Genomic DNA, 72,089 nt, shown 5'->3' with positions numbered 1-72,089 from the left:
CTACGACCCCCAAGGATTTGCGATTTCGTACCCACTTGTTTCACCACTGATGCCAAGACGGAGGGCCTGTCCTGTACACGTCTCCGTCCTCGACTTCATTTCACTCCCCATAAAAAATTCTATAAAAACCTCAGACCCTTTTTCGTCTGTCTCACACAGTGTGAACATGACGTCCCTTCGGTCGCATCTTCCCGTCAAATTGATTCGTGCCTTGTATGGCATCAGTCGAGAAAAAAATCCACAAACACGAGCTCGTGTCTTAGAAGCTAGTCTCAAAGAAGTCTTACGATGGTTCACGGTGACGGCACGTCAATTACTCCAAGGAATCATTCAGATTCCTCATCAAACCAAACGCTTTTTCGATCGCTTTGGTCCAACTGGCCGATCCCCGCATCGACACTCAAACCAAAAAACAAATCATTTTGAAACCTGGAGGGAGCGGTACTCTAGGAGGGGTCATCATTCGCTCTCTCTTAAGATGGGATCCTAATGCCCCCAAAGTTATCCCCAAGAAAAAAGTCCAACGAAGCTCCAAGAAGAAGAAAAAGACCAGGTCCCCAAGAACTTCTCCAGTGGCAGGACCCTCCTCTGACCAGACACCACCACCCCGGAAAAAGAAAAGAAGCCCCCAGAAAAAGAAACAGAAAAAAAGTCCCCAGAAAAAGAAAAGTCCACAGAAGAAAACTAGTCGCAAGAGAGGCAGTTCGGCCAGGACGCAACCTTACACTCGCAAACCACGACCTGCCACAGCGGTGACTGCGTCTCCGACAGCCTCACGTTTATCCACTTCTCCGTTAATGCCACCCAGAACTGAAGAGTACTTGGAGACGTTGATCACACCAAGAACTTCTCCGTTGATGACCCCCAAAAGAACTTCCCCAGTGGCAGGACCTTCCAATTTAGCGGCAGTGGCTGCTGCTCACAAAGTACCTTCTCCCAAAATCAAAGTCCATGAAAGATTGGGCATGTTACAAAGTTTACTGGATTTGTCCAAGCAAGAACTGGCTCGATTTAGTCCGTTACGTACCCCTGCACGACGTGTCATGCCTGTCCTCAAACTGATACGACGTAAAGACAATCAGTGGCGACGCGTTCCAGTATAAAAAAGGCCTGTGACCAAGTAGGGTATCAGTGTTTTTTTGGTGCTCCTGAAGACTCAAAGATGTCACCCTCCAGACAACCCCAAGGAAAGAAAAGGAAAGGACTGCCACCACGTTTATCCAAACATGGGGACATGTTATCTGTCCTGTCCAAAGCTTCTCCACCCCTACGAAAAAAACTCATTCAAACGGCCTCCAAAGAGGTCATCGATACCGTGTGCGAATGTTGTTTGAACGTTTTGAAAGGCACGATTCCTTTGTCCAAACACCAGAAACAATGCTTAGGCAAACATCGTCACGTTCTTCGGAAAATGGTTCAAAAGAAAATTCCCATTCGTCAAAAAAAGAAGATGTTAGTGCAACGTGGAGGCATTTTACCTCTCTTGTTAGGCCCCATACTGAAAGGAGTCTTGGGAACCATGTTGGGAGGACTGGTGGGAGCAAGATAAAAAGGCCCTCGGAAGTCCCAAGATCTCAGAATCGACCGCTGACAACCCCATGGAAGGACGAAAACTAGCTTTAGTGCCTTACAAACGATGGATGGAATACCATCGGTGGCAAGAACAACGCACCCCGCATTTACCTCCCAATCCCAATTTGAGCGAGATGTCCCAGTTACAACACGAATTGCAGTCCTTGATGGATCGCCAAGATTTGTCCGAAACAGAAAAATCGCAAAAGTACAGTCAACTCTTGCAACGACTGCAACTCTTTCACCAGAAAGCTTTAGACGATACAGCTTTACCCACTCTGAAAGATTTTAAGACCTTGATGAAAAGTCCAGCACCATCATCATTACCACCACCACTACTACCATCCCCTGGGGTCACCAGAGATACTACCCCACGAAGGCCTGAGGAAGAAGAGATGCGAGAAGTGTTTCAAACACCGTCAGCAGCTCCCATTTCGAGTAAGATTGCAGCATCCTTGTTGACCCCGTCCCCCACACCCCAACGAGAAGAAATGAAAGCTTGGGTTAAAAAGATGATGTCCACTCCTCCTTCGACAGAAGTGAAAAAGAAAGAAGGGAAACCAGAAGTGAAAAAAGAAAAGAAAACCAAAGCCATTCCATTGCCACCTCCACCACCACTACCTTCGACTTCTACTCCCGTAGCCCATCGGACACGTAAATCCGTTTCTAAAGCACCCTTTCGTCCCACCCAAAGTAGCATCACCGAAGAGTGGGTGACTTATTAACACACAAAAAATGGAAAAAGTCTTAGCCAGCATTTACTGCGATCCCTCCCATCCTGCAGGTTACGCAGGAGTTCAAAAATTGTATCGTGCTGCTAAAACGCGACTGAAAAGTCTCCGTTTACCTCAAGTGCAACGATGGTTACAAGAACAAGCTACCTACACTTTACACAAACCCATTCGACGCAAGTTTGCCAGAAGTCGCACCCGAGTGGAAGGCATCGATCATCAATGGCAAGCCGATTTAGCCGATGTCTCTCATTTGGCCAGCTACAATCGTGGCTACAAATATTTGTTTTGTGTCATCGACGTCTTTTCCAAATTTGCCTGGGTCGTGCCCTTGACTTCCAAATCGAGCAGCGAGTTAGTGCGAGCCCTGCAACGGGTGTTAAAACAAAGCGGTCGTCACCCTCTTCGATGGCAAACGGACAAAGGCACCGAATTTCTGAACCAAGCTTTCCAAAAAGAATTAAAGAAACGTGACATTCATTATTTTACCACCGAGAATCCCGAAACCAAAGCCAGCATCGCGGAACGTTTTCAACGCACTTTGAAAGAACGCATGTGGAAATATTTTACGCATCACCACACTCTGAAGTACATCGACATCTTACCGCACCTGGTGCAAGCGTACAACCAATCTTACCATCGAAGCATCGGACGTGCCCCGCAAGACGTGACTCCCGACAACGAAGTGTTGGAGTTTGAGCGCTGTTCGGTACGTCCCCGACGAGGGCTGTCCCCAAGAAAACTGGAATGTTGGCCGTAGGAGATTGGGTGCGCATTGGCAAAACCAAACGCACTTTCGACAAAGGTTACTTACCTAACTGGACGACCGAATTGTTTCGCGTCACTGGACGAGTGCATGGCCGTCATCCTGCTGTCTATAAATTGGAAGACATGAACGAAGAAGTGCTCAAAGGAACGTTTTATTTGCCCGAGTTACAACGTGTCACCAAAAAAGAAGACGACGTGTACGACATCGAAAGCATTCTCGAACGCAGAACGCGTAAAGTGGGCAAACGACGTGTCAAAGAAGTCAAAGTACGTTGTAAAGGATATCCACCCAGTTTTGATTCTTGGATCGACGCTTCGCAAGTCATCGACTATAAAAAGAAGTGACCATCATGCCCTTTCACACAGCAGACGCAGCTACGTCGACCACTCCTTCTTCACCTAGTTCTTCTGTGCAAGATTTGCAAAAACAACCCTTGTGGGTGTGGTGTGGAGAACGTGTGCCTAAAACGCAAATCGTCTTTTTCTGCCAAATCTTCGTGGTGTATTGTGTCATCGGGGCAGCCATCGCCAATTTGAGTTTGCAACAAGGAGACAAACAATTGTGGACCATTTTATTGAGCAGTTGCATCGGTTACCTGCTTCCCAGTCCCTCCCTGAAATTCTCCTCGAACGGGAACCTTGTGTCCAGTGCCAGTGTCAGTCACCACTCCAACAACAACCACAATCAGAACCCCATTTTAGACGGAGACACGCCTCTGACGTCCAGTAACCCCTCGGACAGCCACAGAACTCTGGAATTATGAGTCACCAAAATCAATTTTACTTAACCTTACCCAGTGACAGTTCTATGGAGGTGTTTCCCAAGAACACGTTGTGCTGTTACACGGCCAAATTACCTCAGGCCATCCCCTTAGATCACGAAGCCCATTGGGAAGTGGCTTTAGTGGAAATCATTCACCCTACACAAATCCAAAACATCACCGAAAAGCAAAACTTTTTTGAGGTTGAAATCCTGAACCAACAGTTACAAGACAACATAAATAGCATCGGGTTTTCAGGCGACATAAGACCAGCCAGCAATTCAGCCTTCAGTATCTACACCTTGAAAATTCCGGCAGGGTTTTATTTTAGTGGCCAACATTTGGTGGACACTATTGCGGACAGGTTCGAGTTAGCCTTTGGCAAAGCCCTGAACAAACAAAGTAAACGTGTCACCCTGGAGTACCATAAAGTGGCTCGTCGCTTACTGATGAAATTTCCGGATGCCCAAACGTTGTCCTTCAAGTTCAATGGTAGTTTGTTTGAAATTTTGGGTGGACATCCAACAATGGTCGCAAACAATTGGAGCCCCAAGATCAACAGTAATATGGATTTTTACAGAGCTTTTGGAAAACCGGTAGAACTGAACCAAGGACTGAATTTGATGTTTGTGTACTCCGATGTGGTGGAGTACAACGTGGTGGGACACACCTCTGTTCCGTTACTGCGTGTCATTCCTTTCAAAGTGGATAGTACCACAACCAGTGACCAGGAAGGTGGAAACACCTATCACGTCCACCAGGAATTTGTCCATCCTCATTATTTGCCGGTCAGCAAGTCGTATTTGGACACGGTCAACATTGCTATAAAAGGAGATTTGGGACAAAATATTCCATTCACCAAAGGAAAAGTCACGGTGAAACTCCATTTTCGAAAACGGTTCTCTCACGATTCGTAAGTCATGTATCCAGTGTACCGAGGGGTTGCTCGACAGCGAGGACACGGTTTAGGAGACATGTTAAAATCAGCCTTTCGTTCGGTGGCCCCGGTGTTGAAACCGATGGTGACACGCGGATTGCACGCCTTGAAAGATGCGGCACTGACGCAAGGCAAAGAATTTCTCCAAAATGTCATCATCGACAAACAAAACCCTAAAGAAGCCTTCATGAGGGCAGGCAAAAATGTCTTGCTGCAAACGGGCAAAGACATTTTGGGCCGACGAGACACACCTATAAATGCCCTGCACGCTACCGAGTCAGGCATTCAGCAAGGACAAGGCAGAAAGAGACGACGAAGAAAACACCCTTTCACCAGACTTCAAGCTAGAAAGGCCAAGAAAAGAAGAACCGTTCGAGACTTAGACGTTTTCGATTATTGAGAAAGAATAAAAAAAAAAAAATGATGCACCGAGAGTCTTGCGCTTGTTCCAAGTCGGAACTGGATCTGTTTGTCATGCCCCCCACCATGATGACCATGCAAGAATCCCAGTGGGTGGAATTTCACCCCGTCTCCTCTTTGACGGATTCCGCTCCCATCGAGTTTGAAATCAAAGGACAACCCGAAGATTACATCGATCTGAATAGCAGTTACTTGTACTTGAAAATCAAAGTTCTAGATAAGACTGGAACTGATATAGGCAATGAGCCAGTAGCTCCCGTCAACAATTTCATGCATTCCTTGTTCAGTGGAGTGGACTTGTACTTGAATAACAAACGGGTCAGTAGCAGCATGGATACTAACCTTATCGTGCCTACCTGGAAAATCTCTTGACGTACGGAATAGATGCCAAGAACACTCATCTCAATGCCTGTGTGGTATGGGAAGCTGACGAACCTACCAAGTTTGAAATATTGGAAACTGATGAAAAGAAAGACAACAATGATGGATTTGTAGAACGAAGAAAGAGAATCACGGGAGTCGACACAAGTTTAGAACTGATGGATCGTTTGCATTTGGACATGTGGTTGCAAGAAAAGTATTTGCTGAACGGGGTGGATGTCCGCCTGAGACTGAATCGTAGCAGTACCGCTTTCCATTTAATGGCTGATAGTGACGGTTACAAAACCAAAATCCATGAAGCCAGACTCTACGTACGCCGTGTGGAAGTGTTACCTAAAGTGGGAAACGACATCAGTCAGACGTTGAGCAGAACGACCGCCAAGTATCCCATACGACGCGTGGAAGTGAAAACCTTCACCATTCCCAAGGGACAGCGATCCATGATCGAAGATCATCTGTTCCAAGGACAGCTACCCAAACGTTTGATCGTTGGTATCGTCGAGAATACAGCCTTCAACGGAGCTGCCGAAAAAAATCCTTTCTACTTTCAACACTTTGGCGTGTCCAAGATCGAAGTCAGTCGCGATGGCAAGACCTTGTGTACCCGACCTTTCGAACCTGACTTTAAAAAGAAGAATTACTTGAGATCGTACTTGTCCCTGTACGAAGCGACCGGACAGTTAGGAACCAATACAAGTCACGGTATTACGTACGAGGATTATGCAGGAGGCTATGCTTTGTGGGCTTTTGATTTCACTCCAGACCAAGGCAGCGACGAGGGACATTTCCACCCTATAAAATCCGGCCAGATTCGTGTGGAAATTCAGTTTAAAGACCGAGACCCTGATGAAACGGTGAACGTCATTCTGTATGCAGAATTTGACAATACGATAGAAATCAACAGTTTGAGAGAAGTCATTCTAGATTACTAGAAACCATGGAAGACTGTTATCCCTCTTTACCTAGTGGAGAAACTTTGGAGATGAAATGTGAGGAGACCCTGGAAAAAGAGGAAGTGATCATGATGAAATCGAGATGGCCAGAACAAGAAGCGCATTTAGTCTCCTGTTTTGCCAAACACTTGGTCGAAAAAATGACGGAATTGATCAAGAAAAATTGCTATGGATGTCAAAACGATCATCCCAGTCAAATTCAACACGATAAATGTCTGATGTTGAGTCAAGAAGAAAAATTGGACGAGTATCTGGACGATGCTTGGAGTCTCATCTCGGACAAAGACGTGTTGCATCAGTGGTATAAAGACTTGCGTGAACATTCTTGTCCACCATTAACCACTCAAGAGATCCATCGTATCGAAGCTCTTCTGAATCAGAGTGAGGAGACGAAACGAAGAAACGGTTACTCGTCAGACATTTTCAAGCAAAAAGTCAGGATCGAATTGACGACTTATTATTACCTGTGAAGAAGAAAAAAAGCACACACACAAAACAATGGATACCTGGGAACTTTATTACCTTTTGAACCACAGTTCGTATACGTCTTCTTGGAATCCTGTCGTCTGTGCTAAAGATGAACTCCCTCATCGCAAACCTAAAGACCATCAAGCTTACGTGATCAACACGGACGACAGTCATCTCCCAGGAACCCACTGGGTAGCCGTCTACTTTCCTCAATAAGGATGTGTGGAATATTTCGATTCGTACGGATTGCCCCCTTTGGAAGACGATATCATTGACTTTATGAGAAGAAATGCTCAGACTACCCGATTCAATAACGTGAAATTACAAGGCACAGATTCCTTGGTGTGTGGACAGTACTGTGTGTATTTTCTGCATCATCGCAGCCTGGGCTATTCCTTAGAACATTTAGTGACTCATTTTGATCCTCGTTCTTCTTCTAGAAACGATGTGAAAGTAGATCGATGGTTTTGTGACCATTATGCTTATCTTTTGTCTCAAGCTAGGAAACGTAGTGTCCATCAATGGCCTAATGATTTCCAACAGTGGAAATCACAATTTCATTCACAACGTTGTCAGCCCTGTTTAAAATAGACTGTCAATTGAAAAAATTGTTTGATGTTATCATGTTGGATTATTGTTAAAAATGTTAGAGTTGTTGTTTAGTGTTAAGTGATTTTTGAATAAAAAATGTTGTGTTTTGAAAAAAATGTCTTTGTCTTTTGTTTAGCAATAAGAATGTTGGATTGATGCTCTTTCATTTCTTACTATCCCTCTCATGACACTCACTGAACGTTGCGACTCGAAAACCGTGTGGGGATGTTTTCCTTCACGTCTGCGCTTTGACTTTAAGAACCGGGGTTGTTTCCAATCTAACCATCCATTGTCGACTCATCCTCCTACGAAGATGTGCTCCAAACTAGCTAAGCTCAACGAAGCCTACGTGAATTTGCATAGGGTCAGACACAGTCTGATACCGAAGCCAGAAGAAATAGAGAATGTGAGAATGTTAAAAATCACTGAAGACTTGATAGAAGAACTCTTCAGAGAAGAAATGAACAGGGAAAAAGAAGAATGGACAGAGAAGTACAGACTTCAGAGACAGCAGCAACAGCAGCAACAACAGCAACAACAACAACAACAACAGCAGCAGCAACCTGAACCTGACAGAGGGCTTTGTCGATTGCCGTATCGACACCAAAGAGTTCTTCTTCTCTTTCCGAAGAAGCAGACCTATCGTCAGAAAGTCAATCCTCAGAGGACATCGCATTCTTAGAAACTAAAAAGAATGCCATAGCAAACAAAAAAAAACAGCCCTTTTCAGGGCTACCCAATACTCTAGAAAAGAAATAACGATCCATTTGCCAATGTGTATAGGTAGAGTAGTGTGAATATAAACACTAACTCATTTTTAAAAAAATGTGAGGGTATGTGTTTGTGTGTTTGTGTTTGTAAGTGATCAAGTACGTTGGTATGGATAGTAGATTAAAATGATGTCTTTTTTGGTGTTTGAGGTGTATATTAGGGGTTAGATTGGATTGCTTTGCGTATGTGAATAGTCTATTGAAGCGGTTAATAAAAAAATTTTTAGAATAGGAATGGGTAGCATAAAAAGTGAGTGAGTGTTTCTTTTAGGTCGGTGCGTTGTTTTTTGGTCATGATCTAGGTAAGATCAATTTTATGTTTTTAGGGGATGTTTTCCTTCACGTCCGCGCTTTCACTATAAATTGAAACTCGTTCGGCAGTCTAGCTACCCTTGTTGATTGATCAACACCAAGAAATGAACACGAGACTGGAGAACTGTTGGAACTTCATGTGCATCTGGAATATGCCAGGCGCCTGTTGAACGAACTGGCCGCGGAGGCCATTGTGGAAGAGGGAAGGATAAGAGAGGAGGAGGAAAGAAGAAACAAAGAAGAGGAGGAGAGAAAATACAAAGAAGAGGAGGAGGAGAGAAGAAACAAAGAAGAGGAGGAGGAAAAGGAAAGAAGAAGAAGAAGAAATTTCAGAATCCCAGAAACCGAAAATTGGGATTCTGAAGCCACATATCCTGCCTCTGCTCTCTCTCCCAAAAAGGTAAAAAGTAACTGGGGGATAAGATGTGTATGTGGCGCCAGGCCTGGAAGGTGCCACCATTAACCAGGTGTCCATGAAGTTCCAAAAAAACAGCACTTTTCAGGGCTACACAATACTCTAGAAAAGAAATAACGATCCATTTGCCAATGTGTGTAGGTAGAGTAGTGTGAATATAAACACTAACTCTTTATTGATAGTGTGAGTGTATGTGTTTGTGTTTGTAAAGGCTCGCGTAAGTTTGTGTGAATAGTAGATTATGGGTTACTTTATTGTTTCTTAGCGTATGTGGAGAGTATAGTTATGGTTTTATTATATGAAATGAGAAAGTAGGGGATGTTTTCCTTCACGTCCGCGCGTTGTTGGGTCATGATCTAGGTAAGATCAATTTTATGTTTTAGGGGGATGTTTTCCTTCACGTACGCGCTTTCACTATAAGAACCCACAGTATTCGTCGTTCAAACCATTCTACAAAGAAGATGGCTTCTAACCAAATTGACAAAATGCAAACATTGCAAGACGTTTTGGACAATTTAGGAATGATGGAGCAGATGTTAATAAGACTCGTTGAAGACCACTATTCCTATAGTCCCCATCGTGTAAAGATGGAAATTAATAACTTAAGAAAGGTAAAGGATATGATAAGTGGTGTCATGAAAGAGATAAAGGAGGAGAAGGAGGATGAAGAGGAAAGGATAAGAATACGCAAATGGAACGAAAAAATTGAAAAAGAAGAAGAAAATAAGAAGAGGAAGAAAGAAGAGGAGGAAGAGAAGAAGAAGAAAGAAGAGGAGGAAGAGAAGAAAGAAGAGGAGAAAAAAAAGAAGAGAAAGAGTGTAGGAGAGAAAATAAGAAGTTGGTTGAGAAAAAGAAGAAATTAGAAGCAGAAGAAGAAGAAGAAAAACCAAAGGCCCTTTTCAGGGCCAGCCATATTTCTCGAAAAGAGAATGACTTTTCAATTGCCTACCCCTTTTTTATTTTTTATTTTTTTAAAAAAATATAAAAAAAATCCCATGTTGAATTTCCCTTGACGCTATAAAGTCCCACCCTGTTTAAATTCCTTTGACGCTATACAGTCCCCTATTCCCATGTTCAAATCCCCTTGACGCTCAACAGTCCCACGATTTTTCTCCATGTTAATTTCCCTTGTCGATATATGTTCCCACGATAGTAGTTAAGTGGGCCACTTTACCGTCAATGGGAATTAGCATTACAAGACCCCTTGGGCAACTCTAGCGTCAAGGGAAATTTAACATGGAGAAAAATCGTGGGCAACTCTAGGGACAATGGGAATTTAACATAGAGTTTGGGCTTGTCTAGGGACAAGGGAAATTGAACATGGGGGGAATAGAGTTTGGGCTTGTCTAGGGACAAGGGGAATTTAACATGGGAATAAATCGTGGGACTGTCTAGCGTCAAGGGGAATTGAATATGGAGAAAAATCGTGGGACTGTCTAGCGTCAAGGGAAATTGAACATGGTGGGATTGTCTAGGGACAATGATGGTAGAGGGTCAAACACAACAGAGACAGAGACATACATACACTAGTACAAGCGTGAGATTTATATATAAAGCATTACCAAGACCTGAAATCTTGCTGGGGTGTTCAAAAATTTGCATAATTGTAATGATGCTATAAATAGCTATAATCAAGGAAATGCTCAACGACAAAATGGATGTGACTAAAAGTAACGCTAAAATGACGAAATTGTCCAGAATTTAAAGGAAAATAAACATATCCCCGAAAATTAAGTTACAATGGTTTAGACTAAAATGGATAAAATTAGTAACTACTTACAATATCAACTTCTGTGACGATCGTGAATAAATACCTATGTATCTATAATCAGCTGAAATTCCTATGAAATCCCACTATCTATTTATAGCTCCAACTTGTGGGTTTTTCCTTTGGAAAATCCCACTATCTTTTTATAGCCTCAGCTTGAGTGACGTTCCTGTTTATGAATTCTAGTATATATGTATAGCTACAAAATGTGGAAATCCCCAAGTCGATATTTATAGTCTCAAAATTTCCAGCGTCAGTGACGTCACTGTACTGAACACTAGGGGATAAATGTCAACAGTGTTGCAAGTGGCTGACCTGAATACACGCTACTGCAGGTAGGTAGGTAGAGTGTATCTGATAGGGATAAAGTGGGTTTTTATAGGGACAAATAGAGACCAATACACACACACACACACACACGCACACACACACACACAACGTACGCGCGCAGACATACGCACACACACACACACACACACACACACACACAGAGGGAAGAGGAAAAAACAAACCCCAAATATACTATCAATACAGAAGGGAGATAACACAAACCCCAAATAAACTATCAACACAAACGTACGCGAACGCATACAAACCCCAAATATGCAATCCACACTCGGGAGGAAGAAGAAAAAACAACCAAATATACGATCTACACAACGTACGCGAACACACACACACACACACACACACACACACACAGAGGGAAGAGGAAAAAACAAACCCCAAATATACTATCAACACAGAAGGGAGATAATACAAGCCCCAAATAAACTATCCACACAAACGTACGCGAACGCATACAAACCACAAATATACTATCAACACAGAAGGGAGATAATACAAACCCCAAATAAACTATCCACACAAACGTACGCGAACGCATACATACCACAAATATACTATCAACACAGAAGGGAGATAATACAAACCCCAAATAAACTATCCACACAAACGTACGCGAACGCATACAAACCCCAAATATGCTATCCACACTCGGGAGGAAGAAGAAAAAAACAACCAAATATACGATCTACACAACGAACGCGAACAAACACACACACACACACATACATACACACACACAGAGGGAAGAGTCAAAAACAAACCCCAAATATACTATCAACACAGAAGGGAGATAATACAAACCCCAAATAAACTATCAACACAAACGTACGCGAACGCATACAAACCCCAAATATACTATTCACACAACGTCGCTAACGCATACAAACCCCCAAATATGCTATCCACACTCGGGAGGAAGAAGAAAAAACAACCAAATATACGATCTACACAACGTACGGGAACACACACACACACACACACACACACACACACACACACACACACACTCACACACAGAGGGAAGAGGAAAAAACAAACCCCAAATATACTATCAGCACAGAAGGGAGATAATACAAACCCCAAATAAACTATCCACACAAACGTACGCGAACGCATACAAACCCCAAATATGCTATCCACACTCGGGAGGAAGAAGAAAAAAACAACCAAATATACGATCTACACAACGTACGCGAACAAACACACACACACACATACACACACACAGAGGGAAGAGGCAAAAACAAACCCCAAATATACTATCAACACAGAAGGGAGATAATACAAACCCCAAATAAACTATCCACACAAACGTACGCGAACGCATACAAACCCCAAATATACTATTCACACAACGTCGCTAACGCATACAAACCCCAAATATGCTATCCACACTCGGGAGGAAGAAGAAAAAAAACAACCAAATATACGATCTACACAACGTACGCGAACAAACACACACACACACATACACACACACAGAGGGAAGAGGCAAACCAAACCCCAAATATACTATCAACACAGAAGGGAGATAATACAAACCCCAAATAAACTATCCACACAAACGTACGCGAACGCATACAAACCCCAAATATATGGGTTTTGTAGTGTTGGGAGTGGGGGTGGGGTGTAGGTGTTTGGCAGAGTTGGTCGTTGCAGGTGAGGGCTTAGGTACTTTCAAAAGACTTGTTGCCACTTTCGCATGTGAATTATGCTTTCGTATGACTTTTAGCAAATATTTGACCAGCAGGTCGATCTGTGCTGACTCTTCCATCTTCTTGATCGTTTGAGAGCGGAATGAATACTCTGACGCTAAGACACTCTCCTTATATACAGAGACCTGCTGCGTATGAAACCTAGTCAAATGTAATTTTGCAATAAGATGAAACGATTTCATTGAGGAAGTAAAAAGCAATGATGTACCGTATCGCCTCACACAAAACCTGAAGTATTAGTTCAAATCCGTGTCAGCGATTTCGAAGACGACATAACTGAGCTTTAATCAATGCTCTCCAATTATGCCACAAAACCACGAGTCCTGATTCACGCCAAAAGAAATTTCGTTCGATCCATAAAAAATAGTATCATATCTGAGAAACGCAAAAAGGAACTTCCAGAAAACTGAGAAGGACGGCTTACACCTACAACGTAAATGTATGAGTTCAAGTAGTGCGTAAAACTTAGTCAAATTAAATTTTTATAGTCAAGACGAAACGATCTCTTTTCGAACAAGAAAGCAGACACCAAGCGACAATGGCGATCAGTGTCACACAACACTTTTCAAAATGTATATTATCAGAGGTTTGTTCTAGCGATCTGCACGGTTAAATTAAATGTTGATGTATTTTGCAATAAGACAGACACAATTTCCATGGGATCGCCCATGGTACGAATGTTCGTGCATTAGTTTAAGTTTTAAAAATATTTTTTTATATAAATCGCCTATAGGATAGACCCAGTAAAGCATGGCCATTCTCGTCACTGTCTGAATAGCTACTCAAGTCAATTCGAAGCGAACGCGGTAAGAAAATAAGTACAGCCAATAAAATGGCTTACAACGGGTGATGCATTGTTTTGTTCTAGGACTGTGTGGCATAATAATCCCTATGTTCTTGCGTTGTTACCATTACAGTGCAGACAGACTGAAATGTGAACTTACAAGCCCTCTTTGTGTGTGTTGTACCATTTCCTCTTACCACATCAAAATACTGAGCGTCACAGTATTAGTTCGCGTTTTCAAACTGACCATTTTTTTTATATCTCACTTAAACATTTCGACATAAACACTCACACTCACATCGGTAGAGTCAGAACAGACGTGTTACAGTATTGAGGGGCATGTTATCTTTTCCTTTTCAAACTAATACATTTGGGGCTTGTATGAAGTAAAGAACCGAAAGTACAGTGAAACTCAAGGATGATGACCCAATCTGTCTGTCTATTGATGCGTGTATTTACTTAAGAAGAAATATGACCTCTAAAACACAAAGAGATACGGTAAGCATGATTAGATCAAACACAACGATGTTTTCCTTCACGCCCGTGTAATTTAGAGTTTCAATCGTCTTTGAAGACAAACTTGGTCTCCTTTTGTAGGGCTTGAAATAATAAAAGAAACTGAAAAATCTTAAGCACTTTGCTATAGATAATTTCATCAACAGACTAAACAACATAAATACCGTTACAACAATAGAAAGCCTTAAATCTTCTCTCAAAAAGAAATGCATGAAAAAAATTAAAGATTAACGATAACTAACCAATGAAACCGAATTTAACAAAGGCAATGACATGTGAAGAAATGCCTCTCACTTTGGAAAGGTAGGCGAATGTACTCTGTCATGCACCATCAACTTGAAAAAAATTATAAACAGAGAGAAACCTGAATTCAAAATTCAGTTGTTTCTTTTTCTTCAAAATTGTTTCGTTTCTTTTTTCTTTTTTTTTGGAACAAATCTAAACACTAATATAGAGTGGAAAAGGGAAAATGCACATACAAGCTTTGATATTTCTGAAAAAATGAGGGGATATTCCTAACGTTCATAACCACCTATATATGCTTGGACTTGTCTGTGACTTATCCACAAAACAAGATGTACATATTTCTGGTCAAGCTGCAAGTGTGTGAGTGTTTTTGAAAATGGTAAAAATGGGATATACAATTTTCTCGTGACACTTATAAAGTGAAGAGTCTGTGCAAGTGTCAAAAGCCAAAGTCATATAAGTTTTGTATTTTGTACGGCTTGTAAAGATTTCCACTTTAGAAAATGTGAAGTATCACAAGTTATTATCACGTCAGAGTATTCATTCCGCTCTCAAACGATCAATAAATGAGATGGAAGAGTCAGCACAGATCGACCTGCTGGTCAAATATTTGCTAAAAGTCATACGAAAGCATAATTCACATGCGAAAGTGGCAACAAAACTTACTCTTTTGATCGTTGATTTGATGAGAGTCATACGAAAGTGTGTAAGTGCTAATGAAGTTTGCTATATCTGCAAAGGTAAATGGGTATTTGTCTCCAGAATACCTGCTTCGTCTAAGAAAGAGAGACAAAAGTCAAGATACCTAATATCGTTGTCAGGAGAAAGGACACTGGAATTCAGAGTGCCCTACGAGAAAAGAGAAGAAACAATAACAAGACGAAACAGAGAAGAGGGATTCAGAAGAAGAAGAAATTGAAGATGATGAAGAACTTGTGCCAGTAAAGACATGGAAATGGAAAAATTGACAATGTGAGCCGATGCGTTGGCCCTGATGTGAAATTTCATACTACCTTCTAAAAGAGAATAGACCAGAAAGAAAACGTAAGTGCCTCTTGGTCTTGACATTGTATAATAAGGATGGCGTGTTTTGTTTTTACTCACACTTTATGAAATTGTGCTCTTTCACCTCTCTCTCTATCCGTCTGGATCATGTTTTAGTTAGAATTGAAATGGAAGGATGTTTTCCTTCATGCACGCTCTTTAGGCATGCAAGTCGGTAAACAATAGTCAGTCTATTCATCCATCATTTTGTGTCTTGATGTTTCCTAAATCACACACTGATGCCATAAAATAACGGGTTAAATGGGTTTTGTAGTGTTGGGAGTGGGGGTGGGGTGTAGGTGTTTGGCAGAGTTGGTCATTGCAGGTGAGGGCTTAGGTGCTTTCAAAAACTTTTTCTTCTTCACTCTGTGTTGATAGTATATTTGGGGTTTGTATGCGTTCGCGTACGTTTGTGTGGATAGTTTATTTGGGGTTTGTATTATCTCCCTTCTGTGTTGATAGTATATTTGGGGTTTGTTTTTGCCTCTTCCCTCTGTGTGTGTGTATGTGTGTGTGTGTGTTTGTTCGCGTACGTTGTGTAGATCGTATATTTGGTTGTTTTTTTCTTCTTCCTCCCGAGTGTGGATAGCATATTTGGGGTTTGTATGCGTTAGCGACGTTGTGTGAATAGTATATTTGGGGTTTGTATGCGTTCGCGTACGTTTGTGTGGATAGTTTATTTGGGGTTTGTATTATCTCCCTTCTGTGTTGATAGTATATTTGGGGTTTGTTTTTTACTCTTCCCTCTGTGTGTGTGTGTATGTGTGTGTGTGTGTGTGTTTGTTCGCGTACGTTGTGTAGATCGTATATTTGGTTGTTTTTTTCTTCTTCCTCCCGAGTGTGGATAGCATATTTGGGGTTTGTATGCGTTCGCGTACGTTTGTGTGGATAGTTTATTTGGGGTTTGTATTATCTCCCTTCTGTGTTGATAGTATATTTGGGGTTTGTTTTTTCCTCTTCCCTCTGTGTGTGTGTGTGTGTGTGTGTGTGTGTGTGTGTGTGTTCCCGTACGTTGTGTAGATCGTATATTTGGTTGTTTTTTCTTCTTCCTCCCGAGTGTGGATAGCATATTTGGGGTTTGTATGCGTTAGCGACGTTGTGTGAATAGTATATTTGGGGTTTGTATGCGTTCGCGTACGTTTGTGTTGATAGTTTATTTGGGGTTTGTGTTATCTCCCTTCTGTATTAATAGTATATTTGGGGTTTGTTTTTTCCTCTTCCCTGTGTGTGTGTGTGTGTGTGTGTGTGCGTATGTCTGCGCGCGTACGTTGTGTGTGTGTGTGTGTGTGTGTATTGGTCTCTGTTTGTCCCTATAAAAACTCACTTTATCCCTATCAGATACACTCTACCTACCTACCTGCAGTAGCGTGTATTCAGGTCAGCCACTTGCAACACTGTTGACATTTATCCCCTAGTGTTCAGTACAGTGACGTCACTGACGCTGGAAATTTTGAGACTATAAATATCGACTTGGGGATTTCCACATTTTGTAGCTATACATATATACTAGAATTCATAAACAGGAACGTCACTCAAGCTGAGGCTATAAAAAGATAGTGGGATTTTCCAAAGGAAAAACCCACAAGTTGGAGCTATAAATAGATAGTGGGATTTCATAGGAATTTCAGCTGATTATAGATACATAGGTATTTATTCACGATCGTCACAGAAGTTGATATTGTAAGTAGTTACTAATTTTATCCATTTTAGTCTAAACCATTGTAACTTAATTTTCGGGGATATGTTTATTTTCCTTTAAATTCTGGACAATTTCGTCATTTTAGCGTTACTTTTAGTCACATCCATTTTGTCGTTGAGCATTTCCTTGATTATAGCTATTTATAGCATCATTACAATTATGCAAATTTTTGAACACCCCAGCAAGATTTCAGGTCTTGGTAATGCTTTATATATAAATCTCACGCTTGTACTAGTGTATGTATGTCTCTGTCTCTGTTGTGTTTGACCCTCTACCATCATTGTCCCTAGACAATCCCACCATGTTCAATTTCCCTTGACGCTAGACAGTCCCACGATTTTTCTCCATATTCAATTCCCCTTAACGCTAGACAGTCCCACGATTTATTCCCATGTTAAATTCCCCTTGTCCCTAGACAAGCCCAAACTCTATTCCCCCCATGTTCAATTTCCCTTGTCCCTAGACAAGCCCAAACTCTATGTTAAATTCCCATTGTCCCTAGAGTTGCCTACGATTTTTCTCCATGTTAAATTTCCCTTGACGCTAGAGTTGCCCAAGGGGTCTTGTAATGCTAATTCCCATTGACGGTAAAGTGGCCCACTTAACTACTCACGATTTTTCTCCATGTTAAATTTCCATTGTCGCTATATGTTCCCAGGGGGGTCTGTAATGCTAATTCCCATTGTCGCTATAGTATCCCCCTTCACTACTATGATTTTTCCTCAAAAAGATAACATGTTGTAGAAAGAGAGGGTCAGCTATGATTAATGCGTTTCCAACTACACCACTAGCATAGGCAGGGGCGGATTAAGGCTCACTGGTGCCCTAAGCACTGACAAATCTTGGTGCCCACCTCCTTTCGACGTACACCTGGGAAGATAACCCTAGGGTGCACCATGATCAAGAAACAGAACATTATGATCAATTTGCACTAGTTTTATCAAATTTTTTTTTACAAATCTTCATTCGTTTTTTTTTCTTTTCACCCTTTTCTCACCTTTGTGGTGTCCCCTTTTGCCCTGGTGCACTAAGCACGTGCTTAGTCTGCTTAATGGTTAATACGCCCCTGAGCATAGGGCTTGGAAGCAGATCGTCTCTGAACCTGAACAATGCGTTCGACAATTTTGTTTGAAAAATTAACTCTGTGGAATGAGATTAGCCAAACATTGTGCGACGAAAACGCAATCTGCATGTGAAATACATACAAGTCATGGGACAATGTATATTCGTTACTGTTTGATAGTGTTGAAATTCGGAAGTGCTAGCCTGATTTCTGAAAGGTTTCAAAATGTTTTTCTTATATAATAATTCAAAGAATAGCTTCGTTTTCTTTACTGTCATCAATGAGAAAGGTTTCTTGTTGTGGTAATATATTAAAATATATATTTTTCATGCGTGATCTTTACTGTAAACAATGAAAAATATTTTGGTGCATATTTGTACAAAATATAATTTGTAAAGTGTGATAGCTTATATACATTTTTCTGATTTTGGCAAGAAATTTACGAAAAATGGTTAAAACTGGCGTATTGGAACAACCAGTTGATTTTTACTTGAAACTATTTTATGTAAATTTGCAAGCAGAAACTTAACCTGGAAGATTCTCAATGTAAGCGAAAACGAGAATAAAAATGACGTGTTTCCAATTGTTTTTATTATTATATCAATATTTAACAGGTCTAAATCAGCATAACATTTGGTGCAAATCAGCCCTTAGTTTGGTCCGAATAACCTGACATTCGTTGAAGCATTCTGTACTCGAGTTTGGCAGTCCTTTAACGATGCCGCGACCTTGTTTTATGCGTGAAAGCCATTTGCATGCTCGAAGCTTGCTCCTAAGTGTTACTATATTTTACTTCGGGCTTAGAATAATTTTTGTAAACAATTTTTTAATGATAGTTTTGTTCATCTATTAAATGATTGGATCAGTCATTAAAAATAATAGAAATTGCTATTTTATTTTCTAAGTATTAGACTCCTTTGTTTGAATGAGACTGAATTATTTTACATTCAGTGCAGAATAGTTGCAACCGGTATCCGCCATTGTCGTACACATTTTGCAATTCATGCTTTGACCGATTTTTAATTTTCGTATATTTGAACTATGTTTGGATGGTATTGAGACTGCCATACATTCAGTAATTAACTGAAAATTTGAACATCAGTTGCTTTGGTTTAGTCACTGAAAAAAAAAAAAATGGTGAAACGCGTTAGTACAGACGTTGAAATGAAGGACGTGTCGAGTCCATCAAAAAGTGGGAAGAGCGAGAAGTCTGAGAAAACTGAGAAAATGAATGGCGTAGAAGTAGTTGAGATCAAGGATGTGGATTTACTGACATTAGAAGGTATACATGTGAACACAGGCACAGTTATTTGAACTGAGTTTAATCTTTGCATAGTTATGTCCGATTTAAATATTGGTATGTATTCGTAACATTGACAGTCTACAATGTAAGAAGTTGACCCTGATTTTATGGTGTGGGCTAGGTGCTACGTCTTACTGCTGGAATAAACCGTTGCCTGTTTTGGGGTTAATCGGCCCAGGAGCTGGAGGCCAGATTTTTAAGAATATCTAGTACACTTGTAAGACAATACTGATAATGTTGCAATGGATAACCATTGATTTGTTAAATTTGTAGCTATTTTAAAAATCTTTTCCACCTTTAAAGTTTCACAAGGTAGATTGCCAAAAGTGAAGTAATTTGGTTGCTATGACTTTCTGTTTGAATTTCACATGTCTTCAGCGTTTTCATCTGTGATGTTTTTCAAAACCACTTAAGATTATTGTTCCCAAATTCTAATTCAGTGCTAAATCCTCCCTCAGACATTTGTTACATGTGTATTTTTGAAAAAAGTATTATTACTTATCACCAGTCCTTTTAAGTTATTTAAGTACAAAATTATTTTGAAGCACAATCCCAAGATTTTACAGACTGAAATGCCCCCTTCCCCTCATAAATAGTACTTTATTATATTGAGTTAGGCTTTAGCACTCTTACACTGCAAACATTATTTGCTGACTCTTTTGTTTCAGAAAAGTTTAATTTCAGTATTGTCCTTAAGAAAAGAGCCAGTTTCATTATTATCCATAAAAGAGCTTATTTTCAATATTATCCGCATTTCATAAGAATGAAAAGCACATTTATTATAGTATAAGTCACATGGGTCATGTAGGCATTCAGCACTGATTATTTCAGTAATGGGTGTCATTTTTTAGAATTTGATTATACACACCGTTAAGTGGCAAGTATTCACTTCATTTGGATTCATATACATCCATATTCCTTTGGAAGGTCATTATTTAGATGCCCCAAGAGGTGCATACAGCAAAATCAGTGTTAAAATGCATATACATTTTTGGACACCAGGGATTTACGGGTTCATGACACATGCAAAAAAATAATGTTTTCCCCAATTCTCAATTATTTTAAATTTTCCTGTTAAGTGCTAGTCATGATATCTGCATTTGCCTAAACGGTCCAGTAATACTAGTTGCAATATTAGTAGAACTATAGACGATTCATACAGTTGGCCCGGTGGCACACATTTTAGCATATTTTAATCTATATATATATATATAACAGTAGTTTTACAAAAGCTTTTGAAAGAAACCAGGGCCTAACTGGAATTTTTCTTTGCGTATGTGCCATCAACAGCGATTTGAATTACCATTTGGCGTTGCATCTTGAAAATGTCTATACCACCAAGGAAAAAGAAATGTATCACACAAAAAGTGAAGTTTAGTTTGGAATATACCAAAACTTGGCCGTGCACTGAGCCATCAAATACCGATATGCATCCTGCTTTTTGCACAAGTACATTGGTAGCAAAAAGCACATAGAGGCTGGGAAACTACATGAAGACAGCTTTTTCGAGTGTTGGAGTTTTTGAGATTGAAAGATTGACATATATTGTAATTTGTTCGAGTTCACGGTTTTCTGTGCATGTGCCGATGCTTCAAATTGTTCACCGTTCGATGTTTCACCTTTTGGATTAATACCATTTCATAACTAAGCTACACTACAGTTAAAATGTTTTCACCTCCATGGAAAAATATTTGTATTACACAAAAAGTGAAGTATAGATTGGAGTACACCAAAATTTGACCTAGCATTGAGCCATCAAGAATCGATGTACATTATGCTTTTTGCACAGTATTGTAACTCAGATTTTACAATTGGGAATGTGCACAAGTACTGGTATTGTTGCTTACAGTTTACCAATTTATTTGTAGTAATATTATTATATAGTAAATGTATGACAGAAAAATTGTAAGCAACGATACAAGCCCCTGTGGGCATGTAGCAGAACGATGTGAAAAAGCACACTGCTATAGCACCCCCAGCAGATTTCAGTTTTGGAGTACTTTTAGCCACCTACTCCAGTCCTGCGTGCAACCAGTGCTGAAGCATTGTTTGTGAGCTTTCTTGCTGAATATATCCTGTCTTTCTCAGTTGGATATCAGCAACAGTGACAGTGAAAGATTATTTCCTCTTGTGATGAAAAAATAAGACAAACTTTAGTGCATCCTTAGGTGCTGAAAAATTGCAACAGTTTTAGTTACCAACATTAACCAACAGGCAAAGAAGCCTGAACTGTTTTGAGAACAAATTTACCATAGCCTGATTTAGGAAGTTCTTTGCCACAACATCATATCATGACAAATAGTGTGAAGTTTGTGTATATCAGTAAATTTGGCTGCAAATAAAGTTGTACATGTAATCAGTGTAAATAATGTTTTTTTTTTATTTTGGGATTTTCGTATAATGCAATACTGACCATTGAAGTGGATCGAGTTAGTGTCATGATATCATTTTTCACTAATTGTGTTCAAAGTTTACTAATTTTTATCCTACTTTTCACTAATTGCGAGTTTGGAGGGTTGGCAGCTCTGGACCAACAACACCAGACCCTGACACTATTTATGGCCAGAACAGGCTTTCATCCAGACTGCCCCTTTGTATCTTCTAAATTCTTTAAGAAGATGCAGCCTTAGCTAATTCAGGCCTTCCCCATGTCTGTCTTTAGCTACTTGCAGTGGCTGGAAGGGTCCAAGAAGAAAGTCTGCGGAGTCCTTTCTCGTTACTATTGGATGGCTTCTGGCTTTTATCCTTGGCCCACCATCCTGTTTAATAGTCAGAACAGGTACACATCCATCTGCAAAAGGGCACAGGAGAATGGATGGAAAACAACTAGTCTTTGGCCTTCTACACATAAACTTTCCTGGTGTCCATAAAAGGGTGGAAAGTTTCAGATCATCATCATTCTTTTTGCCTTATACAAGTTTCATCAGGAGGAACCATTCAAGATGGAGACAACCACTTTGGTCAGGAATGCTGTTATGTCAGGTGACTAAACAGTCACCATGAACCTTCAGGTTTTGTATCTTTACATCCCAATTTTTCAACACAGGAAATACTTCAGGTTTGACTAATTTTGAGCAATGCTGTTTGGTTTTGGTCCTTCAGTGGATTCTTAGTTTTTGGATTGCCCTGAAACTTGGCATATGATTTGTTCATTAGCTGTACATGACGACCATCCACTTTTCTCATTTTTGTTTCATTTGAGTTTTTGACCTTTTAATGCTGTGTAGACAATCTTATTACAAGTTTGTCTTGCAGAATTTGATTGTTTGCTTTGAAAATTGGTACATGTTATGGGCATCTTCGAAAGATGTACATGTAGATAAATCATTTTCCTTCTATGATTTTGCAAAATTATTTGCTTTTTTTATACTTGCAGCTGGATGCATTGTATTTTATAATTTGTTAATGCGAGTGTTCTTTTTATTTCTTGCTATGAAAATTAGTACATATTAAAGATGTGCATGTTGACAAATCATTGACTTCCCATGCTTTTTGTAAGTGTTATTGCCTTTTTTCTTACAGTTACATGCATTGTACGACTTTGAATGCAGCTATTCTTGTAGCTTTTCGTAGATTGCTGTGATGGCATGCTTGCTGACAACTCTTTTTTCTGCATTATTCTGAAGAGTTGTAGGCTATTCTTTAATTTTTATTCAAATCCATTGTGGAGTTGGTGTGTGAGGGGTGGGGTATATTTACATGAGCAAATTGCCCAGCATCTCTGTAGTTAACATTTTACTGAACTATGAAAGTTTCTTTTGCAGATATAAAGGAATATATAAAGTATATTGAAAAATCTGTTGTGACGAAGGAACCTCGATATATGTCTCGTGTAATTAGAGGCCTGCGACCTGTGCGAGCCAAACTGAATACAAATGTTCTCCGCAGACTCCTAAAGGGTTACATGACAGCTCAGGCTCAACAGAGGGATGAGCTGACAGAATTTTTGGCAGAGGTAAAAGATTAAAAGTTTGCACTACATCATGTCGTGTGTTATAAAAGTTTGGGTTTTATTAGGCTTCTGATACTGACTATCCAAGAGTCCTGTTCTTGCTTATTTCATTTCATTACATGATTGTTTACTCTCAAAACATTCCGTCAGACACACACAAAGATACATGCATTTCTATTCAATGACGAAGATGTCGTAAAATATCTAGTGATTAAGGTTTGAACAAACTTAAAAATTGGATAAGCAAACCAGACTTAAGAAAGCAATACAATAAAACATTTCTTGAATGACCACCCCATTTTCCAGTAAAGAGTTTTCTCACAAGACAGGTGGTCTCTCATAACAGGTTTTTTGCAAGATGATCAGTTTTAAAATCAGTTGGGAAAATTAAGAACTCGCAGCAGATTTCAGCTCTTGACGGAAGACCTGCAAGCTACCAACGCTGAAGCATTGTTTTTGAGTTTTCTTGTTGAACACAATCTACCTTTATCAGCTGTAGACCATGCTAAACATTTGTTCCGACAAATATTCCCAGACTTGAAGATTGCTTCACGAATTCATGTCAAAGTTCACTAATTTTATCCCTATTTTCATTAATTGCAAGCCTGGAGGGTTGGCAGCTATGGTAATGATATTATTGGCACAGAATGGAAAGGTCTGTGTTAAGATAGTTGTTTTTTACCATAAAAATAAATCTGTGTATAATAATAAGGAAATCTTCTCATGATGTGGAAACATTTTGTATAATCACCAGTGGCTTCAGCAGGCATGACAATATGTTGTTTCCATTTATAAAGTATTTCCTTGTATCTGTCCTATGCTTCTTGCTAACTTCAGTCAGATAATATGCTTTTGAAAAATGGTGTGACATACACTATTACATAATATTGTTTCACTTTATTGTCTCTTTTTCAGCCATTGGAAGAAAACGGCCCAGGGCAAGTATTTCGTCCCCGCTCTGGGAAGCAGATGAACAGTCCCCTGCTGCCAGAGATAGAGATTTACCTTCATTTGCTGGTGCTGATACATCTGATTGACAACAAAGACTATGAAAAGGTCAGTCCATGACACAGTGTCTGTAGGGGACATTGAAAAGCCTTGAAAAATGAATTGTTCCTTCAAGGCCTTGAAAACACCTTGAAAATTCTAAATATTGTATGTGTACCTTGAAAAGCCTTGATTTTCTTGAAACCAAAAGGAATTAATAAATAATTTTCGTTTTACATCATTAAATGAAAAGAAAAAGGGAAAAATAACCCCAAAAATCTCTCACTAAGTTTGTGCCAGAACGGAAAATTTTTCGCAACTGGTCACTGCACAGTACATTTTGAACTTCTGATTGTACGAAGCCCAGATGTAGCAGTGGTTTAAATTTGAATCATTCACTTTGACTTGGCTGGCTGCCAATTCCAACTTCAGTGGCTAGATGAAGAAAAATATAAAGTTTGGATTATGATATCTTTCTCGGAGAGCTTTGTAAAATGCAAATTATGCCAGAAGGATATTGATTTGCTTGCAATGGGAGAGAGTGATCCACATCACATGCAGCTTAAAAAAAACAAGCTCTTGTAATGGTGCTTACTACAGGCAAAACAAGAAGCCTTCAGCATGAAATCATTTTTGATGAAAGAGGTATGTCTGTGAACACAGAGATTCATGGTTTAAAATAGAAACTGTATATAGTCTTAATTATGATATTAGTTCAGTCCGGTTCTATTTTGGGATTGAGTGGAAATAGGACACATGATAATTGCAATGAACACGATAAACCTAAAAATATAGAATACAGCTATGCTGAGAGAAATATTAATATATCTAATATGAAATAATTTAAAATATCCATACGCTGTTTTTAAATAATAATATATAATAAAAAAAATCTTTTTTTTGTTCATGGGGATGAGTGAGGAAGAAAGGAAGGTACTGAAAAAGACATTGAGACAATGACAGCTGCTGCTGATGATTATGTATTGAAAGCAAAGATCCATAGGAAAATTTCTTTTATCACATCAATATAATTTGAGGAAAAGTGAAAAGGACAAAATCACTGAACTTGGAGCTCTTGAAAAACAGCTTGATGACAAACTACAAGAACTGAAAAATTTACTCTAAAATATTTTGGACTTTGTAAACAGTGTAGTGTAGACAGAGTCAAATGAACATTGTTCAGTGACTACATTATTCTAATGCCCAGATGTAGGATGTTTAATATTAATGGGAAAGATATCAATGATCATAGTACTGACTTCATGTTTTATTTTGTTTTTTAATAATAAAAAAATTTGTGTGAAATGTTCCTTATTTGGATTAATAGTAAGTATTGTGTTTACATACAGTTTCATTTACGTATCCTTTAAAATTAATTTAAAAATGCACCTTGAAAAACACGATTTGGAACCTTGAAAAACACTGAAAAAAAACATTGAAAATTTTGAATGAAATATGCTACTAACCCTGATGACAGTATAAGAAAAGGTCAATCTGTTTTAACTTGGAAAATTATCCAACATCATTAAACAACTAATGGAGTGGTGTTATGGAGCAAAAGGTTTTACATCCTGTCTCAAAAATGGTTGCCCCAAACATTTGTGCATACATTCATCCAGCCTTAAGTTTTTCTGTTTGGCCAGTTTCTCATGCAGTGTTGTAGAGCATACTTGTTCCAACAACACATTTGTAATTTTTTTAAGCTTTAGCTTAAATTATTTGAGGTTGAAACGATCACGGGGGGGGGTGGGGGGTGGCACTGCTTCCAGGATCAGAAACATTTTCTTCTTATTCTAGTAAAATAAGATAAATCACTCCAAGTGCATTTTAGCCATCGTTGTTGATATAGTGTTATGGACCATTGGTTTGGCAGTAAGAATCTAAAAGGGTATAAATATGTCCACATTAGTGTACAGAATTTGTGGTTCAATTTCCTTTCTGCTGATCAGGATATCCTTGTGTAAAAGCTGGACTTATAGAATTACCTTTATCTCATTGGGATGCAGTGTTTGTATAGTACAAATAAACAGCATAAAACATACTGGCAGAAGCAGTTTTACAAATTTCTTTTTCAGTAACAAGGTTTATCTTGTACCCAAATACAGAACGTGATACTAAATAGACAAAATGCCATATATACCTTTGATATTAGACACTCTTCCGGCTTAGACAGTAAAGAAATTGATCTTAAAAATACCTGTAAGTCTTTGGTTTCTGCAACACCTCCATGGCTTCCTGTGCAGCTGAAAGTACTTTTTATGCAGCATGAAGAAAAAAATAAAAGACAAATCCTTCCATTTTTCAGAACTTTTATAAGGAACTTCTCTAAGAATTTAAGAACTATGCAGACATTTACACTGACAGTTCATATGGTGGGGAAAAGGCTGCTGCTGCCTGTATTAGTGGAAATTACAGTTCGCTTGCCAGATTGTGCATCAATATATTTAGCCAAAATCAGGGCAATAGACCTTGCCCTGTAATCAAAACCAATCATATTTTAAACTTTATTGTCATTTTTCACATTGACAATAACTACAGATATGAGTCTTGCGTATAAGCAGACCAACTTTTGCATAACACACTTATATTGAATATCCAAGACCCTTTTGAAGATGTTTGATTCTTAAATTTGGTATGTGCTGTTCTTGTTTTACGAAAGGTTCAAATGTCTATTTGTGAAGAAAATGATAAGACAGATCTTCCTTTCTCTTTTGGATACGTTCCCCTAATCACATCATGTTTGGAATATTAGTCTGCTACCTCGCGAATCCAGCCCTACTAAAAGACAAAAATCGTCTTATGCTGTCCTTTTTTTTTAGATAGGCAAAGGGCAGTAACTCTTGTCCATTACCTTGCCTTGATACCACTAGGTGTCGCCAGTTTTTAGCTTCCCATCAGCAAAAGTTGCAGTCCCTACCAGATGCTTATTGGGCATACCTGAAGCAGAGCTGCCAACCTTCCAGATTCACAGTTAGTGAAAAGTAGGATAAAAATGAGTGCATTTTGAACACAATTAGTGAAAAATGATATCATGACACTAACTCCATCCACTTCAATGTTCAGTACTGCATTATATGAAAATCACAAAATAAAAATGAAACATTATTTACACTGATTGCATGCACTACTTTATTTGCAGCCAGATTTACTGATATACACAAACTACACTATATTTGTCATGATATGATGCTGTGGCAGTCTTAAACTTCTCAATCACGCTATGGTAAAAAAAAAATTCAAAACATGTCCGGCTTCTTGACTGCTGGTTAATCTTGGTGACTAAAATTGTTGCAGTTTTTCAGCACCTGAGGTGTCACTAATGTTTGTCTTATTTTTCCTCGCGTTTGGAAATAATCTTTCACTGTCACTGTTGCTGATCTCCAACTGAGAAAGACAGGTTATCAGTGTATCCCCTAGGGGTGCAAGACTGAGAGTCAAAAATCACCTTGGTGTCAAAACTGGGGGTCAGACTGAGTTAAAAACAAACTTTGGTATCAAAACTGGGGGTCAAATTAAAAATCTTGGGGTCTCTGAAGCACAAATGAGGGTAAAGGGAAACAACTGTTATGTTCAACAAGAAAGTTCACAAACAATGCTTCAGCATTGGTAGCATGCAGGACTTGAGTAGGTGGTTTAAAGTACTCCAAAACTGAAATCTGCTGGGGTTGCTATAGCAGTGTGCTTTTTCATATCGTTCTGCCACATGCCCGAAGGAGCTTGTATTGTTGCTTACAATTTATCTGTCATACATATACTATATAATAATGTTACTACATGGTACATGTATAACAGGTAAATTGTAAGCAACAATACCAACACTTGTGCACATTCCCAATTGTAAAATTAGCGGCACACTGCTGTGAGAAAAGCATAATGTACATCGATGTTTGATGGCTGAATGCTATACTTCACTTTTTTGTGGAATACAAATCTTTTTCCTTGGAGGTGAAAACATTTTAATTGCAGTGTAGCTTAATTACTAAATGGTATTAATCCAGAAGATGCAACATCGAATGGAGAACAATTTGTGATGTCACTGCATTCTTGGAAAACTAAACTCAAAGTACGATATCTGCTAATCTTTCAATCTAAAAACTTCCAACACTCATAAAAGTTGTCTTCATGTAGTTTCCCAACCTCTCTGTGCTTTTTGCTACCAATGTGCTTCCTCACATTGTCCCTGCCACCAAGCCCAGTGCTTAAATTTGTGGCACACTGTGTGCAAAAAGCATGATGTATATCGGTATTTGATGGCTCAGTGCACTGTCAATTTTGGTATATTCCAAACTAAACTTCACTTTTTGTGCAATACATTTCATTTTTCTTGGTGTTGAAGATGTTTTCACGATGCGATGCTGAAAGGCAATTCAAATCAGTGTTGGTGGCGCATACATGGAGAAAAAGTCCTGTTAAGCACCGGTTTCTTTCAGCTGCATTTGTACAACTACTCTTATATATATATAGATTAAAATACTCTAAAATGCTTGCTACCGGGCCACCTGTACGAGTAGGCTATAGTTCTACTAATATTGTGACTAGCCGTACTTAACTGTTTCGGCAACTGCCGATATCATGACTTGTGCTTAACGGGAAAATTTATAATAATTGAGAATTGGGGAATTTGTGATGTTTTTGCATGCGGCTTGAAGCTATGAATCACTGTAGAAAGTTGTGAAGTTCACGCCAATATCGTGAGGCTAAATTTCCAGATGAGTAGAACCATTGTTTGCCACCGAGTTTAATTGTTTAATTTTCTAATTTACACTACTGACAGCCCTTGTTTGTCAATTAGAGTGTGGGTGTAATATGTCAGGCCAAGGAAAGGTCTTATTCCAGTTTCTTGCAGCTTTAGCACTCTGCTGAATCTCATTTCAAGCTTTGTCAGTTTGCTGTTTAACACCAAAATGCTTATCCAAATTTGCAAACAGCATTTTGTCTAACTCCCAACATGTCTTGATTTTTAGGTCACATGCACTACTATTTTGGCTACACCTGGAATGAACACAATAATGAAAACTAAAGTTGTTCATTTGATACACAAGTACATCACTGTGTATTTCTGCCTCTGCATTCAGCCATTGTAAATATCAGCACATTTTCCCACCACTCAGCAGCTAGTTGAAGTCTTTGAACTTGCCGCCCAGCTATTGCGTCATGTTCTTCTGATGTACTCTAACAATGACAACATGTACATCTGAGGGTCTTTCATCCACTGAATTTTCTCACTTAAAATATCAGCACAGCTAATATGATCAATTGATCAACACATTTTCCCACTCAGCAGGTGGTCTAGCAATTGCTTGCATATCGAGGACTCCTGCATTAGTGATTATGTGCATCCTGGATAACGAATTTGCATCCAAATATGTGTGATTGAGCATTTCTGAGATCTCTGATTTATAGTGTGGATTTATCGATCTACTGCAGGCTGTATGCTTCATTTTAAAATTTCTGAGCTGAAACCGAGCCTGATGAGAACCTGGTGCAAAGTAAGGATGGTGAGTCATAAATAGTCACATGTGCACCCACATAGACCCCTATCATGCAATAGTAAAGTGGCTGTATGAAACCGATTTGAGGACCTCCCTGTTCCCTCAGTAAGTAGGGGAGCTGATCTTGATCAGTCGGAGTGGCTTCTGGTTTTGTTCATCAAGAAACCCCTAGCCTCTCCTCATTCCCCAATGAGTTACTCAAGACTGTTGCTTTTGGAATGCAATGGAGTCTCCTCACCCTATTCAAGACAAGGAAGGCAATGTCATTCTGCCTCTCCGTTAGTTAGTGCGAGTATGCCGTTATTCTCGATCTGACAGATGTATACTTCCATGTCCCTATCCACCCCGTCTGTTGCAAGTTTCCACATTCCTGCTTACCACCACACAGTTATCAACTCACCATTTTTCCCTTTGGCACTCATACACCCCTGGGCTTCCACTCACACTGGGATTCCGTTGTCTCCCAGTTCCAGGTATCGTCATCTTCATCAACAGCAGCATACCTGGGCAGCTTCTTAAAAAAACACATGGTAAGTTATATCCTACTCCAAGGTGGAATGATTTCCCTTTTCTGCATGATCATCTTTTTCTTTTTGTCAACTGGGAAAGTCAGACCTCCGTACATCCCAGAATTTCTTCCGTTTGGGCGTGGACTGTTTAACCAACTGGAATCTGGCACATCCCCTTGTGTTTGTGCTCCCAGAATCATCAGACTCGTTGAGTCTGTTTCCATCAAGACTTGGATTTCATCAGCTATTATACGTCAGTGGAATTCACCCCGTATGTCTATCTTGTTATGCGGGCCTTGCCAGCACATTGGTGCCCTGTTTTACGTCCTCTTAATCAAGCAGTCATGATCAATCCAGGCTGGCTGAACATTGGAATCCTGCTGAAGAATCCCAGGCAAAAATAACATTAAGTACTGCCGCCGGTGCACATGGTGGGAGTACCAACTTGTTGCTGACCCTCACTACTGTTAGTGACACCTGGGGAACGGCCTCTACTCATCAGTACCCTGAAAGGAAGGCTGTCATCAATACCTTTCATTTCTATAGATCAATCCTGAGGCGAAACAGTCCATGTTTGATCTGACAACACTGTGTTGGTGACCACTATCCTCAAACAGAGGTACCAGACCACTGGTCTGGTGTTCTGATTTGGCATTTTCTATGTGGGTGCAACAATCTCCATGTCAACATACAATTTAGACACCTTCTGGCCGCATCATTGGCTTCACCAGGAATCAATCCAGAAGTGGTCATGCCCGAGAATGGCCCCTCCATCACTTGGATTCACACACTTCAAGGGCATCTGATGATCAACTGCTTGATGACGAGGTGGAATCAACAGCTACCCACCTTTGTCTCCCCAGTTTTCGACACAGCAGCTTGGGATGAGAGATGCACTGTCAGCCATCTGGGAGGTCTTGTGTGCCTCTGCCGTCCCTCCTATGGTGCTAGTTACATTATCAGAATGGCAAGATGACTCAGATAGCGTCTCTTTGAGGGCACAAACCCTGTATCACCGATATATTTTTCCCCATGATAATCCACCTAGGACTGCCAGAATTGACCGCCCTTTTCTTCTACGTGCTTGGCTTTTTTCAGAACAGCCTTGCGAGTCAGACAATTCAAATCTTCATTTGTGGAGAGAGTTTCAAGAGTAAACATCTATATCATCCATCTTTGTACTTCTATCCCTCAACTGGCAGACTTTTTCTGGCTCTGTTCTTGGAGCAGAAACAGTCAGACCTCAATCATTACCACCAAAGACTACCGCTGTATGATATTGGACACATTCCGGCATCATGACAGCATGCTTGGGCGGGATAGAGACCTGTTGGGTCTTTTAGACAATATTGGTCTCCTTGACCAATATCCCTTATTTGTCTCCAAAGGGATCCAATCAAATTTTTTTGTTGTTGCTTGGGTCATTAGGAAAATGGGTTGTCTTTCATATGGGGAATCCAGCCACTCATCTTCTGAAGGATACTCAAAGTTGAGGCTGGATGTTGAGTATCCCCTCCTCCTATTACTTATTCTCATAACGTATGTTATTGGAGAATGTGTTCGAAGGAGAAAGTTCATTTTTAAAGTAAATTATGTTTCTGTGAGAATACTTACCCAATCAGATTACTTAAAATCCCTCCCAACCACTCCACTGTGTGAGCATCAGCATTAATGTCTCACTCAGCTAAAACCTGGCCACACCTGGTGGTATCAGTGGGAGGTAATGGGCAACAGTTATTGCCCTTTGTCTGTCTAAAAATAGGATACGACAATTTTCGTCTTTTAGTTGGGCTGGGTTCATGAGGTAGCAGGCTAATATTCCTAACAATACGATTGGGTATACATTCTCGAAGAAATATAATTTACTTTAAAAATTTGTTTTTTCGAGCAATTCTGGCAAGATTTTGACATGCATGTCATTTATAAATATAAGCGAAACTTTTTAATGTAAATGAAAATAGGCGTCAGAGTTAGTTTTGCTGTACTCAATTGAGAAATGGTCGCTTCTTTTAAAAAATGTTGCAGAACTAGTTTTTTGGGTATTATCTTTGAATATTACCCATTGTGTGCATTGTTCCTCTTCTGCGTATTGGGCTGTTTACAAGAGGTCATTAGGCTGTTTCACAGAGTTTTTATTTTGATGGTAATTAAATTGCCATTATCTCGTGATCCCTTGAATTAATTTTCATCAAACCTTCGCAGCACACATGGACTGCTTTGGTGGCCTAAGTGGCTAGAGCATCTGCCTGAGATGAAGGAGGTTATGTGTTTGAATCCTGGGCAATTTATACCAAAGACTTATAAAAATGGTACTTGCAGATAAAAATGGTACTTGCAGTTGCCTCGGTTGGCGCGCAGCATTAAGAGGTTAGTATTAGGGCTTGTCGGCCAGGTGTCAGAATAATGTGACTGGGTGGGATATGATGCTACATGTCTGTAACATGATGCCCCAGTGCGAGACATCAGTAATGATTGCCACACTGCAAACATCATTGCGATATGACTGAAAAATTGTTAAAGCTACGTTAAAAATCGTAATCACACACACACACGTGCAGTTCACATGAAACGTCTAACAAGATTTTCCGATCATAGCATACAGTATTCAGGTCTTTCTTAAATACACCTCTTTTGAACCCTAGTTCACATTGATAACCACAAAGTATGGCTGCCACTCTGTATAACTTGATTAGTGAAACATATTGATTTTTCAGATGCAAAAAGCAATTGTGACAAAAAATTATATTTTGCCTTTGTAACGAATATAAGCTCAGCTTGCAGCCATACATTTGAAAGCTACAATTGCAAAACAATATATAAGGACTATAAAATTTGCAAAAGACTACAGATTATCTCATGCTGTTTATATCCTTTATCTGCAAAACAACCCCACATGGACATCAATCTGCCATCATGAATTGTAATTCACCAGCAGATCAGGGTTTATGTTTGCTCCATTGATTAGTTCTAACTAGATGTATAGATCCAGGGCTGCCAGCACATGCAATTGCAGTGTTGCACATAAGATTCCAAGGGCATAGGATATTGTCCCCCCACCCTCCAGGTTTGGGGGACACATTTTAGTAGGACAATGGAATATACTAGTACATTATACTCTAGTTGTAATACAAAAATGAGATAATCTTGTTTGCTTATACAGTTTTGCCACCTTGACTTTGTGGTTTGCACTATACTATCATATTTTCCTTGGACACTTGCATTGTTGCAATAAAAGTTATGAGCTCAAGTACAACATAGAATTTTCCATTTCAGATCTTGCACTTATTCAGCGGTGGTTTACACTCATTTTTATAATTAAAAACCTTTCTTTTCAGAATTATTTTTCTTTCCAAACCAACAGATCATTAGCTAAATGACAAATTCTGTATTTGCATACATTTAGTCCCTTTTTTCAATATTTCAACGGGGCCCCGAGTGGTCGAGTGGTCTAAAGCGCTCTCCGTTATGGATCACTGCCATCTCACCTCTGTCTGTGTGGGTTCGAGTCTCGGATTCGGCTAATGTGGGTATGTGAGAAAGCTTGCCAGTAGCTTCTCGTGGGTCAGTGGTTCTTTCCGGGGTTTTCCTGGGTTCTTCCTCCACCATTAATACTGGCCGCCATGTATAGCCTATCGTGTGCTGAAAAATGGCGTTAAACCCTACAATAACAACAATATTTCAACCTCGCATGGTTCAAATAAACCAAAATTATTCAAAGGTCAGTACTCTGTGAATAAAAATGAATTTTCAGTATTCATAATTTGCAATCCAGTCATTGGTGACTTTGTGTTGATTGGTTTGGGGAGGGAACAATCTTTTTGCATGGGGTCTTGGCAGGAAGTGCATCATGTGTGTAATGAATTTTGTGTTCTGGCTCATTTGGTAACTGTCCATGGATAGGGTGGGGAGATGGGACTGGGTATTGTTGGTGGTAGGAAAGTAGATGTGAAGCCATCAGTCAAAGTCCCCTACTTAGATTGCATTTGGTATGTATAGTACACTATTTCCAGAATACTAGACATTTTGTAAAATGGCATCACATCAACTTTCTTATGGTAATTTATTATGTTTTTTTAATCTTTGCAGGCTGTAAGATGCTCTGAGATTCTCATGAACAAAATTCAGCTGCACAACAGAAGAACCCTTAACCAGTTAGCTGCCAAGTGTTACTTCTACCATGCCAGGGCATATGAACTTACACAGCAGCAGGACAGAATTAGAGTGTAGGTATCATACAGTCATCCTGTTTCATATTAAGTTCTTTTTCTCTGTCAGCAATTTAATTTTAGTGTGCTATAAAGAAATGTATTATGTTAGTTAGAACATACTTGTAGCATGCATGTATCTTGTTACAAACCATTGAGTGATAAAGCTGACTGTTTGCAAAGTAAACAACACAGGTTTACTCACTCATTTAGAGTTGAAACAAACCGAATATTCAAAATGGAATATTTTCTGTGAATATTCAAAATAAAAAATTTTTATTTACTTTTGTTTACCTGGCTAGTTTGACAGTATTTTTAAATGAAACAACCAAGTTAAGGGATGGTCCTGGCTTTTAAAAAGGTGTTGCCAAAAAATCACCAACATCAATATTTTGTCACCAATTTTCATAAAAAGTTTCACCAGAACAAGTTGTGAATATTTTTCAAGTCTATTAATGTAATAAGCAATGAAAATTGAAAAAGAAGGGATAGTTGTTACTTTATTGACAACAAGCAATACAGCTATAATATAACAAAATAAATCATTACATGACTGTTTTGCACTATTAAAATGTTATAGAATGTCACATGATGATCAGTCATGATTGTAGTAAGCCGCAAAGAAAGTGTTCCTCATGGCACTGATAATGGCATTTTTATTTTACTAATAGCAGCGATCTTCACTACTTCCATGACCTTTGCATCCTGCATCACCGTTAGTGCACACTGTTGTCACCTGAAAAAGATGCATTATTAGATGTAAAATATCTCTTATTCTGACATCTATAGTGTCTCTCTCATTTGTTTAATAGAAACATCAGGTATTAAGCAAATCTATATTATGTATATTATTGTCCAAGTAATAGTTTTGTATGGAACTTTAGATAATGACATTTTAATACTAAAACCCTATGATCGTACTTTGCGATGTAAGATAAGTGACGTATAATGTGTAGAATCTTTTAAATTAAAAGGAGTGAAGAAACATTTCATGGAGCATATGTGTCCCCCACCCCCACCCCAAAAAAACCAAACAAATCGGAAAACGTTATTGAGTCAACAATGTTATATGTATGTACTAGTTAACAATAACGAAATAAGGTTGGGTATAAAATGTGGGAAATAGTTATCACATGTATGGTAGCTTGAGACAACATTTGAACTGTTAACATAAGTTCACACCCATTTTAGGCATTGTTAGTTATAACAAAAAAGAGCACGTTTTTTTTGTCAATCAATTTGCTAGTACTTTCGCTCACTGTAGAACAGGCAGTTTCTTTGAAGTATGTTGAAGAGGGTTAAGTCTACCCTTCAGCTATTGTATAAAATAAAAAATGGGGGGGGGGGCAATAACGTATTCCACAGGGAGAAATGGCGTGTCCTTTTTGAGAATTTCATGTGTATTGGACCCGAAAAATCTGATAATATTTGGTGAAAACTATACTTAAATATGACGCAAAAAACTTCCTGATGGTAGGTCCCAATCTGCGTGTTTTCAGTTACAATCTCCCGACTTAAGTTTTTGAAAAGATTTATTTTTGGCATGACATGCTAGAATAACTGTACGGTATTAACTGAATTTATTCAACGACTATTTGAATTCTTTGGAAATTAATTACTTCTTTCTGTACATTTGAAACTTCAACACAGAAGGGGAATTTTTCGTTGGAACATATTCAGATTTCTTGGAACTATTGGAACTGATGGGACTTTTAGGAAATATGAATTCATTCACCATGCTGTAAGTTAATTCTTTCACTCCTGTATTTTGAGAAATATAATATTTTCAGTTATGCAAAACTTGTTTGTTTTGCTATTTCTTATTGCTTAGTTTATGTCACTGCAGTTGTAACACAAGATTGACAGCAAAAGTAAAAGATCAGTGATCTAAATTAACATAAATTACTTACCCCACCTGGATTCATGTTTGGTGACACACTCCTTCAAAATATCACAGCCAGTTGTAAATGAATTGATGACTTGTGCCTTGATACATATAGCACGGAACATCTGCTTTAAATTTGTATCTTATCTCAGCCATGGACGCCCAAGTTTCCAGCTGTCGAGAGATTTTCAGGAATTTTTGACCCGTTCATGGTGTGGTGTTGCAATTGAAGCATTGCTACCATCACTACATGTAGCTGATGTTGGACTGCCAGGTATAATATCAGGTTCAGTGACTGTGCTGTCTGATGAATTTGCACTAAATCCAAATGCTGTTAATATTATTAACTTACTCTTAGATGAGATGATGAACATGCAACGTCTGACTTACATTTACCCATGATAATGTTGCACGGTGACAATTTTGCTTTTGATTCACTTGTCCAAGAGCAGTAGGACCCTAAATGGCCCACATCCACAGTAGCCAAGGGCTGGTCCAACAGTCAAGGCTGACGTGGATGTTTACTACAGTGCGATAACACTAATGAAATACAGGAAAAATAACTTAAAAATTAATGCAATCACAAAATTGAGACAACTACTTTATTACTTATTCAATCATATACATATTTTACTAACCTTAACATTCTAAAAAAGTTTTATTCATGTGATGATAGGCTCTGTTGGTGGGAACTCGTTGAAATCTCAGCACTGTAGTTAACTAAACCTTCAAGTCTAAAAGTTATTAGAATAAAATAGAATATATTTATCATTCAAAGCATATTCATTGAAACAGATGGAGAAAACACCCATCCAATTTTTAAGTAGTCACTAGCCCCAAAAGTAACTATTCACTAGGCACATAGTTTTCTAGGACCTTTCCCAGAAATGTCAGAATATCTAAAATAGATTTCCCCTCAGGAAGGAACAACCCTTCTCAATACTTTATATTGACAGTGTATCAATGCAGAGCTATAGCTGTGAAACATAATAGTTGGTCTGGATAAGATCCATCAGTGTGTAACTATCAAGATACTAAAACTCAAATTTTTACCATGTTTGGATACTAAGAGATGCACATTTCTGATACAATCAGCAGTATGTGAACTATGAAAAAGTGAAAAGGAGATGTCAGCACTGTTTACCATTTCTTTTGCAGATTCTTACACAATCGACTGCAGACAGCAGTTTTACGATCAGATCATGATGGTCAAGCATCTCTATTAAACCTGTTATTAAGAAATTATCTTCACTATAATTTGATTGAACAGGCAGACAAACTTGTCTCAAAATCCACGTTTCCTGATCTAGCTTCAAACAACGAGTGGGCAAGATTTTTATTTTACCTTGGTAAGTTTTATCTTTTCTGTTTTTCTTTTCTTTTTAAATACCTAATCGTGACAGATGAACTTACAGTATCACTCTATGTCCGTTTTGCATCATCAGTTATCAACAAATGCTATCATGTTTTGACCTCTAGAAAACAAAACACCAAATGAATTTCAGCCAATTTTGGCTGAGAGGATCTTCATATTTCAAATATTTATAACTGATGCTGATCCTTTATCAAATATGGTCACTGTTGCACAAAATTTTTTTTTTTTTAAAACAACTTCTCAAAAACCACTGAACAGAATGTGAGAAAACAATGGGGTGTACATACATTTTAGATTTATTCAGATAATGCCTATTGTAGTCTGGACACCGTTACTAAAAATAAAAAAAAATTAACTCTGCTTATAAAAAAAACCTGTTGAAATGAATTTGTCCACATTTGACTGAAAAAATCCTAGCAAAATGACCTTTTAGTTTGTATAAATGATGCTAATCCATTATTAACTATGACAGACATTGTTAGAAATAGAAAATGCTTTAAATTACTTCTCAAAAATTAACAGAATTTGACCAATGCTGTCAGAAAGCATTCCAGCATAAAAGTCTTTCATATTTGCGCAAATGATGCTGATCTGACACTGGCTATTGTTATAACAGAATTTAAAAAAAAACGTCTTTTCAAAAGCTGCTGAGCAGAATATTAATCGTATTTGACAAAGCATACTGGTATTTCAGTTTATATTACAGATGATGTTAATTTGTCTTCAAATATGGCCACTATTACAAAAATAAGAGTGAGAAAGCTTGCCAGTAGCTTCCCATGGGTTGGTGGTTCTTTCTGGGGTTTCCTGGGTTATTTCTTCACCATTTATACTGGCCACCATGTATATAGCCTATTATGTGCTAAAAATGGTGTTAAACATTACACCAAGAGCAACAACAAAAATAAGAAAACCTGCAAACACATTTTGCTCAGAGAGCATTCTGGCATGAAGGCCTTTTAAATCTATGAAGGTGATGCACATCTGTCTTTATATATGACCACCATTTCTAGAATTAAGGAAAATTTAAACTAATTTCTTTTCAAAATCAAGGAACAGAATATATTGGAAAGAAAGGGACCTGGTATGAAGACCTTCATATATATACATATATATATATATATATATATATATATATATATATATATATATATATATATATAAAATGGCCTTTGTAATGATTACACTGAAGCTTAATTGAAAGATCAAATTAAAATATGAATTTCAAGTTATTTAATTGGTATTTATTTGTTAAAGTGTTACGACCATTAGGTATTAGTGAACATTTTTCATTGATTGAAATTTCATCAAATATTGTTATTTACAGTGTACTCAGAATCTTGTTTGGAAGGAAAATTTAAGAAAATATGACTTCTTGTTAAAATTGAGAATTTCATGATGTTGATTCAAATTTCAAGATATTAACCACCATTTTTAATGATAAAATGAGCAGTATATGAAGGTATCATTTTATCAATTTTGTTAATAATTTTCTTCTCATGAAGCAGTTATGGGCAAATTTTGGGGGTATTTTCTAGTTTTAAAAATGGTATCCATGCCTGACCTCATTTTATAAGTGGGTTCTTGAGATATCCATGTGTGAATTATTGTGGGAGTTTTATCACTATAGGTGTAAAGTTTATTTCATCATATGCAAGGAGTTCCCGACTTGCCTCTCTCATTTGCATAAGCAGAAAGCATATTGCATCATGGTGAACAATGTTAAAATTTGAAGTGAAGATTTTGAAAATCTCATGTTAAGTATGAATGGCTGCATTTAACTAACAGCATTAGAATAATACTGTGGCCCTGAGTTTATGCACTGATATGCTAAGAGTTCCTTTATTGCCTCTATCATATACTTAGGCAGAAAGCTAGGTACACCATTGTCAGCAATGTTTAAGTTTTTGGTTAGTCACATTTATTGCAGCATTCAACAGATTCTTTAGCAGAACGTTAACCACAAGCCTGTCCTTCATGTGCTGATACACTAGGAGTACCTGGCTTTTCCAGCTTATCTTCTTTAGAAAGAAGTGTTTTATTGTTATAAACAATTTTTAACTTTTGTATTGAAATATTTGAAAGTCACATGCTTTCAACATGAGCTGTTTTGTCCATCTCAAAGTTTGGGATAATATTACTTTAGGCGTGAAGTGTATATGCAGATGTCATGTCAAACCTGTCTTGCTTACTTAAGCAGAATTTTTCATCGATATTTAATTTGTGTATAAAGATTTATGAAATCCAGATACTGGGTTTATATCGGTAAGCTTAAGGATGAAGATGCTCAGTTGTTTTGACTCAGATGGCAGACACATACCCATACATGCCAACCATTACACTTTTGGCGTAATCATTGCACTTTTTTTCACTAAATTATGCCTTACACGTCACTGTCTTCAGATTACACGTTTTGGTATAGTCCCCTCTAAAAAAAATTCATTTGTTTTCTCATTTTATTAACATCCCATTAATCCCACAGACCGTATTCTAGAAAAGACGGCTTCTATGTAACTATGACATAAGAGTACACTTCTTCTTCTTGTTGTTGTTGTTGTAGGGTTTAACGCCATTTTCAGCACAAGATAGGCTATACATGGTGGCCAGTATAATTGGTGGAGGAAGAACCCTGGAAAACCCCGGGAAGAACCACTGACCCACGAGAAGCTACTGGCAGGCTTTCTCACGTACCAACGTTAGCCGAGGCTGGACTTGAACTCACACAGACAGAGGTGAGACGGCAGTGATCCGTAACGACGAGCGCTTTAGACCACTTGGCCACTCGGGGCCCCCGAGTACACTTGTCTGAAGCCTTGCATGCACTTTCCTAACAGTATTTTGTTCTATTTATAGCAGTTACCCTATTTCCAAGAAACATGCTGGTTTCTACTTTTGACCTCGGTTTCTATTTATAGCAGGAAAGGCTGCTGATAAATTAGAAGAACTCTCTGAAGTATCAAGTTTTCACTCTATCTGTCAATGTACTTCATGCAGACAGAGTTGATTTTTTTCATCTTATTTCCAAGATAAAAGACCCAATAACTGGAAGATATAACTTTACTCTTCTTTGTCAGGTTATGAAAGGAACATTGGTTCTTTGCCATTCTAATACTGACTGTAAGAGATTGTTCAGTATTGTTCAAAATAAAACTGAATGCAGATCCAGGTTCTGTAACCCAGCACTTAGTGCTCTACTGGTGTGCAAAGCATTCATAATCTCAGCTGGTACAAAATGTTTTGAAATGCAATATGAGAGTCTGTTGCTTTTTAAAGCTCAAAGTGTTATATACGAAAACCTGAAGCCGTAATTATGTAAAAAGTCCAGAGGGTAAATAAATTATTTTATATATGTGCTCATTGAATATTTATCATGTTTTATGTGGATTGCACTTTTCCCTTGCCAGGGGTTTGCATGTATGCATACCCAAGTTTCGTACATCCTACAGTGGAGCCATTAGTAGGACTGAAACAATCCACTAATTGCAACAGATGTGTATACGAGCAGCTGTTAAGTAAACATGTAAAATATGTTTACAGTCTAGTCTTTTGCCAGCAGAAGAAGCAGTGATGCTGAATTTTCAAGACATGAGATCTGGACACTTCTACTTCATTTTGGACTTCTTTATTTTGATATTTCTGTAAACTAGTGACAGTTCTATAGATTTCCATTTGTGTAATACTTCATCTAGCAATTATTGAATTCTTTCTTTCAGGTAAGATAAAAGCCACACAGCTGGAGTATTCAGAAGCACATAAACACTTACTGCAGGCCCTAAGGAAAGCACCTCAGCACAGTGCCATTGGTTTCAAGCAGAATGTAAGTTATTGGATGCTTGCTGAGAATATTGCTCGAATGTGCCACTTCTGTTATTGTGACTGACAGATAGTTTTCACATTTCACAGACCAAGAACAAACTTTGTGTCAGGCTTTGCACTTTGGGTAAGGCACAAACCTATCAATTTTAGGCTTACAGGTCATTGACTGAATCATTATGAATTTTTCAGATGTACATTTGGGACAGTATTGTTAATTATAGTTAGATAAAGGCATTGTTGACTCAGTATTTGAATTTTCTTCGATAATTGTGCACTTAGACGTTTGGCCATTGTCTCTTCCTGTGTAGTTTTACATGGTATTGTTGATACTCACTGTTTGATGTGTTTCTTTGAAAACTCTGCTTGAATTACTTGTTTGTTTTAGTAACTAATATGGTTATAGATTTACTTTGCAGTTGTAAGTTGTTCTTTCCTGTTAGTTATTTTCATCATCATTTAAGACATGCAGTGGTGACCAAAATGTTCAAAATGCTAAACTTTATGGTTTCAAAAGGGCACTTTTTAGGCCTGTTTTGCATGCACCAAATCCTCATCAGCTTCACCTTGCAGTATTTGTTCTATATGGTCAGTAAGGGATGTTGTTTTGTGGAACAGTTTTAAAGGGCAGAGAAATCCAGGTCATATCTTGAGCCATCTGTAGCCATTATAGTGGGGGATGCCATGATGGTTTCTCCCCCATCTAAGTATCTTTTAATTGTGATATCAACAACCTTCATATCTGGCCAACAGGAGTGGAAGATATGTTCATAATGGATGCATCCTTAATGCACTCACCCTGTTTACTACTAGAGTCCCAGATGAGATAACTAGTATAGAAGATGCAGTTAATGACTTAAGGGAGTATGTATCTCACAGTTCATCATGTCTCTTCATATATGGACTTTGAGATGATAGGTTGTCTTTCAGCATTTTGGTAAACCAGTGAATGTTATCACCCCTACCCCTGCTTAATCCCAGTATGACCAGAGTATCTTTAAATCTGGACACGTTCAATCCCAACCTCGTATTCGTGTATTACCAGATGTCTTTGCCTTCCAATTTGTCAACCTGCCACCCACCTGGCTGTTCATAGCCACTGGTATCCAGAGTCTGCTGCACTGTATTGAAATTTCACATACTATCAGACTGTACTGTTGAACAGGTCAATATACGGGCTTTCAGGTGGTGCTGGTTTTTTCCTATTTTTCATTGGGCATCCAACTTGAACCTGCTTTTCTGAAATTAGGCTTTTTATCCCTGTTTTGTTTATATTCCAGAGTCATTCTTTTACCTGTTTAATATGTACTAACAATAACAAGAGGTTCATAGTATCTCAGTATTTTCTTTTTAGTTTGTATTTTATGCACTTTCAAGGGAACAGCTGGTGCTCTAATATTATGAATTTGCTTTCGTGGCCATGTCCATCTGTTTTACTTTATAATGTGGTAGTTGTTTGGTGTTTCACAGCACAGCAACTCAGGTAGGTTAGTGTTGAGGCAGTTGGAGTAAAGTGCTTTGCCCAAGGACACACCACAGAACCAAACCCAGGCTGATCCAGTGGTAGGGTTTGAACCTGCACCCTTTCAGTCATGAGTCTGGCATGCTAATCTTTGAGCCACTGTAGCCACACTCGTGAATGGAAGAAGCAACATGATATCCTTGTCAAAATTGCAGTTTCAGATAAAGTTTGGCTGCTGCTGCAGTATGGAACCTAATTATTCCTGAAAATTTGTACGCCAGGTGTCTGAGTGGTTTAGGTTGCTTGCCTTTACATAGGACATCTCGCCACTGTTCACATGAGTAAGACTCAATTGGCATGGGAATGTAGTAAAGCTTGCCAGTAGTTCTGGTGGTTGGTGGTTCTTACCAGGTTAAGATACAAAAAGTAAGTTGGTGATCTTCCTACTTTTATGTCAGATTTTCCCATTTTTCCCCCTCCTATTTAAAATATTTTGTCACTTTTCCACAAAAGACATTTGAAACCCTGCTTATAGTTGGTTCATGCTGCGGTGAATGAATTACATGAATTACATGTACTTGGAAGGAATGCCAGATAGGAGACTCTCCCCCTCTTCTCCAGCCTGTGAGTCCAGGGAAATCTAGGGAAAACCTTGATCAGCCTGTTCAGTCCATTCCCATGATGTAGCGGACAGAGACCAGTTTTAAATTATCATTTGAAGAGATTTATTATACTTTGTTGCCTTTTAGTGCCAATCAACATCATCTGCAGCCATGTCTAAAATCTCAAAGCCTGTAAATGCTGATGAGGATACATACCCAGTATTCTTTCAACTGCTAGTCAGCAAAGATTAAGGAGATCAGTGACCTTCTGTCAGACAAATTCCTAGGCCCTGTGAACTCCATGGCCTTTGTTTCTCAGAGAGCCAATTGCCAGAATCCTCCCAGTAGTACTGCACACACTTGGACACAAGTGTTGAGGTTCATAGCCTGGATAAATACATTGCTGCTGTTGACATGTCAGCCCTGCACTGTTTGTGGACCACGATAGTTGCCAGTTAAGATCAGATGGTTCCAAATGATGAAACCATGCATCATAGCCAAGAACAGATTACTGTTTGAAGCCAGCAGAAGGTGGTCATTCATTCACTCTACTCCATTATTACGTCAAGAGAGACAATGATGGAAAACCCAGCCTGTGCTCCTAAGTACTACTTGAAACACAGACATAGTCATGGGACCCAGCAACACCTCTTCGATTTAGTAAAGGCTGGGAAACACAAAGTAAATCCTAAGTCTTTGATGTCTTGGCTTAAATGAATGATACACCTAACAGGCTCTGAAGTTTCACAAGGTCAGATATATGGTGCATGAAGTTTCAGCAGATAAGATTATAGTGAGCCTTGCTTTTGAATGCAATATTTTGATCCAAGACAGGTTTGAAGCCATTGACTGGCATGCAATCAACCTTCTTCAGCTTCTATTTTCAGGTTCAAGCGTTATAGAGAAGAAAATTTAATCTACCAGATGATATAAATGACAGCACAGGCTCCTCACGAGAATGGGTTTATAATTTTCACTTGTATTCACTAGTAATATTCCTTGTGTCTCCAGGCTGTTGAGTTGACCTTGTGTGTTATATGACATTTGGATGTGCTGCCTTTATGTTTGGGGTGAAGATATTTCTGCATGTGGCGATTCAAGCCATTTTCTTCTCCTGTTACCTATCCTCCTAACGTTGATATGAGTAATGTATTAGGTTCAGAATGGAATTTTATGGTGCATTATATTTCTCCTAGACTACACACCTGTTCTTTTGAATATAAAGATCTCCAATAACAGTTACAAGCATCCTCATTAATGTTTCACTCAGAGTTAAACAGAATAACATCTAGTATATGGCAACCATGCATTTGTGGTAAAGAGAGGTATTTTCAAAGCCTGTTTTTTCTTCCCTTTATCCGTACAATATGTAGATGGAAAAACCACTTTTTTTTGAAAGCCAGAGGTAGTAGAGTTTATTTCCTAACTTTCATTTGATCGATTAATATTCTGTGAGAAACTCAATTTACTATCAAGTATATCACAGATCTGTACCCAGCTTTGTCATTGGCTTGCATATAGAGTAAGGAAGGAGCCTTTTGTTTCTGGGTCCAAAGGTCAAGGTCAGTGACTGAAAGAAGAAAATGTTGTTTTTTTTATTGTGCCTAATAATGTTAATTCTAGATCTCATAACTCAGCTGAAGTTTGGATGGCTTGCAATTAGGGTATTAAAGAAACCTATTGATTTTGGAGTCAAAAAGTTATAGCCAAGGTCACTAATTAATAAATTGGGTTTTGCAGAGGAATTTTTGTTGTAGGCTTATTTCCTGGATAAGACTTTGTGGATCACTTGCACTTAATGAAATAAAGAAACCTATAGATTTTGGGGTCTAAAGATCAGATGTTATGATCATGGCAAGTCTGATAAGAAAATAATGGTATCTGCACATTATATTTAGTTATGTCTTCATACTGTGAGCAAAGGACATTGAGATCCCAGGGCCAATTATTTCAAGAACTAACCATGCCCTAATGGTACCTAAATAGAGGACTATTAAGCATATAATGCTCTGTTCATGGTGCCCATGATTTCTAAAGATAGAAGCAGCAAAAGACAATGGGAATAATGGGTAGAATTTTTGCTGTAGATACGGTGTTTACTAAGTTCTAATAATCTATATTAATGCCAACTTTGACAATGATAATGAGAACTTTGATATTTTAAATTAGGACTAGATACATCAAAGGGTTTCTAATGGCTCAGACCCTCAATGTTAAATATTTTTATCCAGGTTTAAATAGGCACTAGAGTTTGAATAGGAACCTGATTCTTTGTTTCACGGGCAAAATAAGGTATTGATTACAGTAGTGGTCAGACTTGTATTAGTTTTTGAACAATGATAATAATAATATTAATGCAGACCTGCCAACTCTTAGGATTTTGCCCAAGTCCTACAGTAACAAAAATTACCCTTAAAATATGGACTGCAGCATACTAGCGAGAACTACGAAAAAAATGATCGTTGCCAAAAAATCATGATAACTGGTTCATCTGTGTTTTATTTGGATCTGCGTTTCATCTTTGAATTAGTCCAATTAGTGTGGTTCCCTGACCGGAACCAGACTAACTTTACAGCAGCACCCCAGACACTTTAAATTGCACCTATTTGTTCATGCAAAGCATCTGCATGATCAAACTGTAGATTATAGAATTTTTTAAATGGCATCCAGAAAGCGATGCATGTTTAAGACGAAAGGGAAAATAAGCTTCTAGAAAAGTGTTCATAATCAACACAGAAGAAAAAAAGGAGTATTCAGATTATTGTGAATAAAAGCTGGAAAGGACACAATTACGTTTATTGGACATCACATGCCAATTTGAATATGTCTCGTGGCGGGAGATATGATTGTGGCATGGAAAAGAATTTCCAAGAATTATGTCAAATTGAGAGAAAGCAACAAGTCATTAAGCTGCATAGGGTTTGGAATTGTACTAGTGGTAAATAAAGTCTACGTGTACATTACAAACTTTTCAGTTAAACATAATGCTTATTGTCAATGTGTCAAACTTTTAATTACATTTTCCAGCTTTACAATAGCAGTTATTGGTATTTTGTTACACCTTACTGAAATCTGGTCAGTCTTAGAGAAAAAATCAACTGCCTTACTGAGATGGACTCAAAGGTTTGGCAGTATGTTAATGGATTTTATTTTTTAACAATGGACTTGAACCAAAGGTTCCTCCTGCATATGATTGATATGTACTAAATGTACATAGTTCTCAAGTCTTGAAAACCCTTGAATATGGTATCTGTTCTTGAAAAAGCCTTGTAAATTGGAAAGAGTGGAGACATTCCTTTACCAAAATCCTTCTATTTGCTTTTACAGCCGATTAAAAGCTCTGATGTTTATATTTATTAAATTGTACAGTATTCACATAATGTCAGATAAAAAGGTAGGAATGGTTCTGGTTACCCTATTTTTAACTTCTGATCTACATTTTTTTTTTTAAATTGTCCTCCCTCCTTTGAAAAAATAACCAAAAACTTATAGCAGAGAAAGTTACTTAAAAGTTTTTCATAAGTGACACATTGCTATAATGGCTGTTCCAGTAAAACATATTTAGGATCTAGGAAAGGCACTTGCAACTTGGAGTGGTCACCCATTGATGCAGTCCAGAATTTTGTATCAGTTTCATGTAGACTGTTTTAGTAAATCAGAGTATACTGTCATCTGTTTTTAAGAAAAACTGCATTCTCTGGATACTATGAATATTTAAATGGAACAACTGTTAGTGCATTATCATGACTATGAACATTGGTGGATTTCAAGATTTTATATAAAGGAGTTCATATTGTATAAGGGTTGTACCAGTAAAACATGCTCAGGACCCAGTGATAGCACTTTCAATATGGAGTAGATACAACTCAGAACTTTTTTTTGATCTTTATATGAGCAAGATCCAGTAATCAGTGTACCCTGCCAAATATAATTTTTTAAAAATCCCTGCCAACACTGGGTGTCAAGTATGTGTAAATGAAACAGCCCCAATCAGATAGTTGCAATAACAGTATCTGCATCTTGGCATTGATAATTTTGTTTGATAAATTAAGTGTATAACACTTTATTGGACACCTTTCTCAGTCATGCATATATTTGTTGAAATATTTACATGTACAGGTCCAGAGATTAGCTGTTGTTGTGGAGTTGTTGTTAGGAGATATCCCTGACCGTGAGGTTTTCCGACAGCCAATACTGAAGAAGACCCTAGATCCTTATTTTCAGCTTACACAAGGTAAGCCCAGAAAAATATTTGTAACTTATGTAAGTTATGATCCATAATAATTTTAATGATTCCAGACTAATTTTGCTTGCCCTGCCTTGGTGGAAGCTCAATATACTGATAAGATTAGCACCTGACTACATGTCCATTTGTCAGTACATCCATCCACACCATTGATAAAGGCCATTGTTAAAGTTTCTTATAAGATCCAGTGTAATAAATGTTTTTTTTGTGTCACAAATTCAAAGGCATTCTGGACATAAAAAAAGTTGTTTATTTACAAAATATTGTATTTTGATACTTAAACCTGGTCCCATTTGCATTTAATGTGCAAAATTTCCTTCACGTGTGTCAGTGTGGAGAGTAATATTATTGACTGAGTCCATTTAATGATTTCAAACATTATTTAAGCATTTATGTTCTGAATCCTTTGGAAAATATGGGGACTGCCCCAGGAGACCATGTGGACCAAGGCACTCGTCTTTACAGATTACAGACATCTCACCTCTGTCCACATGGGTTTGAGTCTCAGCTTGGCCGGAATGGGTATGTGAGAAAGATTGCCAGTAGCTTCCAGTGGGTCGGTGGTTCTTCCTTCACCATATATACTGGCTGCCATGTATGGCCTATCATGTGCTGAAAAATGGCATTGAACCCACAACAATCGCACAATATGTGAAATGAAAACTCATTAAATAAGTGATGGAATATCAGATCTATAGAGATGCTGCCAAAACAGGAATATGGGAATTATGCAAAATTTGTTAAGAGAAGTGATGTGTGAGAACTCCTGCAAATTAGTTTAAATTTGTGCATATAATAATGTACTCTGTGCTGTATACAATTTTTATTTAACTGTTAATCCTTGAAGTGCATGTCGCAAAATAAGTCACATCACCGGTAGAGGCATTGTAGGACTTGTTGCGACATCTCTTTTCAGGTGGGCAACTGTTCGGCTTTCATTGGGTTCTAGAACATGCATTCATTAGTAATTTGAAGGAAGTTTTACAATGGTTGTGTAAAATATGGGCTAGCTAGGACACCAAAATGACTGATTCCCATCATGGTTCATCTTCCCATGATGATTTTATTACTCCGATACTAGCTGATGATAGTGACGATAACAATGATTTTTAAAGTTATGAAGTATATCAGATTATTGGAGAATGTGTTAATAAAGATACTAGTGAGTGATTGGGAACCTGAAAATTATGTTTGATCTTGAATATAAGTCCGATTTACATGCTGGATAGAAAAAAACAGATGGTATGCGGGTCACTGCCTCTTTTCAGCGATATTTCGAAATTAAAGGCCTGTGTAAAATACAGAAAGTTTAAAAACAGAGTGCAGTTTCCATTTCTTTTCTCACAGTTTAGCCCTGTAGGATCTTGGGCTGCAAAGCTATATAGCCATAAGAGGTTTAAGATAAATTGAATAAATAAAAATCAGAATTCAAATTCAAAAGTAAAGATATTGATTTTATCACAATATCTCTGTTTTAAAAAGGACACTATAACATTGTTGGACTTAGCATTATAAGGATGATAAGAAATGTGGCATATTATTCAGCAAAATACTGATTTAAAAAAGTGAGATTATATTTGTGAAATATCTTAATTTTGGAGCAAAAGTATCCAAAAGACAATGCATATGAGCTGTGGAAAATTGTACATAACAGCCATAAAGAACAGTTTCCCAACATGTTCAAGCTAGCTAGTTATGTACATGTCTCTTGAGATGGTAGACTTTGGAAGGGAGATCTCATTACAGAAGAATATTCATACACAGATAAGGCACAGATTTAGCTCAGAAACAATGAACAGGTTAATACAACTAGAGGCGACATCTTTAAAAGATTTTGATTTCAGTAGAGCTCTACCAGACTGGAGCAGGAAGAAATAGATGGATTTTGATGTGTTAGGTAAACATTGAACTTTGGATGTTTTCTCCTCCCATTCCTTTTTTTCTCATCACCCCACCTTTTTATCTTTATTTTGAGCCTCCACCATTTAGATATAATCTGGAAGCATCTGAATCCATTGTTAGAGAGTGTCATGACATTGAATAAATGACAAGATTGAGGTGTCATTGTGCCAATCATACATAGGACAGATCTGATTCATGCATACCTCCTTAATGTTGTACCAAAGTACGTACCCTGCTAGTGTCCACTTATGTGGAACACATTCTTGCCATATGTATTTACTTTCACCCTGTGAGACAGGTTTTTTATGTGAACACAGTTAAAACCTTGATGATGTACCATTAGAGAAAATCTTGGACTTCTGGGTTGAGTGTAATTTAAATGACAAATCGAGCATTTTATAAACATGAACATTACATAGAATCTGAGAAGTGATGCTCACCTTCATTATCATTGCAAAAAATACATTTTACCAACTGCAATTAATTGCAGAATTATTTTTGATTAGCATCATTTCATCTGGCAAATCACAGACTCTTTCAAGAAATGTTAGTGATAATGAGGACAGCAATGGAGATGCTGTGGGTCCATCACTGTCAAAGTGTTGGCAAAGCACTAAGGTTACACAAATTTATAGACATCAAGTCTGGCAAAAATGATCAAATTCTTTACAAAATATGGAGGCCCAGCAGGCAAAGGCAGTTGAGAGCAGTTTTGAAACATCAGTTTCTAATATAATTGACACAGAAGAAAAAACAGTAGCAACTGGATTTCAGTAAGTTTATATGGTTGCTAAAGAACATATCTCCACTGAGAAGTATGTATTCTATTAGTAATTAATCAGTGTTCTTATTGAGAACAAAAAATGAATTTTTAATTTAAAATTGGTTACAAATGCTACTTGTACCTGATGTGTATTTTCGAAAGGCATCCAACAGGATAAAATTATTTTTAAAAATTGATTTTATTAGAATACTTCTGTTTATTGAAAGTTGTTATCTATTGACAGTCTACTGATCTTGTAAATACTGTCCCGCATCAAAATTGAAGATTACCCCTCCCACACACACACACACAAATAAGTTTTAGGCAGTTTCTTCTCTAATTACATTTTTAGAACTTTTTAACAGGCAACAATAAGCCAGTATTGTGCTGATGTGCTGTTGAACCATAATACATAATAATGGGAAAAAGAACAATACATTATGCTTCATGAATCACTTATTAATTATTAAAGACCAGCTTGCAAGTAATGTTATTTAGTGGTGAATTTTCCTAAAATGTTGGATAGGTTAGTGGATTTTGCTTGGAATTCTGCTCAGTGGTATCAACTGAATCAGTTTGAACAACCACTTACATTTTTCATTGAAGATTGGAAAATATGCAAGGATGACATGCAGTGTTGCCAGCCATCATGATTTTGCCTGAACCATTCATATTTCTAACCTCATTCAAATTCAGTATTCAGGTCAGAAATAATTGTGTAGAATCAAACAACATGATCATCACTGGCATTTCTAGATCATGAAATGCTTGTAATTTATCACTGTAATATTCTTGTGATGGCATACTCTGGCATTTGATTCAAAAATATATTTAATATCAACCAATTAGATACATCAGTTTTGTGCCCTGGTTCACCTGAGAAAGTTCAAGAAAGATGTTGAACTGATATTAGCCAAGTTGAATACTCTAGACATTACATGAATACCAAATCTATGCAGTCTTCTCTCAATAGACATGGTAGGAATGATGACTGTATGAAGCATGCTTCAGCCAACAATCCTACTTTTAATCCTCAAGATTTAATGCTTGAATTAAATTGCTGGAACATTTCCAGTATTTTTTATGTGGTTTGGATGGACTTTAGTTTCTCCATGTCTGTGGCATAATATCCTTTTTTGTTTTTAGTACAGCTTGTATTACTAACAAGAGTAACAAACATCCTTATGAATATTGGCATTAAAACTACAGATTCAGTACTACGATCAAGTTGACATGTCAAGTGAGGCAGCTCAGTTTTTAGTAAATACCTAGACTGTACAGTTATCATCTGTTAATATCATTCCCCTAAGGATATTGTATGAAACAATAATAAAAAAAGTTTTTAAAACAGAAATCTCCACAATATATTCCTCTGTTAATGTTTCAGATGTTGATCTGCAAAGATTTTAGATCAGTATGTTTACAATGGTAAAAGGACCATGAATAGCTATATCTTTTGAGTTATGTCTTCCACACTTGTTGATTAGTCTCACTTAAACTCTCCAAGTGTACAGTGTTTTCAGTGGTGTGATTATGTTCATGTTCCAATTTATAGCTATTGGCCTTTTAAGTGAGTAAATACGGTACACATTCATTATTAATCCTATGACTTCATTATGTCAGGCAGGCAGTTTCCTTTAACAGTACTCAATATTTATGATCATATTGTTTGTCTGAATAGTAAAACTCACCAGCATAGTTAACAAAAATCATTTTGTATAATTTTAATGATTAGCTTACAAGAGTATTTGACTGCTTTTGCACACTGCCTGTTTTCTTCCATTGTTTCAGCTGTGAGATCTGGAGACCTGCCTAACTTTAATCAAGTCTTGACTAAATATGGTGAGAAGTTCCAAACAGAAGGTACATACACACTTATCATCCGACTTCGTCACAATGTGATCAAGGCAGGAGTTCGAAGAATCAACCTGTCCTACTCCAGGATATCATTGATGGATATAGCGCAGAAACTAGCATTAGATAGTCCAGAAGATGCAGAATATATTGTAGCCAAGGTAATTAGAACCTGAAGTTGGTGGAAGCTGAATCCAGCTTTCTTTAAATGAGGTTTATACACCTCTTGGACTTAAAAAGAAATAATGAACATACTTTACTTAGGTTTTCCCCGATTTTCATGAAAAGGTAATATAGTGATTGAAAGATTCAAGACAATATTTGCATAGTAAAATCTCTGCAATATTTTATTGAAATGATAATTGCCAACAAATGTACAAATCATGAGAGATTATGCCATTGTTTTTCCACTACTCATTCTGCTGTTGAATTGATCTCCAGCCTGTTTGACTGAATGCTGCAAACATTGTGATGTTTGAAGAACCATTTTAATAAATTGATTACAATACTCAAGATTTTTCTTTTTTTCAAGGAATTTTGTTGTTAGATTTGATCATAGCTTCTAATGAAGAGGGAGTGCATATAAATCAGGATAATTTTTACATTTTGTGGATTGATGCTGCTAAATGTCTTTGGGGTCTACTAATTTTTAGATTTAGAAGGATTTAACATTGATATAATCATGATTGAATTCCATTCATGTATAGAAGGTGTATGTTCTCTCTCTTTGCAGGCAATTCGAGATGGTGTGATAGAGGCAATAATAGACCATGAGAAGGGATATGTTCAGTCAAAGGAGACAAGTGATATCTATGCCACGCAGGAACCCATGGCAGCTTTTCACCAACGTATCACATTCTGTTTAGATATTCATAATCACTCGGTTAAGGTAATTCCCTCCCCTTGTTTCAGATCAACATTGTAAAGAGGCTCATTCACTCTATATTTTTTTTCAAATAAGTATTATCTGATGAAATATCTATTTGAACAAGTTTAATGCTTCCATAGTGTATAAAATCTAAATATTCTTTTAATGGCAGTAATATATGTCTTCCACTGTTGCATTGCATACCTTTTGGGAGCTTGGGGGTGGAGCGGTCTAAGGTGTTTGCCTTACAGATTACTGGTATCTCACCATTGTCTTACTGGGTTCAAGTCCCAGCTCAGCCAGTGTGGGTATCTGAGAAAGCTTGCCAGTGGCTGTCAGTGATTCTTCCAGCGGTTCCCCCTGGTTCTTTCTCCACCAAATAAATTTGCCACCATGTATAGCCAGCCTATCATGTGCTGAAAAATAGCATTAAATGAAAACAGCAACAAAAAATGTTCTTATACATGATTCCCTCCTACCAAAGGCTCTTATTTGTCGTATTCGGTTGTCCATTGTGTGCGATGACAGTGACTATGGTTGTGAATCCTGAGTCCAAAGCTGGGTGCACACAGGATGTTAAAGGTTGGGCATGGGAAGTAAGTAGACATGATGGTCTAGGATGCTGCGATGTGCTATTTTTCTCTCGTGGCTGTGAGGTATTGGCAGAGGTCATCTTCCACTGGTTCAACAGCCTTTGCAATGAGCATGCACCAAGTAGACTGGTCTATGACTTAGGCTTCCAGCTCACTGGTTTGGATTCTGCACCCTTTCAGGTTACACTTTAGGTTGTCTATGTACTTTTTCCTGAGGCGCCCTCATTTCTGCTTTCCCTGCACTTGAGCTCACCATAGAAGAGCTGTCAGAGTATTCAGATCTCTATCTGAAGGACGTGGCCAGACCATCTGTACTGGGCTTTCAGAGATCTATGTTCTGTTCCATGCTTATCTCCTGGATTTGTCTCAAAGTGAAGATCATGTTGATTTTGCTGTAGCCTGGATGAAATCCACACTGTGATTCAGGTAGCAGTTACTCTTGAAATAATTGAAAGATGCAAATGCTTCTGTGTAAAGAATCTTGAATACCTCAGTAGGGATTCCATCTTTACCTGGTATTCTGCCACAGTTCATCTGTTCAGTGGCCTTCCACACCTCCTCAGATTGGAGCAAGGCTCGAGAACAGAGAAATGAACCTAGTCCTATTCTGACACCTGTATCACAGTCCACATCCAGTTTACTTCCTCTTCCTCTTAAATATGTGTTTGCAATCAGACATGTACTATTTCACCTGAAAAAGTTGCCTTGGCTATTGGATCATCATGTATATTTTCCTTACACGGATCAGATATCTGATTTTCACCAGCACCCAAGGCTTAATCAGAACTGGTATTTGACTGGAGTCCAATCCACCAACCCAAGCCACCCTCTTTTCTGTATGCCATTGTATAAGATGGGCTGCGCTGCTTACCTGGAGCCAGAGGGCGTACTGGATCTTGGTCATACAAAGAAGCATCCCTTTATTTAAAAACTTAGGATTTTGGGCATTGTTTTTTTTCTTTTAGGGAGTGTTAGCCTTATAGGATCACTGTGTATTTTGTCTCATCAGACAATGGGTCAGTAGTAATGCACCCTTGGGGTAAGGTATTATTCATCATCTCTTTGCTTTATGTGGAACTTTTGATCCTCCTATGGTAAGAAAAGGGCTGTATTCTTGCAAGTCCTTTTGCATCAATAATTAGGAGGACTGTGCTTCATACCATGGTAGCAGAGCGTGGTTTACAGTTAAGTGGTGATGATGACTCATTTCGCTTCTATACCTATTCAAGTTTCTGGCCATGAATAAACTCCCTTCAGTAGCTAACTTTATTTTGAGATTCCACGTCTCAGTCATATCTGTGTTACGGATGACTTCTTGACCAGTTATGGTTTTAAGGTATTTCCTCACTTAAGGAACCTTCTTATAATTTAGTCCATGAAATTACAGTTACTGCTACTTATTGGGCCCAACGGAAGCTTCATCCTTTGATGATGTGATGAAAGCAGCCTTCGGAAAGTCTCAAACTACTTACGCAATTTACCTTTGATCTGGCACACCAGTGCAAAGGCATCTTTTTAGCTGAGCTCATTTGTGACATCACAACTTGTGACACAATATTCAGTCAGCTTATGGTAGTGAACATTCCTTCTATAAGGGTGGTGCATAAATTGTAATATGATCAATTTACTAGACCATCAGCCTCAAATTTAGCAATGCAGTACTGGCAGGAAATGTATTACTGATTTTAAAATGTAGATGGAGGAGGGGCAGGGTAAAACTTGTTTTTATAATGTAATACTTACCTACCACAATTGCAAGGGTTGTCTTCCCTGGTACTCTGTCCTCTGGAGCCAATTAAAGAGAAAGTAAACAGGATGTGGGTTGTAATGTAGGTGTTAGACAGGGACCAAATTCTATTCTGATTCTAGAGTCTCGAATGATAATAGGAGGAAGGAATCATGTATATTGTGTATGATTTGTGGATTGGACAATGGACTTGGTATCCTGGAAAGGTAAGTATGCAGAAGTGATAGTTATGCATTACATTATTAAAATTAGTGTTACCCCCCTCCCCCAATCCCCCAAAACAACAACACATTTCAGAAGAAAGTTGTAAAGATGCAAACACTTCTTATAAATAAACTTAACATTTTTTAAAAGTAAATTGCCATTGCATAATTTCTTATTGATATGACATGTTGAGGCAACGAATGCATTAATTACATGTTTATGTGACAGTCATGCACCATATGCATTATTTGTTTATATGACAAAATTGAAGCACCATGTACATTGTATGACACATTCAGGCATTATATGCATTAATTGTTTATATGACAATAGTGAAGCACCATGTACATTATATGACACATTAGGCATTATATGCATTAATTGTTTATATGATTTTCAGGCATCATATGCATTGCTTATAAGACACAAGCAAACACTTTATGCATTATTTTTTATATATGACAGTCAAGGACCATATGCATTATATGATACAGCAAGCACTGTGTGTTAATTGTTTATTGAACACTTTGATACAACACAGGATAGCACTGTGTGTGTTAATTTATATGACACAAGCAAGCACTATATGCATTGTGACATCGGCAAGCACTGTGTCTGTTAATTAATTGTTTATATAACACTTGTTGATACAACACAGTCAAGCACCATATTCACATATTTTGTCCCATGGATTCATATGTAATTAAAGGAGTCTTACAGTTTACTGAATTTTCATGCATTCAATTTTCAGGCCATGAGATTCCCTCCAAAGTCATACAACAAAGATTTAGAATCGGCTGAGGTAAATGTTTGATAGTTTTCTTGTTTTAATTTTCTTGTAACAGCATCAGATCTATGAAGCAAGATTGTCTTAGGTTCATACACTTTCTTTGTCTTGTGCATAACCAGATGCGTAAGCTGTACTTGTTATATCTAGTTTTAGTATTATGCTTGCTGTAGATGAAACCAAAATTTAATGTTATATCTAGTTTTAGTATTATGCTTGCTGTAGATGAAACCAAAATTTAATGTTATATCTAGTTTTAGTATTATGCTTGCTGTAGATGAAACCAAAATTTAATGTTATATCTAGTTTTAGTATTATGCTTGCTGTAGATGAAACCAAAATTTAATGTTATATCTAGTTTTAGTATTATGCTTGCTGTAGATGAAACCAAAATTTAATGTTATATCTAATTTTAGTATTATGCTTGCTGTAGATGAAACCAAAATTTAATGTTATATCTAGTTTTAGTATTATGCTTGCTGTAGATGAAACCAAAATTTAATGTTATATCTAATTTTAGTATTATGCTTGCTGTAGATGAAACCAAAATTTAATGTTATATCTAGTTTTAGTATTATGCTTGCTGTAGATGAAACCAAAATTTAATGTTATATCTAGTTTTAGTATTATGCTTGCTGTAGATGAAACCAAAATTTAATGTTATATCTAGTTTTAGTATTATGCTTGCTGTAGATGAAACCAAAATTTAATGTTATATCTCGTTTTAGTGTTATACTTGCTGTAGATGAAACCAAAATTTAATGTTATATCTAGTTTTAGTATTATGCTTGCTGTAGATGAAACCAAAATTTAATGTTATATCTAATTTTAGTATTATGCTTGCTGTAGATGAAACCAAAATTTAATGTTATATCTCGTTTTAGTATTGTACTTGCTGTAGATGAAACCAAAATTTAATGTTATATCTAATTTTAGTATTATGCTTGCTGTAGATGAAACCAAAATTTAATGTTATATCTAGTTTTAGTATTATGCTTGCTGTAGATGAAACCAAAATTTAATGTTATATCTCGTGTTAGTATTATGCTTGCTGTAGATGAAACCAAAATTTAATGTTATATCTCGTTTTAGTATTGTACTTGCTGTAGATGAAACCAGAATTTAATGTTATATCTAGTTTTAGTATTATGCTTGCTGTAGATGATTTAATAAAGCTGATATGAGTGAAAAAGCAAGACATAGCAGGCACTTTTATGCCATGATCAATATTTCAATTAAGATTTTAGTTAGAAATCTTTTAATGCGAGTATGGATTTGGCACCCAGGCCTTTGCCTTCTTAACTCAACTGACCATGGACTCGTACAAGCTCATAATATGACCTAATGGCCCTCATGCATTGTGTTTTCATGAATTATCTGATTTTATTTTGTTTTAATATTGTTTTTTCTTTTAAATTTAACAGTTTGTCAGGAAATCAACATTCCAAATACCTATCCATCTTTAGTAGCCAAAGGGCAACCTACTTGAAAATTTAAGTGACCTTTTCAAAACTTAAGGTCACCAAACCCTAATAATTTCATCACCTCAGATATTGGAAAAGAAGACTGTAGAAGATGACAAAAAGTGTATTTTTTTAAAGGCAAATTAAAATGTAATAATAAAGAGCATCTGGTTTATTTTAGTATACCTGTGCCTGTGTGTGACAGAACTCTCCTCATTTATCAGCAGCTCTGGCCAGCTGTTAAAATGTTCATTTGGAATTCTCTGAACCATCTCTTTTCATTATATCTGGCCTCAGATTTTACTGATAAAAGGCCCTAACATTCATTTTCTTCAGCAGTTAGTTTATATTACTGAAGCTTTAGCCATATCTGCATTTGCTTGTTTAATTTTACTGCTGACTAAATTTTCCATAGTTCACATCATACCATTTTTCAGGATCCATACCATTAGCAAAGGTTGATTGCAAAGGTCATGTGTTGACTGATCACATGTAGTCAGTAAGCCAGGCTGATCACATGTAAAAATGGTGACTGAGTGTTTGAACAGGCAGTGTTGCAGTTAAAAAGGGATCATGCTTTGAATTAAATTTTATGTTCCAGAAGTGGTATACTCTTCTAATTAGAAAATTTTGCTGCCATTTTCAAGTTGCCACATATTGATTTTGAATGTCAGCAAAGCTGGCCTGTGAATGTTGCCCAATCCAAATTTTTATTATCAACTGCAGCCATACTTGTTGCAACTTGGGAAGACTGAATGAGATTTGTGTGTAGTTTCATTGATAATGTTTTCTGGTTGATCTTTGCAGGAGAGAAGAGAAAGAGAACAGCAGGAGTTGGAAAGTGCCAAAGAGATAGCAGATGAGGATTTTGATGGGTTCCCTTAATGATGAATTCCATTATCACTTGGTGCAAACCCAACAAACAACTCTGTACTTGTCAGGATAAATTTGAGGATTTGATTCCAGTTGGACCTAGTTTGGACTGCATTGTCGGGATTGACATTAACTTTGAAATTTACTCCTTCCTTCTGTGCATTCTGACTCGTGCAATCAGTTCACAGTAATCAGATTTAAAGTGTGTTCGTTAAACATGTGACTTTTATTATCACTTGCTTTTTGTAGAAATGAACATTAATTTGGGCCTATCCATTCCTTCCATCATCTTTTTGCACAATATCTCCCTGAATTGTTGGATTTCAACCAAATTAGGTATGCAGCTAGATACTAGTCCGAGTTCAGAAGTTTGCATTATATGTCATCATTTAGCAGAGTTATAGGCCTTAATTTTCTAACCCACCAACTTTCAGTTCCATAAATGTATCCAGTTTTGTAGAAATAGGAGGATGTTAAATTGGGGCTGCCCTTCCAGCTGGCTTTCCATCTCTTTTTTTTCTCTTCTGTATAGTAGCTCCCTTAATTGAATTTCAACCAAATTTGGTATGCAGCTATATATTGGCGAGACCTTGGCCAAGTTTAATTGTCCCCAGTCTATATCATTTGCAGGTTTGTAGCCCTGGTTGTCAGACCCACCTACTTATGTTTCTGCATAGTAACTCCCTTAATTATTATTGAATTTTAACCCAATTTGGTGTTGCAGCTTATCAGCATTCAGCATCATTGTTTAGCAAAGTTATCGCCCCTGATTGTCCATTTTGCCCATGGCCACTGAATGCTGGACCCACATTTTTATGTAGTTTTACATTGATGGGACTTGCTTGGGTTATGCTCTAAGTGTTCTTTGTCGTTAGTAGTGTCTACTTGTCAAATTTACCTTCACACTATATTGTATCTGAATTGTCTCCTAGCCTCTTCAAAATTACACTCCCCTTAAAAGCTTGCAACAGCAGTTTTTGGAATTATCTGGTTTAAATTTCATGAAATTTTTAAAGACTGTTCATATATAAAATGGCTTTCTCCAGAGACTGGCCACATAAGTTGATCCCATTAAAGTTGTACTCGTACTTCTAAACCTGTCACCTCTAGAAAAAGCACAATTTTTTTTTAGTCTGTGCTTGATTTGCAGTAATTTCACCTTGAATAAATATATCTTGTGTTTTGTTATATTTATATATAGCTAAAATTTAGGAATGGAATGTATTGGTTGTACAAGATGGACTGTTAAATGAAGAACTGAGTCAAAGATTTACAGAAACATAACTTATCAGTGAGATTACACAACTGTTAATAAAGAGTTTTATTGACTGCATGCATGGTAGCAATAATTAATTGATTGAAACGTTGTATTCCCAAAATGTCAGCTAAATATCAGTTCAAAGATTAGTGACAAAATAAGTGAGGCAGGGGACAAACAGTGACCTAGTGTTGTACCTTAATCCAGGAATCACTGGTTTCCTGAAATTTTTGTCCTTGTCTCACCAAATTTTGATCTTTTGGGGCCCCTGGACATGCCTTTCCATTATAAAAAAATAGAAAATATGCTTACAGCTGTTCTTTAATGAATGTCCATCCACGTCTGATAGCAATAGTGATTGCCAGAGTTGCTGAATATGATAAACTTTGTAAGATGGCAATGATTATCCAATTTAAAACAATGTATCAGACAGTGAAAACATCAAAGTTTTGTGGAAATTGACATAGTTGCAATGTAAAGTCTGTAATAACTGCTAATATAACACATTTTCAATGTTCAAATCACACCAATGACCAGGAATATTTAATTTATTTTGAGTTTGAATTAATGATAAAAGAAATTAAATTTATGCAAATTCACAATTTGTCATTTATTTGATGATTTCTTAATTTGGAAAGAAAAGTATTTAGAAAGCATGGGTACTTATTATAATAAATACTAATTGTAATGAGTGAACACCAAAGTTAAATGAGATCAAGGTCTGGAACAGAATATTCCATGGTGTAGCTTATTTATGGTTAAATAGATAGTCAAACATGTTTTCATGAGTTACCTGACCAGATGATAAAATGTTTATTGCAATTATGTATTGTCCAAGAAAAATGTGATGGTACAGTGCAGATGACAAAGTTAAGGTGGCAAAACTGTTAACAAGATTATCTCATTTTCTTCTTGCACTAATTTTCCTTTGCCCCTTTTAAAATGTTGTGTTTACCCCAAGTTTGAAAAGGGAGGGGGGCAGTGTCCCCTGCCCTTGGAGTCCTAGGTGCAGCATGTCGCCATTAAAACTAATTAAGTCAGTTCAAGTTATAGATGAAATAATATTTGACTCTTTTTCAAGGTTGAAATGAAAAATTTATGTACAGTATATTTTCCAACATCTTATCATTTGCCATTGCTTTGTAATTGTTCTTATATGCATTTATTGACCATCTGTCTATTTGACAGGGCATGTTTAGACCCGAGTCAATTCAGATATGATGACATACAAAGAATGTTTATCAAACATACTTAGCAGGTTGTAAATTTTTATTGTTTTTGATGGCTGTCTATATCTATAACATGAAATACAAAATAGAATGTTTTACATGTATAATAAAGCCAGGAAAATGTCATTTAATGCTCGGTTTCTTTTCCGACACACACGCACATATATATGTATGTGTGTGTATGTTTACCTTGTGTCCTTGTAAGTTTTAGTTCTCGATAAAAATATATAAATGAACATGAAATTATTAATAAAATGTTGTTCAACTTTCTTTTGTCACTTGATTTTGAAAATTGCCAATATATAAGTTTCCCCCCTCACGTCTAACAATTTGTATCCAAGTATGACTTCATTTTGGCTTAGTATGGTTGAAACAATTAACTACATTATGAATGCATTAATCATTTTGCAGTTTCAATCCACACACATCGATGCAAAAAGACATTTTATTTAAAACGATATTTACTTGCTAAAAGTTACTTTTAATCTTCATTGGTCATAAAAGTTATTAGTTTTTTACTGCTTTTTTTTTTGTGTGGGTCAATAGGTGTTGTATCCTAGGTTGTGTATTATGATACACATCAACCTATGGCAGAGGCAATGATTTAATCTCAAGGTTTCTGGGGCTGAACACATTTCTTTTTCATTACTGGTCATGGACCAAAGCATTTATTTCTCTACAGATGATGGACCAGAAGACCTTAAAGGATGGTCTGTTGTTTGTTGTCCATCATCTGTCATCCATTTTCTACCCATCTGTTAGCACAAGTTCTTTATTTCTATGACTAAACTACATGGAGGATTGCCGTGAAACTCTACATGAGCATTCTCACTCCATGGTCTTGTTAGTTTTATATGAAAGTATTGCCACTTGGATGTCCAGTATGGTAGACACAGTGGCCTTCTTGAAAATCTTAATACTAATTCTCATGATTGGATGGTCATATCAACATGGGATTTTCACTAAAAGACGTTTTTTGATGTCTGGTTTTAAATGAAATTAGTACCAGTCTGACGTCCAGCTGTGACCATTTTGAAAATCTAGTTATTGCTCATTCTCCTAAATGAATAGTAATATTGCTATGGGGTTTTCACCAGAAGACTATGATGTATAGATGGTCCAGAATAAAAACAGTTTTGCTCTGACGTCCAGTACGTTCTCAATGGTGGCCATCTTGAAAATATTGTTCTCACTACCATCCTGAATGGATGGTTGTATAAACATGTGATTTTACTTAACTTCTTGTGACGTCTCCTGATGCCATTTTAGACATTCAGTATGCCTGCTTCAGCAGCCATCTTGAAAATCTTTAGACAGTAAATTGGTCAAAAACATTAGGATAAGTTTCTCTGCCACCACCACATCCAGTCTTACTGGAAAGACAGAAAACATTTTTTGTGTGTGTGTTTGTCTCTATATATATATATATATATGTGTGTGTGTGTGTATATATATATATATATATATATATATATATATATATATATATATATATATATATTATATATATATATATATATATATATATATATATATATATATATATATATATATATATATATATATTAGACAAAGGGAAGCCACTCTTACAGGTTAACTCCCCTAGACACATTGGGTGGGTACTGTTTTGCACAGTTTAAACCAGTTTTTCTTTTGTAATTCATGCTATTAAGATGCCCTCCATAGAATCCATATATGATTTAATCTTACTTGAATTTGGATGCTGTACTTGTCAACTAATACACTTCTAATGCAGTTTACATTATTTTAATGCACTTGTTTGTTCCTCTTCTTCATTATAGAGATGATGACATCCAAGTGCAGTAAGTATAAACAGTTGAAAGTCATGGAGGATTGCATGTAATGTATGAGCATTTCGGTATGAAATACTTGGTCTGACCTTTTGGAAAAGCAGCTCAAGGGCTGCAAAAACATCCATGTTCATATTCTTATTAGTCACATAGGAACATCAAGATATCCTCTCCACCCCTCGTGTATCTGCAGAAACAGCACCAGAACATGTTGTATCCATGAATACAGTACAATAATTCATTATTCTCATGGATGATGTCAAGATGTCCTCCCCCACCCCATGAAGATGCAGAATGGTGCTATAACATTGGTTTTCATGGGTGATGTCGAGATGCCCTCTTAACATTCCCACCATCCAGATGCAGAAACTGCACCTCAACAGGCTTCATCCATGACACCAGTAGAAAGCAAAACAGGCACTTCCAATTAGGCCATGGATTCGCATGAGTATTTCTAAAAAGGCTTTGTTTTCTGTATGTTGATGAGTAGAAATGGCAGTTATATATTATAATCCAACTGGGGATGAGTCTAGAAACCCATGAACGAATATAACAATGTTCATGAGGGTTGGCATCCATGCTGTACTGACAGTACTACTCCAGGAGGCTGAGCTGCAAAGCATATATGTTTGGAATGCTGTTCGACTGCCAACCAACTGGTCCAGCTGTGTGATTAAACTATGAATAATTACATTGGTTAGGAGTCTCATCTCCAGCTGGTGAACTAGATGTCCAGACCACCTAGCTGTACAGACTATTGCATCAGCCAGCTGGATCTCGAGGCATAAACTGTCTTTTTATGACTGCTGAGTCTGTTATCTCATAGACTGGCAACATGGCTGTCCAGACAGACTGCATATGTCCTAATGGCGAGTTGGCTGACTGATTGACCGGATCAACCATTTCTATGAATCGTAGTGAACTGGTGGTACTTATAAAGCTCTCTGATGAGCCAAACTGGCTATACTGGACTGGCATTTCATAATGCAGTCACTAATGATGGCATATGAAAAAAAGACAAAAGGCAAACTGATGATGCATACATGTCATCATTTCCCATTGATGAAGTGGATATGCCGGAACATGCCCATCTGACAATGGATAGGATGGAATTCAGTTCAAGGCAGCATCAGACGAAATATAGGAGACTGTCTCCATCAGAATACCATCCTCCTTAACTCTACCCACATGACCAATGACATAAATGTAGATGATGATAATGACACATTCATAATTCAGAATCTTGCCACAATTATTAAAGATTGCAAAAATTACAGTGTGTAGCAGCAATTGTGATCCTAGTAACACAAAAATTTCTTTATGGTGAGTCAATTGCATGCAACTTTCTCACCCCAGTGGTAAAAAATCATGTAAGGATATATTTTCTTTACATCTACCTTATCTAGATATTGATAAAGTACACAAACAAGTCATTAACACCATGTTAGATTTAGGAATGTTGTTTTGACTTCCTCGCTACTTAGTGCATTTGATGACTTTTGCCATTAAGTCAAAAAGGCTGCATAAGATAATTGTTGTATTCCTATATGCTCCCTCCCAATCAGTTCTCCACTTCTTTGAGGGTGTCAAATTGAGAAGGTGAGAGACACAAGAATTGCACTTCATTTTTCAACTTTCTTGCCACAGGGAATGTACATGAGAAGGGGCAAATGTCACTAGAGAACTCACATTAGTGATTTTCTGCTTGTAAAGAGTGGTGTTAAGAGCATGATAACCATGCAAATGACTCCAGAACATTTCAGGTTGAAATCCAATGGCAATTGAGACCTGTGATAGAGATGTGATGAATACGTGATCCGTCTTGACACGTCCTATGCATACTTCCATATACCGATTCATAAGGCCCCAATATTAGGCCTTGGACCTTCACTAAGAGTTCAGAATGTCTGCTGCAGAGACAATAACATTCCTGCACAACACTACAGTTGAACAACCCCTTACTTCCCTCATACTTCCCTCATTGTGTGGTGGTGGATTTATGTAAAGAATTTGGACCCTATCCGGTCCCATCTAAATATTTTGACCATTTAGATATGGAACACTTACTTTTGCAGCTCATGCATCTGAGAATGCATCCATCAAAATATTGTTTAGATAAAGTTTCTTGCAGCTCCACAGTCTACAAAGTGCATGGGTTGACCTATTACAATGTCAGTCTACTATTGGACCTATTAAAATGTCAGTCGGGGCCCCGAGTGGCCGAGTAGTCTAAAGCGCCATCTCACCTCTGTCTACGTAGGTTCGAGTCTCGGATTCGGCCAATGTGGCTATGTGAGAAAGCTTGCCAGTAGCTTCTTAAGGGTTGGTGTTCTTTCCAGGGATTTCACAGGTTCTTCCTCCACCATTAATACTGGCTGCCATGTATAGCCTATCATGTGCTGAAAAATGGCGTTAAACCCTACAACAACAACAACATCAGGCTACTATTGGACCTATTACAATGTGGGTATGTGAGAAAGCTTGCGAGTAGCTTCTCGTGGGTCGGTGGTTCTTTCCGGGGTTTTCCCAGGTTCTTCCTCCACCATTAATACTGGCTGCCATGTATAGCCTATTGTGTGCTGAAAAATGGCGTTAAACCCTACAACAACAACATCAGTCTACTATTGGACCTATTACAATGTCAGTCTACTATTGGACCTATTACAATGTTAGTCTACAATTGGACCTATTACAATGTCGGTCTACAATTGAACCTATTTCAATCTCAGTCTACTATTGGACCTATTACAATGTTGGACCTATTACAATGTCAGTCTACTATTGGACCTATTACAATGTCAGTCTACTATATGACCTATTACAATGTCAGTCTACTATTGGACCTATTACAATGTCAGTCTACTATTCGATCTATTACAGTCTACTATTAGACCTGCAATGGTCAGTGGCATATAGATTCTTCAAGAGAAGGCTCTTCATATTAACCTCTTGGAAATGAAAGTTATTCTCAATGCCTTCCACACATGGGTGGAACATATCCCAGGAAACTCGGTCCTTATAATGTTGGACATTATTTGGTGATGTACCACTGCAAGAATGGAACAATCCCCAGACCTATACCTCACAGTAATGGGATACCTTTATGGGTACTCCCATTGTCAGGCAATATTCGACTTAAAACACATCCCTGGCTGGCTCACTGTCTTGGCTGACTTACTATAAAGAGAGGACAACTGCTTCATACAGAGTTGTCCCTCCAGGAACCTTTCATCAGATCTGTGCCCTTTGGGGCCATCTGTTGTTGATTTTTTTTCTTCATTTTTCCATGGCCCTGGATGCATGTGCTATACATGCTCGTTTAATTAGGTGGGAGGTTATGTGGACATACATTTTCCGCCATCAGTTTTGGTTGTTAAAATAGTTAAGAAATGATAGGCAGAGATGCAATAATTCTAATTACTCCACACTAAGATGAAACACCATGAGTCAACAATCTGTTTGATTTAGTGAAAGACTTATCCAGACAAGTAGTAGTGACCTCCACTCTGCTCAAGCAGTAACGATTGCCTTTAAACAAAGAAAATCTCTTCTGGCTCCTTTAAGGGATGTCCTGAATGAAATAGAGTTTGGAATCTTCAATCATGGAGAGGATCACAACAGTTAAAGATCCTCCAGTTTAAGGACATACACGGGAAAAATGTGTTGTCAATGACTGTTGCCACATTAATGAAGTCACACCACTATCTACACCCATTCCCAAAAGGCAAACTGCTTTCTCTTTGAAGACAAAAAGTTTGACCCTACCACAATCAAGAGATCCTGTTGTAGGATCTCGGACACATTCAGACTTCATGGATCAGCTGCAACTTGCAGTTCAATTCTGACTTCTTCAGACCATGCTCAATCACAGTACACCCAAATGGAATCTCTCTTGGTTTTTGATATGATCAAACTTGTCTACCCCCCACCCCAAGTAACTGTCATACATCACTTGCAATTTATGATGATGCCAACTTCAGCATGCAGAGTGGGTGAGCTAGGTTCCTTCCTATGAACATGTCACTATGCAACAAACAACTGTTTGTTTCCTTTCCTTAATTGAACTGTAAAGAGAAGCAAAGTTGCAGGACCATTTACATATCCTTAGATGTCAACTGAGGTACACAGACAATATTTGCATGGACTGTAAAAGTCTGTTCTTTATTCTGAAAGCAGGAATGCAATACACAACTCCACAAGTGCTGGCCGCTTTACTAAAGGTAGTTGTTAACTCGATGTACTCAGACTTCTGACAGGATGAGCTACACTAATGAAGGTAACACACGAGTGACTCTACATCTGCCTGATCTGGAACATAATGTTTCATTTAGGGACCTAGCTTAGTCTGCTGGCTAGCATGCCTTTTCTGCCTTCTCCAGCTTCCAATTGCATGAGATGACCTCATTAAAGAGAAAATTGAATCTTGTCGGGTTAGTGGTAGCTACACAAACAGTGACCACTCCATGTTCATGAAAGCACAATGTTAGACCCAGTCCTGAATTGGCCACCTCTGCTGGGTTTGTCTGGGAAACATTTGATGGTGAGATTAATTGTGGAATCCCACAGGGATCTCCATCACTCATTTATTAACAAATTGAACCTTGTTGAGCTCAAGCATAGCAAGCATGCTTCTACTGGGAGACACAAGTAAACCTAGGATGCACAGTATTTCCTCATCCACTTGCCTATTCTTCTTATGTAAAGTGATCAGGCAATATACTTAACAGAGAAAGCATTCTTTCGTAATTTGTTTCCTCGCTCATACTTACCTGGTGATACTGCAAATAATCCCTCCCACCCTTCTCCACAATGCGAACATCCTTGACAGTTTTGCACAAGTAAAAACTGGTTTAAATCGGGCAGAAGAGTAGACATCTTATGGGTGGCAAGGGGGAGTTAACCTGTAAGAGTTGCTTCCCTTTAGATACTCTATATACAGACATGTCTTTGCTATCTTTCTGTGAGGGTTGGATATTTGGTGGTAGCAGAGAAATTTATTCTAATGTACAATCAGGTAAGTAAAGTTGGAGAAATATAATTTACTTTAAAAAAATTGCTGTTTTCCTGAATGAATAGTCATATTAGCATAAGGTTTTCACTGAAATAATTCTTGCGATGTATTGTCAGTTGTAAATGAAAATGGCGTTGATCTGACTTTAAAATGACTGCCACAATGGCCATCTTGAAAATTCTTGTTATCTATCTCTACTTTTCCCAGATGGCTGGTCATATTAACATTATACTTTCACCAAAAGACTTATTTTGATGTTAAGTTGGTACTAAATAGAAATGGTGCTAATCTAATAATCAATAGGGCCACCATGGCATCCATCTTGAAAATCTCTTTATTACAGCTCCTTCAAAATGGAAAGTCATATCAACATGGCATTTCCACCAGAAGATTTTGTATGCGTTGTTGGGTGCCAAAGTGTCATCCAGCATGTCCACCACAAATTAATTTAAAAATCTTGTTGTCTCTGAAGAATATCAAACATGGTTTTAGCGCTGTGCAGTTACAAGTAACAAATGGTCTTATTATGAATTCTGGGAAATTCTTTTCAGTCAGTGGAACACTGGTTCCTTTTGAGCAGCTCTCGTTTTGAACCCAGGGTTACCAGACTTGGAAATGGATTTATGTTGTGTCCAGTCAATATATTGATCTATCAGATCCCACTTTTACATTTCCCATTTTTACTTATATTGTCATCTACATTGATCTATTAGATCCCACTTTTACATTTCTCATTTTTACTTATATTGTCATCTACATGGATTAATATGCCTTTTATGACTCAGAATCCCTCAGATTCTTTAGTGGAAAAAAATAGCTGGGTCCAATGGTCAAAATCATGGTTTCCAGACCATGGCTTATGGATTTTTCATCCGTGGTTCTTAAATACATTACCAAATCATTATGCATATGGAGGACCTCCACTTGCTCATAAATCCAGCTCACCCAAGTGATGAAAACAACATATTTTTGGCTTTTTAAACAGTAAAATTGATCATCATCATATGCTCACCAAGACAAGTATAAGAGTGATCTCCCCTTGGTTAAAGGGACTAGTGCCTCTGTCTGTCACCAGTTCTACTTCTGCTTGTGAATGCTTTCATTATAATTACCTTCCATTTTATCACTTTAACGAGTTTGAGTGTTTGTCACAGGAAAGTATACTCCATCTATTTTCTTACTGAAGATTGCTGTCGGCATTGTAGACCATATTTTGCATTTCACTTTACTGTTCATTGTATGATAGTAGCTCCATCCACATTACCTACTCAGGGTTCAATAGTACATTTCATTAAATTGGGCTTATCTGCCCATCCATCCTACTTGAACGTTTCTGCACATTAACTCCATTATTTTAGATTTCAACTAAATTTGGTATACAACATGATATTGATGGTCATGTCCGATTGTCTTTGCTGAACATCATAATTGAGCAGTTACAGCACCTTGTTGTTAGATCTAAACACTTGTTTCCATGCAATAACTTTCTTAACTAAGATTTTAACCAAATGTTTATGCAGGTTGGTAGTGAGGAGTCTTTTGCCAAGTTTGTCATTCTTATATGTTGTAGTTTGGCATAATTATAGCCACTGAACATCAAACCCACTCACTTATGTTTCTGCAGGAAAGCTCTTAATTTTTGTTGGATTTCAGTAATATAAAAAAATGCTGCTTCATACTGAAGAGAATTTGCGAGTACAATTGTCAGCCTTCTATTGCATCATTTAGTAGTTGTATGCCTCTATTTTTAGCCTTCTAGCTCATCATTTTGCAGAGTTTACTGTGTAGAAATAAAAGTGGCTATGACAATCGAGGAATATAAAAATGGCTAAATGATGTGACAAAAGGCTGTCAATCAAGGAATCATTCCTTGATTGACAGCCTTTTGACACATTATTTAGCCATTTTTATATTCCTTGATTGTCATAGCCACTTTTATTTCTATGCAGTAACTTTATTTATTATTGGATTTCAACCAGAATTTAGGGGTAATTTGATATTGTTGAGATTTTTGCAGAGTTTACCTATTAGCGTTCTACTTTGTTACTTGGCAAGAATTATAGCTCGTGTTTGATGGACCCACCAACTTTCATTTCCTTATGACTTTATTATTAGAATTAAATCAAATTTGGTAGACAGCTTGATATTAATAGAATGTTGACTTGTGTTCTCACCATTCAGGAGTATGTACCAGAGTTATAACCCTTGGTTGTCTGACCCATCCACTTTCGTTTCAGCACATAAAATGATTTGCTTATTGGATATTAAACCAGTTGAATAGGCAACTTGATGCTAACAAGACCTCCTCATAGTTTGTTGGTGTTGCTTAGGTACAAGTTTAGCATGCAATATCATCTTTTAGTTGACCCTTAATTGTTAAACTAGCCAACTTTCTGCATAACACTGCAACTCCCTTGGTATGCAAATTTTTGTTGACATGTTAGCTTAGTTTGATTTTTGTCAGCATTTAATCTGCATCATAATTTAGTAGGATTATGGTCCTCAAATTGTCCTTCTTATTACTGGATTTCAAGAAAAGAATTTTATATTTATACTGTCTAATTTCTGTCACCTAATTTATGAAAAAAATATTTATTATATACTTTAAACACTGGAAATATACTGTTCAGTAACCGTATCAGCTCTTCCAATGATTTTGTTCATAGATTTATTTTCATAAAATAATATCCAACATGGACTGGTGTATTGAAAATTGCAGAATGTATATTGATTTCAGCAACTTCAAACTCTAATGAGCTCTAAGCACAGGCTTGCATCACATTTTTCTTTCTTCATTTTTTTCCCTTGTATGTGTAGCTGTAGATTTTGGAGGGGTGCCAGCATGGATCTGAAAATAACCAAGAGGCATGCTCAGCTGACCTGAATATTGCTGTCCAGGTGGTAACTACAAGAAACAAATTCTTACAAGTCACGTTCGTCAGTATCCACTGGGGACATTCACGACTTGGTATCCCAATCATGGGGATATTTATGATTGTATTGATTGGGTACATTCATGACTCAATATCCAATGGGGACAGTCATGGCTCTGTATCTTTTTGGGGACATTCATGACTCAGTATTGATTGGGGTCATTCATGACTCAGTATTGATTGGGGACATTCATGACTCAGTATCTATTCAGGACATTCATGACTGTATTAATTGGGAATATTCGTGACAGTACTGATTGGGGACATTAATGACACCTGAAATAAAGTTACTAGATATCTCAAAAGAAATGATTAAAAGGTAGTATATTTTAAAAAGTTTTAAGTTGTTCTTTCTTCATATCATTACATTATTAATTTTAGAAATAGTTACCACAATATCCTCAGCCTCATCACTGTTGGGGTCTCTATCAGTCTGATGGCTTCTGGTTTTAATGAGCAATCACAAACCTCATTGAATCAATTCTTGTGTACATCTGCTGCTCAAGACTATTGCTTAATGCAGATCATGCATGAAGGGTGATAAGGCCCATCTCAGTCTAATCATGTACATGAAGGGTGATTAGGCCCATCTCAGTCTAATCATGTACATGAAGGGTGATAAGGCTCATCTCAGTCTAATCATGTACATGAAGGGTGATAAGGCCCATCTCAGTCTAATCATGCCTGAAAGGTGATAAGG

At 37.6% G+C, this 72,089-nt stretch overlaps 1 protein-coding gene across 1 annotated transcript; it reads left to right on the top strand.

Annotated features, from left to right (window-relative positions):
* Positions 1-19,228: 19,228 nt before the first annotated feature.
* On the top strand, positions 19,229-61,904 carry LOC149791626 (26S proteasome non-ATPase regulatory subunit 3-like). Its single transcript, XM_089970182.1, has 11 exons — positions 19,229-19,544; positions 23,330-23,520; positions 24,433-24,573; positions 34,592-34,728; positions 37,754-37,944; positions 41,684-41,787; positions 47,967-48,081; positions 52,550-52,773; positions 53,346-53,501; positions 56,776-56,826; positions 59,082-61,904. The coding sequence occupies exons 1-11, from the start codon at positions 19,397-19,399 to the stop codon at positions 59,157-59,159; spliced, it is 1,536 nt and encodes a 511-aa protein (XP_089826308.1). The 5' UTR covers positions 19,229-19,396; the 3' UTR covers positions 59,160-61,904.
* Positions 61,905-72,089: the final 10,185 nt, after the last annotated feature.

This window comes from Sinohyriopsis cumingii, chromosome 9 (assembly GCF_028554795.1).
Source record: "Sinohyriopsis cumingii isolate HCF-2022 chromosome 9, ASM2855479v2, whole genome shotgun sequence".
In the NCBI taxonomy this organism is placed as follows: Eukaryota; Metazoa; Mollusca; class Bivalvia; order Unionida; family Unionidae; genus Sinohyriopsis; species Sinohyriopsis cumingii.
This window is presented reverse-complemented; position numbering and strand designations above follow the sequence as displayed.

Bases quoted from the DNA above. Each gene is read 5' to 3' on its own strand.
- LOC149791626 (XM_089970182.1), top strand. From the start codon at position 19,397: ATGGTGAAACGCGTTAGTACAGACGTTGAAATGAAGGACGTGTCGAGT. The intron at 23,521-24,432 runs GTAAAAGATTAA...TCTCTTTTTCAG, and splicing joins TGACAGAATTTTTGGCAGAG to CCATTGGAAGAAAACGGCCC. The intron at 52,774-53,345 runs GTAATTAGAACC...CTCTCTTTGCAG, and splicing joins CAGAATATATTGTAGCCAAG to GCAATTCGAGATGGTGTGAT.